Source organism: Siphateles boraxobius, unplaced genomic scaffold (genome assembly GCF_051911475.1).
Source record: "Siphateles boraxobius isolate OS27281-9 unplaced genomic scaffold, OSU_SipBor_1 19, whole genome shotgun sequence".
Lineage (NCBI taxonomy): Eukaryota > Metazoa > Chordata > Actinopteri > Cypriniformes > Leuciscidae > Siphateles > Siphateles boraxobius.
Window position 1 is genome coordinate 5,433,342 of NW_027508799.1, and position 72,089 is coordinate 5,505,430.

The following is a 72,089-nucleotide window of genomic DNA, read 5'->3' on the forward strand; positions in this document are numbered from 1 at the left end:
CTCTTACGAGAGTATCTCTCGTACTGCGTAATATCTTACGCTACGGGGGGAAAACCTCTTTTCCACGAGATATTGAAGCCAAAAATTATCCTTTAATTTTGATTAATGTAAAACGCTGTGCGGCAGCGTGCAGACATAGGCAAGACGGCTCGCGCGCCTATTGGCTGCCCTGCGGCAACAGCAGCAAGCCTATCGAGAGAGGCCCTGCGTGACGTGACATCCAATGGGGGTGCTTCGCGCCCATTTCGTCGCGTCCCGCCAGAATAGGCGTGGCCTTGGCCTATAAATACGCTCGACAGGCTGATACAAACTGATTTTCAACTCTTCAGCGAAGCACTACTGCATCGCTGGATCCGGAGTGAGAAGCCGCGCCGTCTGATTGTAAGCCTTCTGCGGGACGAGCCTTCGAGCCTGAAGTCGCTGGCCTGCACCTCGCCGCCTTCAGCCGCCGTACCTGCTACGCTTTCCGGCGTTCATATCCTTTTCACTGCTGAGTGTGTGTTCGCCGCTTGCGACTCACACTCTATCTCTGTTTTCTATATGTTCTAAAAGAGCAAGCGTCTTTTTGAAGACGCTTCGTTCCTGTGGAACTATTGCCATGGTGACTCTGAGGACTTGCCTGGCATTTTTTCTCCGAGTCTGCACTCCCGCCCGCTGTAGTGCCGCGCCGCAAAGCGCCGTATTCAGCGGGTCCTCGAGCCTTCTCCAGCCCGTGAAAGCTCGCCGGTTCGCCCGCCAGCTTCACCAGCTTCAATCGAGTCGCTCACTGACGGACAGCGGCCGCCGCGCGCCGCCGCTTCCGCCATTAGTGACGACAAGATAGCTGCATCGGTAGAGGAGGCCAGCTATTGCCATGGTGAGTGAGACTCCCGCCCGCTGTAGTGCCGCGCCGCAAAGCGCCGTACTCAGCGGGTCCCCGATCCTTCTCCAGCCGTGAAAGCTCGCCGGTTCGCCCGCCAGCTTCACCAGCTTCAATCGAGTCGCTCACTGACGGACAACGGCCGCCGCGCGCCGCCGCTTCCGCCATTAATGACGACAAGATAGCTGCATCTGTAGAGGAGGCCAGCTGCTATATCCCCGCGTCGGACAATGAGGATTGGGCGAGCTCTGTGGATCTCCCCCTTCTGCCCGCGAGTCGTCAGGGAAACGGGCCAGCATCAAAACCGCGGCTAGCTTTCTTTACGTTATAAGAAAGCTACCCCGCCCCCGCCCCCCGTGGGCATGCGTCATCGGCGAAATGAGGATAGAGTGTATTTTTAGTCCCGCCGAGGCCGGACCAATCTCCATTTCTCAAACATTTCTCAGTTCCTCTTAGTTTGAGCGGCTGAAAATGTCAATATTGCAGCAATGAGCCTGTTGTATAACACGCACGCATGCAAACAAACGCCAACACACACAAAACTGTGATGACGCTCTATTATGTTCTCGAGCTATTTTAAGCTTTTATCGTTTCCCCCTGTGGTTCAGTGGCGAAACCTACAGCCATCGCACGGGAGACCCGTGTTTGATCCCAGCTCTCGCAGCAGATAAAATTTAGTCTCGCCGCGGCCAGACTTGCACTGATACTTTTCGCTCGTTCAGTTCCAAGAAAATGTGACTGTTCCAGTGTATTTTGCAGTAAACAAGCCGGTACCATGGCCCGCTTGCCTGCACACAAATGCTGTTTCCACGGCGACCCAGAAAAATCATATAAGCAATGTATTGTCTGGTATTCCGGCCACAGCCGATGGTGTTATGAGTGTAATAAAAATGCCCACAGCCCAGTGTTCATTTCTACACACAAACACAGCCCGCCACAGTGCAGGGCTCGCACATATGAAATCGACTCATGTCAATTGTGCATTAAATGTAGTGAATGTGCCCACAACCCAGTGCCCACAAACACTACACACTGCATGTGCCACGTTTTCTGTAAAACGAAACCAACACACATACAGTCAGCTAAGACCCACGGTGTTTAAGTCTCGCCGCGGCCAGACTCCACTGAAACCTCTCGCTCGTTCAGTTCCAAACAATGTGACTGTTCCAGTGTATTTCGCAGTAAACAAGCCGGTACCACAGCCCGCTTGCCTGCACATTAACGCCATTTTTACGCGACCCAGATAAATCCAATAAAGAGTGTATTTTCTGGTGTCCCGGCCATAGCCGATGGTGTTATGAGTGTTGTAAGAATGCCCACGTCACAGTGCCCATTCCCACACACAGACACAGCCCGCCACAGTTCAGGGCTAGCACAAATAAAATCGACTCATGTCGATTGTGCAAACGTAGTGAATGTGCCCACGACACAGTGCCCACAAACACTACACAGTGCGTGTCCCACGGTTTCTGTAAAAACGAAACCAACACATATTCAGTCAGCGCAAGCCGACGGTGTTTTCAGTGCAGTAAATGTGCCCGCTGTCCCGCGCCCACATTCACTCACAGACACGCTGAACCCTACGGGGTTTGTCCCGCTCGTTCTCTCTCCACAATTTGTCATAGAGAAAGCGAGTGCGAACAGGCTGCCCGCCGTGATCGGCGCGCCCCCCGCCTCGCGCACTTTAAACACAGTGTTCATGTCTCAGCACACCGAAGCTCTGCAGCCGCCGCTGTGCCGCGGCCAGAGCCCGGATATCATTCTGCCTCTAGCTATCCACGCGAATGCATGGGCAATGCTTCCCGGGGTATCAGAATGGGTGTTGAACACTATAAAGAGAGGCTATTCGCTACAGTTCGCTCGACGTCCCCGCCGTTGCACGGCGCGTGTCGAAACCACGGTGGACAACGAAGTATCTCATCTACTTCGAACCGAAATAGCGAAACTACTGAGCAAAGGGGCCATAGAACCTTTATCTCAGGCTCAGAACGAAGGGGGTGTATACAGCAGATATTTTCTGGTACCGAAAAAAGACAGGGGTCTCAGACCCATTCTAGATCTGCGACAATTGAACAAAGCGCTTCTGAAACGCAAGTTCAAAATGCTGACAACCAGCAAAATCCTCGCGCACGTGCGCCAGGGAGACTGGTTCATGTCAATAGATCTGAAAGACGCCCATTTCCAAATACAGATTGCGTCACGTCACAGGCGCTTCTTGAGATTCGCCTTCGAGGGCCAGGCATATCAATACACAGTCCTACCGTTCGGCCTGTCTCCAGCACCCCGTATATTCACAAAGTGCATGGACGCGGCTCTCGCACCCCTGAGACTTCAGGGCATGCGAATTTTGAACTACTTGGACGACTGGTTGATTCTAGCTCGATCACGATCAGAGCTCATAGAACACAAGACCGCATTACTCGAGCATCTCGAGAATTTGGGTCTCACAGTCAATTGGGCGAAGAGTTCGCTGTCTCCCAGCCAGAAAATCTCCTTTCTGGGAACAGTGATGGACTCGCTGTCTATGACAGCACGTCTGTCGCCGGAGCGAGGACTGAACATTCAGCGCGCCGTGAAATCCTTCCGCCGCGGCTCTATAGTCCAGCTCAAACGGTTTCAGAAAATGCTGGGCCTCATGGCCTCAGCATCTTCAGTACTTCAGCTGGGCCTGCTTCGCATGCGCCCACTGCAGTTATGGCTGAAAGCACGAGTTCCGCCCAGGGCTTGGGCCGCTGGTCTGTTTCGCCTCAGGGTCGACAGGAAATGCGTCTCGGCTCTGAAACCTTGGAAAAAAGCCGACTGGTACCAGTCAGGCGTGAGTCTGGGGACTCCCTCGAGTGTGATGGTGGTGTCCACGGACGCCTCCACCTCGGGGTGGGGAGCGCTGCTCGAGGGCAGACCGTTCTTTGGCCAGTGGTCAGAACGGGAGAAGCTCCTACACATAAACTGTCTAGAAATGCTGGCAGTAGACAACGCGCTAAGGCGTTTTTGTCCCCAGATAAAAGGCCGCCATGTCTTAGTCCGGTTGGACAACATGTCAGTGGTGGCGTACATAAATCACCAGGGCGGCGTCAGGTCCCGAAGCCTTTACAGGCTGACGAAACGCCTCCTGGGCTGGGCTCAGCACAACCTGCTTTCACTGAAAGCAGCGCATGTGCCTGGTCACCTGAATCTGGGACCAGACAGACTGTCCAGAAACAATGTCCCAGCAGGGGAATGGTCGCTGCACCCGCAGACGATCCAACTGCTGTGGGAGACATTCGGCAGAGCGCAGGTGGACCTGTTCGCGTCCCAGGAAAACGCTCACTGTCCGAACTTTTTCTCCAAGAGCAGGGACGCGCTGGCCCACGAATGGCCCCGCCGCCCCCTCTATGCTTTTCCCCCCGTCTCGCTCCTGCCTCAAGTGCTGGAACGAATCAGGGAAAATGGATGCCCAGTGCTGCTCGTGGCTCCGCTATGGACGAACCAAACCTGGTTCCCAGTCCTGATGCAGCTGGCCAGCACTGCCCCGCGGCCGATACCGGTGAGGAGAGACCTCCTCTCTCAGGCAAAGGGCTCGATTTGGCATCCTCGCCCGGAGTTTTGGTCCCTACATGTGTGGGCCATCAACGGGTACCCGCTAACCTCCCGGAGGGAGTGTTAAACACGATCACGCAGGCTAGGGCCCCGTCTACTAGACGGCTCTACTCCTCGAAATGGTCAGTGTTCTCTACCTGGTGTCAAGCTCAGGGCTTTTCACCCGTAGACTGCGGGGTTACGGAAGTGCTCTCCTTCCTTCAGGAGCTGCTGGATAAGGGTAGAACCCCGTCCACGCTCAAAGTATACGTGGCGGCCATAGCGGCGTTTGCAAAACCGACGTCTGGCCAGTCACTGGGGAAGAACGACCTCGTCGTGCGATTCCTCAGGGGAGCTCGGTGGCTGAATCCTTCCAGACCTCCCTCAGTCCCTATGTGTGACCTTTCTACGGTTCTGGAAGCCCTGAAAGGTGCCCCATTCGAGCCAATCCATTTGTCAGACATGAAGCACCTGTCTTTCAAAACGGCATTTCTTGTGGCTCTTGCTTCAATGAAGCGCGTGGGGGACTTGCAAGCGCTTTCAGTAAGCGCGTCCTGTATTGAGTTTGGGCCTAATGACTCAAAAGTCATACTCAAACCAAGGCACGGGTACGTACCAAAATCCCTCAACACACCGTTCAGGGCCCAGGTTATTTCCCTGTGCGCCCTCCCGGTGAACAATGAGGAAGCGGATGCTAATCTCCTTTGCCCCGTCAGGGCGCTGAGGGCTTATGTGTCCCGCTCGTCTGTCTTTAGGCAGACCGAGCAGCTCTTTGTTTTGTATGGCGGACGCTCCAAGGGACTGGCCGCATCAAAACAGAGCCTATCCAGATGGATAGTCGATGCCATAGCGCTGGCTTACACTTCTAAGGGCCTGCAGTGTCCTTTGGGTGTCAGAGCGCACTCCACGAGAGGCGTGGCCTCTTCGTGGGCATGGTCTAGTGGGATTTCCTTGCATGATATCTGTATGGCGGCGGGCTGGGCCTCGCCGTCTACATTTATAAGGTTCTATAACCTAGAAGTTCCCGCCTTTCAGGCCAAGCTGCTGTCGGTCTAGAATTCAGTACTATCTGTCCCGCTGCGCCGGCGCAGAATGCTGAGTTTTGATTGAGTATCGCTCACTGATCGATGGAACAGCTCCATGGGTGTTGAATAGCCCGTGTTTTTGCCCAGTTCAGGCTGAACGCGTTCACCCTGTCTGCGGGATATACTGTTGACATAACTAGCTCCTATGGGATGCTATTTCGTGGGGAATGATGCTGGTAGCCTCTCTTCTCCGACTCTCTGTGAGTCTACGGTGATTATGCACTATATGAGCCCCGGGCTACTGCCGTTGGGACTTTGGTGTCGGATCCCAGTACGCACGGCGTCTTACATTGTGTTCCCCATAGCGTAAGATATTACGCAGTACGAGAGATACTCTCGTAAGAGAACGTCCTCGGTTACTAACGTAACCTCGGTTCTCTCTAGAGAGGGAACGAGTACTGCGTATCTTGCCGTGCATACAACAGCGCTGGTTCGCTTCAGCGTTGAAAACCAGTTTGTATCAGCCTGTCGAGCGTATTTATAGGCCAAGGCCACGCCTATTCTGGCGGGACGCGACGAAATGGGCGCGAAGCACCCCCATTGGATGTCACGTCACGCAGGGCCTCTCTCGATAGGCTTGCTGCTGTTGCCGCAGGGCAGCCAATAGGCGCGCGAGCCGTCTTGCCTATGTCTGCACGCTGCCGCACAGCGTTTTACATTAATCAAAATTAAAGGATAATTTTTGGCTTCAATATCTCGTGGAAAAGAGGTTTTCCCCCCGTAGCGTAAGATATTACGCAGTACTCGTTCCCACTCTAGAGAGAACCGAGGTTACGTTAGTAACCGAGTACGTTTTTTTTTTTACTCTTCTTAGTAAATAAATCTTGTAACAGAGTTACAGCAAGGGTTTTTCGGTGGTGGAAATCCATTGCTGAAATTTCCTTGCTGTAACGGAGAGCCCAGCTGATGGTTGCTTAGCAACGACAGACGCCTCCGGAGTGCAACCTCGCGCCTAGCGTTTTCTACGCGTTTTTAGGAGCACCTTAAAGGCCGGTCCGTGAAAATATTGTCTGACATTAAACCGGTCCGTGGCGCAAAAAAGGTTGGGGACCGCTGCTATAGACTGCTGCTCAACCATTAACTGCTAGACGATCAAAATGTAAATCAGACACAATTTAAAACCGAATAAGAAATATAATACTATGATTAAAAGTTACAGATACCTGCTGAAGCTGTTGTGTCTTGTTTTAGTGCTGGCTGAGGGTGTTTTATTTCCTTTTTTTTGAAGAATTTTGATATGTCCATTTCATCAGAGACTAAAATGACTTTGATTTTACTAATAATCGTATGAGACCGATGTATCAAATATCGAATTTGCAATACAGAAATTAGAATGGTACTTTGCCACTTTGCCGCCTGGCTCCAAAATATCTAATTTCATTTGCTGGATCAGACGCTGAAATTCTCATCGATGGTTGGCCAGTTTACATGTCAATCAGAAGCACTAGCCTGAGTGGGCGGTTCTCGTCGGTTGTGAATGACAACGCGTGTGTTGACGGACACTGTAGATGTGAGAGTCAAGAGATATACATTTAATTAATTGAATTCTAATAAAAATTATTTTAATGCGCATGAAAACTCAGTGATGGTGCGTACAATGCTAATAAAAACATTCGGGGCTTTACTGAAAACATTTGGGGCTCCAGCCCCCTTAGCCCAACCCTAGTGCCGCCCCTGTTTAGTAATAAACTTTTATGACAGAAATATCACTACATGTAGCTTAAATCATTTAATTCCTTCATTATTGGAGGGACAGTTCAGTGTGCAGGACAATAGGTGTTAATGTTCCTCTTTCATATGGAGAGTGTCAGATAGCCAGCCTGATGAGCAAAGGCAAAATTATTTTAAGGATAAATCTCTCGATGTGTCCAAATGTAGGACCTATATCTTATTAAATTATAAATATTGTAGTTTATTTATTGTAATTTTTAAATTGAAAATTTAAATTGAAGTGTTCAATCCAGTTTTTTCATCTGGTTTTGTAGAGTTTTAGAATGTTTGAGCAGTGTGTATGATTGTCAACAATCTGGCATTATCTAAACATGAACTGTTGATGACGCGTTCATGCCAAGAAACGAATGGGAGTGAGCAGAATATACAGAGCTCATTAATTCACAAACAACCTCGTTTTATTGTAAGGTGTATTCAACAAGGCATGCTGTGCCTTTGAAGCAACAAAGGCTAAATAATTGGTTACTGAATTTTTTTCGCGATTTGTATGGATGACACGCAGCGTACTGTATTATCAGCTGTATGATGTGTTTTTACCCTGAAATGTTTAATTTCGAGAGAGACCTGGCGCGCGCAGCAAGGGAGACTAAATACACTTGCTAAAAAGAGATCCAGCGCGAGAGAGAGGCAAAGAAAAACACATATTTTTAATTTATGTTGCTTTGGACTGTTTTCTTTTTGTACTGTTTTAATTGTTTAATTTAGGTGCAATTTCTTTGGCAATACAAATTTAAAATATCACAAGAATAATATTCTGTTTTTCTTAATTTGCATCGCAAAGGAAAAAACTCGATGCAGCTGTAAATTAAAAAAAACTGTCCCGACACTTTAAACCTTGAAATGTTCGGTGGGGTTTTTATACAATAATTTAGCAGACTAAAGACAAGCTTCTTCATTTTCATTTTCTGACGCGATCGGCTGACAATCTTCCTTTATCAGTTTTGTTGTCTGTGCAGCGGCTCTACAGAAATGTAGCAAATTTATGTTGTAATTTGGCATTGCTAATTAAACAAAACGCTTGACTTTAAATAAATAAACAGTCAATAAACTCACTAATAAACAGTTAAGCATCAAGAACGGTGAAACATTAACCCCTGTCGGCCGACATCGGTTAACAGCAAGTATGCTAGATTCGATTCGATCTCGGGTTCGACCTCGGGTCCCTGGAAGCTCCGAGAGGCACATGTCGTTGCGTTGACCACAGAGCTACCGTATGAACACTGTTCATTCATCGTCTTATGCTCTTGCAAAGCCTCATTGATGTAGCCTAATATGTTCCTATTGCAATGTTTTTAAGTTTTCATTATTTATTCAATTTAATTTCAGTAATTTCAGTATTGTGAATATGAATTATTTTAACTACGTTTCACTTGAATTCATCTGCTACCAGCTTTCAATCGCTCTGAATGAGCCGCGGTGCGGCGGGAGATTACGCAATAGAGAGAATAAACGGTCACTTTTCAAAGTCTGTGAGTCTTAGCGGTAAAAGGCAGCAAATACAACCCAAATTTTACCGCCGCGGCGGAACGGCGGCGGTACAAGTATTATTCCGGTTGAGTACCAAATAGGGCTGGACGCGGATATTCGAATATTCGTTCGGTGTGTTGGTATTCGATTTGAAAATGTGACATTCGAATATTCTTTTTTTTTTTGCACACCTGGCATCCCCCTCGAAACGGTTGTCATTCGCGCTTGAATATGTTTTACACTATAAAATCTGGTGAAATGTAATACTTAACATATAACTTCGTTATATCTACTTAATAAATATATTTGCTTCTTCTTGGACTACTAAATGTGTTCCTGCAACGGGAGTATTCTCTGACTAGAGCGCAGAACAGCGGAGTTTGTATGGACAGAAGTGCATGCATGAGCTTGTATTTTGGGTTAAGCTGCGTTGCTTTGACATTGTGGAAAATAGAATAATAGAAACAAAATGTATTATCCCTTTTACCCTTATCAATCTAAATTAATCTACATCTAAATATAGGAGACTTTGTGATTTTACTGGGACGTCACGTTTATTTTTCGGTTTTTTTATTTATTTAAATTTAGTTTTTCTTTATTTAAATTTCTTTCTTTTTATTTCTTTTTTTTTTTTAACAAACGTGTGTGTGTGTTATATCACTAGCGCAGTGTCCGTTCTCGGAGCATATAAGCCCTGCATGCGTGAGGCGCGCCGCTTCTTTATTCAAATCTACCCTACTTTGTCAGTAATTTGTTAGTGAGAAAAATATTAGACTACCTTATTAAAAATATTACTTAAGTTAACAGACCTGTATGTGTTTTACATCACTAGTGCAGTGTCCATTCTCGGAGTATATAAGCTCTGCTCAGTTTATTAAAAGTTTATTAATTCTGAACTTGTCGCATCTCGCCTGTCTATCTATATTGCACCAATTACGACACTCCACTCCCTTGTTAAGTCGTTTGGATGAACGGTTCTCGAAATATTCAAAATGCAACGGACAGACAGACATAGGCTATAGAGATTCCGAAGCTTCGAATATTCGATGTTCATTACTACCGAAGCTTCAAAGCTCAAAAAATGGTATTCGGACCAGCCCTATTACCAACTCTAGCATACACAACCCAGATAGCACACGTACGTCTGGCCGATGTCGGCCCGATGTACAAAGTTCCATCGGCACGATGTCGCTCAGAGAGCGTTTGCTAATCGGCAATATGTCGCCGCAACGTCTGCATCTGATCGCAAATGATCTCCGGCCGATGTTTGAACGACAGCTTTTTTTACAAAGCTGTAAATCGCGGCCGCTCTGCATGGGCTTTATATGACCTTTATTCATAGGCCGAACCTTTTGGTTACTCTTTTACATAACACACCATGGACTGCTTTCAGGCACACACAAACACACACACCATTTGCAAGCAGAGAGTGGAGATCGCGCTGCACACTCAGGTTCACAGAAACTGTAGTCACTCCACGACTTTCATTAATAAAATAGCATCGATACTGAACACATGCAACTTTCATCCTTTTAAAATGGCCATATTCAAGAAGAAAAAGTCGAGTAGTTTGCATCACTACTGGTTCAAACATAACTGTAATCGTAAAACAGTTGATTAATATTAAATGATTAGCAACTTCCATCTCACCTCACACTTTTCAACGTTAAACTGATGGAATACGTGCTCTACTTCTGTGAACAGGAAACGCCTACCTTAATTTTATTTGGGTATCTATTTGGATGTTCGCTATTAGACCACTAAGATAGACCAGCCTAAAATGTAACTTTTAAACCTTTTTGTCATCCTAAAAAAACAAAGCAGAGCAAGAATTTCCAACTTTGGGGGAACAGTTTGAACATTTCTAATTATTGACATATTATTGTTATTATTAGGCTACGTATAAGACTGCCCCCCTCAATGTAGCCTAGATGGTGGTATACAGACCTTGACTATCCAACATGAAAAATAATATTTAAAAAAGTAGGCTATACTGACATCGAAAAAAATATCTTCTTGATTTTGTGTGTGTAACTGTCCTAGTAGGCTATAATGAACAGACATGATTCAAAGTTAAGACACTTTAATAAAACCAAAATTAAATCCAAGAGAAAAGGGATTAAAAAAGAACAGGAACAATGTAGCCCCTCGATAGAAACGGTTCTTCTTGTAACAGAGTGAAAAAAACATAGGGAAAAGCAGTTAGGAATTTTGCTTTAAAAAAACAAATAGCCTACATCAACAAAAAGGCCTACGTTTTGTTTTCCTTTAGCCAGGTCACGGGTGTTAGTCGTTTGATGTCTGCATCGTAAACTGTAGAGGAGTTATATTAACCTATATGCAGGTGATCCGTAAAGCGTCACCATTTGCGTTTACCAATTTAAGGACCGGGCCAGTTTATTTTGCAGCCCCTGCACGAATGAATTATCGAATCTCTTGCATCTTCAGCACCATCGCCACGGACAGCACCATCAGTAACGTCGTACGTAAGAAGGTATAATTTAAGCAACCTCTTATGGTATTGTTCAGGGAACACGGATAGAAATGGTATAGCCTAGTTTTATTTAAGTTACCTTTAGAGTCGTAGAGTTATTGGGCTGGATGTGCCATCGTAGTACAGCCGTCTGAACTAAATGGTGTTGGCTGTTTGTTTAAAAAAAAATCGCATGCTACTTATAATGTCATCAAACTCTTTATTATTATTCTGTTGTTATTATTATTACAGCAGTTATTTTTACTTCAACTATAATGCCACATGTTTTTAAAATTTTATGTTTCCTTTGAGGCAAGATTAAATTAAAAAAGTCTTCTGATATCTGCCCTGGTTAAAGATGAGTCTGAATACAAAACAATGGCTTGTTTTAAAAAAAAATATTTAATTGTATTTTTATGTGTGTACAGTAGGCCGTCTTTATCAATAAAAACACACACACACACACATTTAAATTCTTTATTTGAATGAAAAGATAAGCATATATCATGGCATAATCCAAATTTGACAAAAAGGTGTACAACAGCAGCCAATGTCTCAGTCCATCATGCACATTTAAGGGTAAAGGTGGCACCTACGCCTCCATATGTAGAGGCTACCAATTACTGCTGATACAGAGCAATATCTTGTCAGTTTTTTGGCCTTGTTCTTATATAGTCCGCAAATCTGCAGGCCTCTTACACACAACTTGTGCACATGGCCCAAACTACCATAGACGAGGGCAATAACTTTACAAGAATAACCAAAGTTATTGAAGACATTGTACCATGGCTGATATTTCAACAGTTTTGAAGCATAGCAAGTGTCCATGTAAGCATCAAAAGAGCAACCAATTTCTGTATTCTGTAATGTAGTGCACTGTTCTTGTGGAGGTGAGAACCAGTCTATCTTGATCTTTTCGTTACAATGGACACACACACACAGACACACAGACACACACACACACACACACGCACACTGCCCCTATCCCTAAACCTACCCATCACAGGAGACATTCTGCATTTTTAAATTTTTAATAAAACACTGCTTAGTATCTTTTTAAAGCCATTTCAAATATGAGGACTCAGGAAATGTCCTCATAAATCACGTTCAAGTTGTAATACCAGTGTAATACCCATGTCATTATACACATTTGTGTTCTCACAAATCACAAAAACAAACACACACACACACATGCACACACACACACACACACACACACACACACACACACACACACACACACACACACACACACACACACACACACACACACACACACACACACACACTCATTACAATTACAGAAAGTCACAGGTGTAGAAACTTAACTTGTAAGTTTGCCATGTAAACCTGTGTTGTCAACATTCAAGAGTATGTAAACTTTGATCAGGGCCATTTTGGTGTTTTTTCAGTTATCATGATTAAAAAACAACGTGTGATAAACGGCTTTGTGTGACCAATATCTTTAAAAGTATTTTGCATGATCAGTTATATTTTGCACATAAAAAGCAGTATTTAACAACATCTGCCATTGTATGCAAGCTTTTAAGCACAATTGTATATGAAACAGGAATATTGATGAAGTGTCCCTTGATCTGATTGTTACTAGGGATGGGAATTGATAAGATTTTATCAATATCAATGCCACTAACGATTCTGCTTATCGATCCGATTCTTTAACGATTCTCTTATCGATTCCTGATAGCACTGTGTGGGAAAAAATAGTCTTTTTCGGGGGGGGAAACAAGTCGTTTTAATGCTTACACTTGACTAAGCAAACTGTACTTTTTATGTAATTTCTGTAATAAATGGAACCTTATTGTAAAGTGTTACCGATTAGTTATACACCGATTAAACGTCCCGTGAGTTCAGTGTTGGAAAGATCAGTTGTTTTAACCATTCATTAAAACGAATCGGTTCAAATGAGTCATTAGTTCGCGAATTGGACGTGTCATTATCGGACGTGTGCGCGTTGTGTGATTATCCCGCCAGTTGGGACATCCCACAAGATGTGTGTCATCACAGAAAACATTTCATCACTGGATCGTTTTTTTTCGTTTATTTGAAGTGTGATTATGTCAGCTGAATGTGCGGAAGACTTTTCAGAGAAGATAAGGCAACGTATTTTAGCACAATTCACACCCAGCGGCAATTCAGGAAAAACAAATCTCCGAATGCTCCACATAAAACTTTAGTCTCCCTACCTTACCATCGTGTCGTTTATTTTGATTAATATGTGCTAGGGAGAGAGGAAGACAGCGCTTAGTTTTGAGACGGTGAAGCCTACTTTCGCCTTGCTCCGAAGAGAGAGAGTGCGTGCGCGCGACCGGGGCTCTCTCTCTCTCTCTCTCTCTGCTCGATCAGTTTAACATGCGCCCTGTCACAAGCGCAGCGGTTCATCTACATTACCAGAGAGAGACAATTTTACTCACTGATCAAATAAGACTTTGCAGGACAAAGATTATCTTTGGACGCGGTGCTATGGTGCTTGATAAAGGACAAAAGGGACAGTTGTGAGTTCACGGTCTGTACATACTATGGCTGACTCAGAGCAGGAGCATCGATAAGAGGACTCGTTAACGTCGAGGGCATACAATATCGATGGATCGTAAAATTTAGAACCGGTTCTCGAGTGGAACCGGTTTTCGATTCCCATCCCTAATTGTTACTGCTAAGCGAGTAAAACTTATGCAGTAGAATTTCACGACTGGTCGTGACTTGATGCCAGTCTTCTGTCCTCTCCCACACCAATTTAGTTGGGTGGCAAGTTCAGGAGCAAATACTTTTCTGCAGACTCGCCACACTGTTTTTTTATATTGATTCCTCCAGTTATGGACAGCTTTGCAATCTGTAATAAAAATACAGAATTAAAGCAAATGTTACTACAGGCAATCAAAATCCTATTTTCTGTCACATGTCTTGTTAGTTTGGAGCACCTAAGTTCAACCCTCCTGCTTAGATTTGTGCATGCCAACAAAGTGCCGCTGCTAACCATTTTGGTCCCCTAAGCATAATTCCTTTATGACAACAAACAAATTGACTCAACTAATCAACTCCCCATTTTGATGTTGCTTACCCACTGTATATACACCTCAAGTATTATTATATGACATACCATGTGTTTTTTAAAATCGGCTTTCTTGGCGAAGCCTTTCATCAAATCAATCTAGGTCTTCCAATGTGGAAATTGGAAGTAGGTTTGGATAATCAGGGCTTTCTTGTTGCAAAGCCCTGTTTTGAGTGAGGGACTGGACAATTGTTGTCAAATGGTCCAGCTTGAGGTGAAGTTCCCCTAGCTGTTCTAGGACAATCCTTTCAACTGCTGTTAGAAATACAGCAAAAATTCCAGTATTAAAAATGTTCATTCCTAAAAAGAGCAGTTTACCAAGTTTGCGACATCAAGAAAAAGATGTTACCAAACGTACCAGTGCAATTAGTTGGCATACGTTGATGGGTAGGACGGCAATATCTTGGTTCTAGGGAAAGATGTCACATTTAGGTCAGGAAATATTCAGTGGACAAATGGTAAGGTAAGACATTTTGCTGTGTTTATCACTGGCAAAGCATCGCAAGCTAAGTCTGTTTCATGCAGTAGACCTAGATGTGGTGAAACTTGAATTCGAACTTGTAACCTCAAACACTGGAGCTGGCATTGCTAATAATTATGCCACAGCCACTTAGGATATCTGCTGTTCGCTGCCATGTTTCTTAGAGTCTCTTATAGTTGTCCATCATTCCATTTGTTTTAGCATCTCGATAGTCTTTAGTGTCTGTATTTGTAATAGAGTTACCAATAGCGCTGTAACGATACACCATATAAAAGCGAAATTGTGATACACTGAACCACGAACCTGTCAGAATCAGCAACACACCCCTTTAGTCCAGTCATTTTATGAATAAAGGTTGAACAAATTGCAACAGAAGCAAACTCAACTGATTTTGTATCCTCAATATGTCCTGAGTAAGGAAAAAAAAGCCCAGAAGAATCCCATTAGGGGAAAGTTTTCGAAAAAGACCCAAATATGCATACCTGTTCATACGCATTTTCATTCTTTTTCTCACGTGAATAGGGTAAAAATTTTAACCTTTAGATATCACCATGAAAATTACTGAGTTTAATACTTATATCAAGACAAACAAAAAAATTTATTACAAGTTTTTTGAAATTGTTTGTTAACATGGATAAGCGGTGCATAATCTAATTACATGTGCTAATTTGCATAAATACCCAAACAGATCTAAACATTGGGTATAGCAGGTGAAAATATCTTGTTGAATTGTGTTGACATATAACAGTAAAAGACTTAATGTTAAGGTCTGAATGAAACTAATTTAGGCTACCCATGCACATTAATACATAGAGGCAGGAAGAAGTAGCCTACTTTAGAAACCAGCCTTTATTAATTATAATTGCAGAGATGGGGTTTGGGCATTGAGTGTATATACGTAATTAGATTTTTTGATCCAGACACTTTTTATTTTACCTACCTTTTGTCTTCTGCATTCTCCTTTGTGTTCTTCCCTCTCCTTACCCTTGTGTTCTTCCCTCAGACTCATCCCCCAGAAACAGTCCCACGGACCCAGTCCCAAACCCCATCTCTGCAATAATAATTAATAGAGGCTGGTTTCTAAAATACTTCTTCCTGCCTCTATGTATTAATGAGGCTTTTTTTCCCCTTACTCAGGACATATTGAGGATACAAAATCAGCTGAGTTTGTTTCTGTTGCAATTTGTTCAAGGTTGACCCCCATTTTGGCTTAAAGGGTTAGTTCACCCAAAAATGAAAATTATGTCATTAATGACGTCATGTCGTTCCAAGCCCGTAAGACCTCCGTTCATCTTCGGAACACAGTTTAAGATATTTTAGAGTTAGTCCGAGAGTTTTCTGTCCCTCCATTGAAAATCTATGTACGGTATACTTTCCTTGTCCAGAAAGGCAATAAAGACATCATCAAAGTAGTCCACGTGACCTCAGGGGGTTAGTTAGAATTTTTTGAAGCATCGAAAATACATTTTGTTCCAAAAATAACAAAAACGATGACTTTATTCAGCATTGTATCCTCTTCCGGTTCTGTTGTCAATCCACGTTCATCTCATCTATGTGAGATTTTCTTACATAGCTACACCCATATCTAGGCTACACTGTCATATCTCTTACGTTGAGATGAATTCATATCGCTCTGTTGCCAGGCTGGAACAGGGCTATGGTTTCTATTGGAGGACACTGGTCGGGGCTGTGCAATCCCTGTTATGAAATGAAAACATTACAAAAAGATAAAACTAGCATGCTTGTCACCAGTCTAGCGATGTTGAGTCTTAGATGTGACTTTGATGAGATTTATTTTGACACACAGAATAAAAATAAGCTTACCAGCTCTGATGGCCTCTGTGGTTTTGGTCTTATGACCAATGGCAAGGGAGGAGGGGCGGTTAAGTTTCTTGGAGGGGGTCGATTAAGTTTTTTTGGTCTTTTGGGTGGGCGAGGTTGTATTTCTGGTAGGTCATCTTCCTCTGATGATGTTGATGAGATGAGGGTGATGGTGACCTGAGACGTTTTGGTCTATGTAAATTAACCATTATGAGACTTTTTGGTTTTCATGCATAATGTTATGCAATACAAGCAAAGGTGACTAACAACATTTCCCTCAAGCATTAAATACATGACACAGTTCCATTACATTGTGTGTGATATAGTTAAAACTCAGACTAAAATGAGAATTATTTCATATTCAACAAAGAAATATGTGCTTACTTCCTTCGTTGTCGTACAGGTGTATTGTCTTGTTCCCTGTCTCTGTTGAGGTCTGATGTTACACATGACCATTCCCAATTTTCTCTTATTTTGTCAATTGAATCTGTAAGCAAGATTTAGCCTGTTAACTATTGAACTATAACATACCGAGGTATAATATAATGTAGTGATAGTATTTGACAATATCAGAACAAATAAATAACAAAGCAACACCAGGGGCCCTATCTTGCACCCGGCGCAAATGACTTTGTACACTGATGCATGTATCATTCCTATTTTGCACCCACGCAAAGCGGACTTTTCCCTCCACAGACACACGTCGGTTAACTAAGAAATACACTTGCGCGCCCCGGGGCGGTTCAGCGCAAAGAGGAGGCGTGTTCCGGCGCAAACTTTCCCTCATGCTATTTTGCTGTTCTATAAAACAATTGCGCCACTGACCAGAAAAAACCTAGTCTAAAGTCAATGGCGCGTTGCGCGTACATTCAGATGCTATTTTAAGCGCGCATGCCTGGCCATAATACAGAGTGTGAACAACGTGCATATACTGTAGATGATTCTCTCATTTACACAGATGCATTTAACTTTTTGCAAATGATACATTATTATGAGGAAAAATATTAAAACACGAGGGAAATCATTGTTGTGTCCATGACGATGGGGAAAATAGGCATAAAGCTTACACATTTACCCAAATTATTATATGCATGTTTAACCGAAGCTAATTTGGGTGGGTTTGTCCCATCTCCAATGTCACTTCTCTTTCTTTTACGGCCCTGACGAGAACATCGATCTCCTCGGCTGAGAACCGATTCTGAAGCGCGCCTGGTAAATGCGCCGTTATAATAGTATTGCGCCATGGAACAAGCGCACCTCGTTCATCATGCTCTTAAAGGGAATGTGATATAAAGCTCTTATTGGTTTGTTTCGCGTTACGCCCAAACCAGACCTATGAATAATGAAGCTACTTCAGACCAACCCCTTTTAGATTTGCGCGAGGCGCAAGAGGCATTTATCCCGCCGGGAAAATAGCAACAGCGCCGGGATCCGCCCACAAAGTTACTTGCGCTTTGCGCTTTGACACTTGCGTTTCAGATCGTTAAAATAGGGCCCCAGATGGTGTAGCACTCAATTGCATACTTCATAGAAAACTACCTGATTCGTAGAGAACACGTGCAGCAAATTGTTTCCAGCCCTTTGATGGATTGGGAGCAACTTTTTTTTGAACACTTTTCAAAATCTTGAACTTGTCACTATACTGTGGCCACCAAGCAAGACCATCTGAAAACCACTCCTTTGCCACCGGGCCAGTTTTGCTTTCCTTCTCGAACAGTACTATTAGGTACATATTCACCTAATAAAAAAATAAATAAGTGTACTTAATTAATAATCACTTGAGTAAAGATGAAAATACCACCTGCTACTGCTCTTGTGTGATACATAATGTCTTACACGAGAAAAATCTCTCACAACCAGTTTATATCAGGACACTAGGGTTTAAAGTTGGCAACCGCCCATCCACCAGGTAAAATTTTTTATTTGATAATTCAATAAGGTCCATATTTTAAAGCTCTTTCTTGAAATTGTAATTGGGCCTCTAGACGGCGCCTGTGTTGTTTATTTTGCCACGTGAGTCTGAGTGCTGCACAGAGACAACATGGCAGGCATGAAGAGCGCTGACACTTCAGATGCACATTTCAAACACAGACAGCGAAACGGTATGAATACAGAACACTACAGAACATGTTGCCATATCTTTATAAAGTAATTAATTAATGTGTTGAGATGCTGCATTAGCAGAGAAAGAACAGCAGTATGTTTGTTGCTGAGAGGACGCTAACATTAGGCTACCTCAAGCGGTTAAAACAATGTGACAAAAACGCACGCAAACCTGACCCAAATGTTTAATGTCACAATATTGTTACCATCTATTAGTTTGTATCCAGCTGGTCACTGTTATGCAGTAAACACTTAAAAAGGTCAATAACGATTCAGCATAACGGTTCATTTTGTAAGGTATATTATAGTTAAAAAAGTGAACTTTATACCCGGCAAGACACAATAGTGAAAACAACATTTTACAGTACTAACTACTTACTGTTCATGTAAGGAGATTGAGGCAGATCAGAGGAAGAATCTTTGGTGGCAGAAGAGGCGGACGGACAGACAGCTAGACAGACAGATAGATAGACAGACAGATAGACGGATGTAGGGACGGATTCTGAGAGAGATGGACAGGAGGTGGGATAGTTTTGGTGTGTGTTTGGATCGATTTAAATTGTCAGTTCATATGTATTAAAGGTACAGCAACAAATTGTCTCCCATGAGGTATAAGGAAAACCTTCCCTTCTACAAGTCCAATACTGCAGTTCTGTGTCATGTCCAAGAGGCCATCTACTAAATGTATGCCAAATGTAGAGGAAGATGTAGGGTACTCAAAGAAGGACTCTTGATTGGAAAATGTAGAGTAGACCAGGTATACCTCCTCTTTATCAACAAATATATTCCTGATCTTTGCTACCTTTCCCTGAATGTAGACGTGGCTGTTGGCTTGGTCAAGTTTAAGGGTGAAGAGTTCTGCGTTATATTGGGTGTACTGCTGTCCACAGTGAAACAATGGTGGTAGAGGTCCAGATGTGTGTTCTCTCCTTACACCTAATCTTTCTACTCTCTCCATTTGTTCAGTCTCTCTCTCTGCAAGCCTCTTCACAACCTGGCAGCAGGGAGATTCTGGTTTCCTGACAAGCTTCTTTAGTTTTTGCATGAAATTTTCAAATTTGAAGGCACTGAAGGAATCCAGGTTTCCATGCACCTTTACATCTTGTGCAAGGTGCACAAGGTTGTGCACATTGTAGGAAAGGTACATGTCACCATACAGCTTTCCTAAGTGCTGAACAAACAACACAAGCGCATCATTTGCATAATCTGTGTACGCTTCAAGCAGCGCCTTGTTTGACAGTATGAACACTCAAACAAAAAAAGTAAGAAGTGCTGGTATACTGTAGTATGCAGGAAATCTTTAAGGAGCACAGGACCAGTATAAAGCAGGAACTGGCGGAATTCAGAAGCTTTCCATCGGTCTACTTCATTCAAAGATCTTGGCCTTCGTGGAAACTCCACTGGCACACTTTTTCTGATCTTCAAGAGCTGCCCAAAGATGAGAATATCCGAGATGATGCCCTTCATCAGCCATTTCTTTGAAGTCTTTGTCATTCCGGAGGCGGGCATCAGTTTGAGGGAATATCACCCTATTGTTTACATATTAATAATAATAATAATAATAACTTCAATTTATATAGCGCCTTTCAAAGTACCCAAGGACGCTTAACAATCAACATGAGAAAGGGAAGGGTAGAATTAAGATAGGGGCAAAGGCCAGGGGAGCTAGAGTCCATAGGCCTCATTGAAAAGGTGTGTTTTGAGCTGGCATTTAAAGGTTAAAAGTAAGGAGGCAGAGCGGATCTCATGGGGAAGCTTGTTCCAAAGTGACGGAGCACCAACACAGAAAGCTCTATCACCAAATGTCTTAAGCCTGGACTTAGGAACAGCAAGCAGATCCTTGTCAGAGGAACGCAGGGACCGTGACTGAGTGTAGGGATGGAGAAGATCAGTAATGTACTGGGGTGCAAGTCCATGAAGGGACTTGTACGTCAGGAGGAGGATTTTATATTTGATGCGGGACTTAACTGGCAGCCAATGAAGCTTCATCAGGATGGGAGTAATGTGAAGACCAAGTTTTGTGTGTGTGAGCATCCTAGCCGCAGAGTTCTGCACATACTGTAGTCTGTCAGTGGCTTTGCTGGGTAGACCGAACAGGATGCCATTGCAATAGTCAAGTCTGGAGGTGATGAATGAGTGGATGAGGGCCTCAGCTACAGAGTTGGAGAGGCACTGTCGGAGTCTGGAGATGTTCTTGAGATGATAGAAAGCAATTTTAGTGACGTTTTTGATGTGTTGTTGGAAGGAGAGAGTGGAGTCCATGATGACGCCCAGGTTGCGTACTTGAGGAGATGCAGAGATTGAGCAGCCATCCACATCCAGTATGATGTCATCAACTTTTTTAAGAAGTGACAGCGGGGCAAACACCATGAGTTCTGTTTTGTCTTTGTTCAGTTTGAGAAGGTTACTGTCCAACCAGTGCTTTAGGTCCTTCAGGCAGTTGATAAGTGCCACTGGTGGAAGAGAAGTAGAAGGCTTGGTACTGATGTAGAGCTGAGTGTCGTCAGCATAGCAGTGGAAGTGTAATCCATGCTTCCGGCCAATCATCCCAAGTGGCAACATGTAAATATTAAATAGCAGTGGGCCAAGTACAGATCCTTGTGGCACGCCATGCAGGACTGGCGCCAATTTAGAGCAAGTCCCCTTGAAGGTGACATATTGTTGCCTGTCGGTGAGATAGGATTTAAACCAGGAATACACTGTATCAGTAAGGCCAATGAGTTCAGAGAGACGTGTGAGAAGAATGGAATGGGAAACTGTATCGAAGGCTGCAGAGAGGTCAAGAAGTATTAGAATGCTGACATGGCCAGAGTCAGCTGCCATGTGGAGGTCATTCGTGATTTTGATGAGGGCAGTTTCTGTGCTATGATGTGTCCTGAAACCAGATTGAAAAGGCTCGTAGAGGTTGTGCTGTAACATGTGATGGTTGAGTTGGGAAGCCACAGCCCTTTCCAATAACTTAGAGATGAAAGGTAGATTTGAGATAGGGCGGTAATGGTTTAAATCGTCTTGGTTCAGGCCTGGTTTTTTAAGTGTAGGGATCACCACAGCAGTTTTAAAGCTGGTGGGGACCACCCCAGAAGACAGTGAAGTGTTAATGATGTTAACCAGTGTTGGACCCAAAGTTGGAAGACATGCCTTAACCAAGGCTGTCGGCATAGGATCCTGTTTGCTGGTTATGGCCTTTGCTTTTGATACTAGCTCAAGGACTTGAGCTGTGTTGAGCGGGGAGAAGGAGGAGAGGCAGTCCTGCGGCGCGAGAGCGGTTGAAGAGTTTGTGTCAGACAATGGTAGTACGGTTGATTGAGATAAGCTGGACAGCTGCAGTTGTTGGTGGATGGTTTCAACCTTTTCCCGGAAATGAACCAGGAATTTAGAACATAAGCCAGCAGCATCAGAAGGTTGAGGAGGGTCAGGTGGGCAGAGTAAGCGGTTGATAATGGAAAAAAGCTGTCTAGGATGGTGTTGTTGTTTGCCAATGAGTGTAGAGTAGTAGTTATTTTTCACCTTGGATAGGGCATCTTTGTAGCTCTTAACGTGGTTCTTATAGGCTAGCTGGTGGACAGTAAGGCTAGATTTTTTATAGTACCTTTCCAGCCTCCGCCCTGTAGCCTTCATTGCGCGGAGTTCAGCATTGAACCAGGGAGCAGGAGAGGAGAATGAGACAGATCGCGTAATGAGGGGGGCAACAGAGTCCAGACTATGTGACAGGGCCAAGTTGTAGTGAGTAACCAAGTCATCAACTGTACAGGATGGAGGACAGCTGATAAGATGGCCTGCAAGAGTGTATGATAATTTGTGAATGCACACTTGTTTGATGTTTCGATATGCAATGGTCCTTTTCACACACTTCCTGTGTGTGTGTACAGAAACAGAGAACATAACGGCAAGGTGATCAGAAATAGCTAGGTCGATAGTTTGTAGATGGGTTGGGGTTATACCCAAGGAGCATACCAGATCCAGTGTATGACCTTTAGCATGAGTTGGGCCGTTGACATCTTGTGAAAAATTAAAACAGTCCAGTAGTGACAAAAATTCTGCAGTGTAGACATTACTGGAGTCAACATGGATGTTAAAGTCACCAAGTAAGATCGTAGCTGGAAAGGTGGGACAGATTAGAGCAAGGAGGTCAGAGAGCTCCGGCAGGAAACTAGCAGATGCCTTAGGCGGACGATAGACAAGGACCATTTGTAGCTGCATTGGCCCGATCAAAGCAAAATGAATGCACTCAAATGAAGAGGTGTGTACTGGAAATTCTTTTATATGGAAATCTGCATGATGTATGACAGCCAGTCCCCCACCCCGTCCAGAACTACGTGGCTTTTGAATGTAACTATAGCCTTGGGGGGTAGCTTGGTTAAGCGTAAGAAAGTCCATTTGGTTCTGCCAAGTTTCAGTTAGACAAAGAAAATCCAGTTTCCTGTCAGTTATAATGTCATGTATGAGTGGTGCTTTATTATTTAGCGATCGAGTGTTCAGCAGCATGAATGAAACAGATTTCAGGACAGATGAGTTGGCATGAGAAGTGACGTCAACAGCCTGTTCAACAGGCCGTAGATTCAAAAGGTGTATACGCGGCTCATTCTGATGACGTCGTCGCTGGGAAGTGATAGACCGAACAACAGGAATAGCCTGGGATGTCTCCGTGTAAACAAGCTTATGCCGAACAGCCCTGTGCACATAGGGGGCACGACGTAAGAGATGGAGAGATTTAATCACCTCAAGGCTACCGTTGCCCGGTACGATGTGCGAGTTGAAATTCTTGAGTTCCAGAGCGCAGTATCTTAGGAATGCCATGATGCCAGAGGAAAACGTTAGCTTGCCCAACACTAGCTAGCAGCTTACAAGCCGCAGATCATCACGACCAAGCTTCAACAGAGAATACTGTGGAGGATCAAGCCGTTGACAGAGGTAATTACAATGTTCACAGTTTGGAAATCGTCCGATTGCAAAGAAGCGTAGCAGCTGGAAAAAACCACAGGTTTACCAGATCCTGTAGCATAACCAAGCATACAGCGAAAGAGTTGCAGAATGTGAGAAAGTTAATCCAACTAGTAGCATGAAGTATAGTCCAGCTTTGATAAAGCAACGGGAGAAGAATCGCAGAGTAGCGGTAGTAGTGCGTTATTTTGTTTGTGAGCATGAGAAGCAGCGACATGAGCATGAGAAGCGGCGACAGACACGCCAGCGTCCTCTCGCAAGCTCAATGATATTCCCCCACCTGCATACATTTCTCGCACCCTGAGTAGCCCTTGTGTCCTTTAACATTCCTCAGAAAAGCTCTGGTGCATCACAGACCATTGAGCACAGTTGGAGCCTCATGGTAATTCCTTGAAATGTAAATCCTTTCTCCAAGGCAATAACTTCACCAACAAAATCTTCCATATACTCAATGAGTGATGCCTTTCTGGTACCACAGAAAAGCCCAATCACAAATGGCTGATGCTGGGGGAGGTTCTTGATGACTCCAAGAATGGGCCAGAACTGGGTGGAAGAACTTTTAAAAACTGGCAACCCATCCACATTCGCTTGAAGTTCTAAGCATACACCACTATCTAAGCTGGACTTATTTGCCTCCAAAGTGGTCTTGATTGACTATAGGATTCCAAAGTAATGGTATGTCCCACCAGCCTTTTCCTGGACAACCACTGACTCTGAACGTGAAGTCCTAAGTAGTGTTCTTGCATCAGCTGGCAATGATGGATGGTGGTACTTTAGAATTTTCAATAAATGACTCAATGCACTGTGTGTTATATTTTTTTCCAATGCCCAGGATGCCAATCTACTTTCCATATGAGCTTCCTCTTCTTCAACAGAGCTACTGTTATCATACAGTAAAGAATCTAACTCTTCAGAGAAAGATGATTCACAGTCCATGAAGTCCTCCTCATTGTTAACTGGATATTCATAATTGTCAACTGGTAAATTTTCAGCCCTGCAGCCTAAAGCAAAACCAGACTGAATTGACTCCAATTGTTGGTTAACTCTTTTTCTAGATTTTCGTTTCAAGGTTCAGTAAGAGGGTGTATTTGCCATACTTCAGAGACACAGAAAACCAAGAAAACACAAGAGAAAGAAAACAAAAAGAGCACAACGATAAATGGCAATCAGTACTCAGCATTGAGTTATTTAATACACCGCATCACCTTTTACATGGCAAAAGCAAATATTTGCTCACATCGAGATACAATCCGCACTTAGTATTTGCTATATAAAGTATTTGCGATCAGAAAATGGAAAAGGTTTTTACTGTGTATATATATGTTTTACACGTGCTGTGTGTTAAAATAATGATTACATTGACAAAATGGATAGACAAAAATTGAGATATTAAAATATCTATGTAACAGTATACAGTATGTTGATTTCCCCATGATATTGAAAATGATACTGAATATTTATATTCTTCAAGGTATCATATTGAAGTTAGAAATTCCAGTATCATGACCACTAAGTCAAGTTCTTCATTAAAAGTAAAATAGTGTTTTTGCTGAAAGTAGCTATTTTCTACTTTGATTTGATTAAATATTTAATCAAATTGATGCCTCGGCGGCGTAAATTTTTTCCAGTGTGGACACTTTGGAAAGTTTTGTTATATTTTTATATTTAATTTACAATAGATTTTGAATGACATGTGTTGACAAAATGTGCTTCTGTATAACTGTGTAGGTGGCTTCAAAATGGGTCAATTCCATTTCTCCCGCTTTGTCTTCGAGTTGCCTCAGGCGGCGTCCATTTTTCCGACACTGTAACGTTAATCACTTCGGTAAGTGTTGCTTTGTGTATATTATAGATTTTGAAAGATATTTGAAGTCAAAATGTGCTTCTGTATAACTGTGTAGGTGGCTGCAAGTTGGTCAATTCCATTTCTCCTGCTTCCTCTACGAGTAGCCTCAGGCGCCGTCCATTTTATCCGACAGTGCAACTTAATTAATCACTTCGGTAAGTTAGGTGTTGATATATTTACGTTACTTAATTTACCATAGATTTTGAATGATATTTGTTAACAATATTCATTCATTTTGTACAATTCTGTAGGTTGCTTTTGATTTTTGTACAACGTAATTCCAGTTCTGGAGGTACTTTGATTAATAATAATAATAATAATAATAATAATAATTCAATTTAAGTTTATGCGTTTTCAACCCAAAAGCAAAAAAGTATTTTCTTAATTTAAATGCTCTTCCTCATGCACAATTCTGTTAAGTAAATAGGCCTATGCTTCAGTTCTTAGTTAAATGTGTAACGTTAGCTCTAAATTTGCAGTCTGTAATTATTATTATTATTTTTTTGTGTAAAATTTATATGCCTTGCCTTTGTATTATCCTAAATCACTACGGAACACCTATAATTTATATATTGGGGGTGCAGGGACCATTCCCCTTGGGGAACATTGTCTCTGGACAGCATGTCCGGACCCACGTTTTGACAGCCCGGCACGTGTGCCGCCATCATTGAGCGCACGAGGAGGCGTTCTGCCAACGTATGGAGGCTCCTTGATCTGAGACCGCCCTGGTGGTTTATGTATGACACTACCGCCATGTTGTCTGTGCGGGCTAGGACATTCTGGCCCTTTAAGAGGGGGAGAAAGTGCGTTCTCGACCGCTTTCATCTCTTGACAGTTTATGTGTAGGCGCCTTTCCTGGGCTGCCCACAGGCCAAAGACCGGCCTGCCCTCGTAGAGTGTGCCACAACCTGAGTTGGAGGTGTCTGTCGAGATTACTTTTCGTGTCAAAACTGTTCCCAGATCCACGCCTGACTGGTACCAGTCTGTCACCTTCCATGGTTCCAGTGCTGTCACACAGCTCTGGTCCACCTTGAGGCGAAAATGACCCGAGGTCCACGATTGACGCGGTCCCGGGCTTTCAGCCAGCGCTGGAGGAGCGCATATGAAGCAGACCCAACCCGAAGCACTGCCGAGGCCGAAGCCATAAGGCCCAGAATCCTCTGAAACCTCTTGAGGGGGAGAATACTGTCGACCTTGAAAAGGGATATTGAGCGCCGTATCTGCTGCGTGCGCTTTGACGTCAGCCGCGCTGTCATTGATACAGAGTCTAAGTCTGTTCCCAAAAAAGAGATTGTTTGGCTGGGAGACAGCGAACTCTTGGTCCAGTTGACCTGGAGACCCAAGGTTTTTAGATGTGCAAGCAGTACAGCCCTGTGCGCTATCAGTTCTGCCTCTGACTGGGTTAAAATAAGCAACAGGGACGCTCAGAGAGGCGCGCGCTCTCTCTACACACTGAACGCAATTTGAGTGCGCGTGTGTCACACAGCGAGCCGTGCTTCTGTGTAGGGATGAACACTGGGTAGCGGTCACTTTTCCTACACTCATAACATCGTGAGCCGGGTGGTGTGTCACATGGCAAACATTGTTTGTTAGTAGGGATGAGCACTGTATGGTGGGTACATAAGAGACGGAGGAGTGGGGTCCACGTCGAAAATGGCTAGTCGAGCCCGCAGGGTCGACACAGCCATTGCGTCACATTCCGGGCAGCCATCTTGGGAAAGCGTGAGGTAATTTCGGCGTGGGTCCGTCCCAGGCGGGAACACACAGGATGTGGCGGTCCCCGTCGCTGAGAGGGGCTCTGCAAGAGCCGCATAGGAGAAACGAGGCATTTGGAACAACGCCTCAGCTCTTTTAGGAAAGTGAGTTTGCCGGCGAACACACAGCGTGTTTTAGAAAAGGATATGCAGCAGGTACGGGCGGAGAAGCGGCGAGGATGGCCAACTCCTGTTCTGCGAAGCAGATGCTTGTCCCGCTGAAAAGGCTTCACCAACGGCGCAGGCTTCTCCGGAGATTCAGCGATGTGGTGTCTTCGCTGAAGAGGTGGAAAATCAAAGAAACATCCTATCTGGACTCAGCTACTACAGACATAAGCCACGCCTGCGCCCTCGCCCTCATTGGTGCTTACGTCACTAACAGTCCATCGATAGGCTGCAGCAGTTGCCGCAGAGCAACCAATAGGCGCGCAAGCTGCTTCAGTGCAGCAATGCATTTTAAACTAATGGAAAATTAAGGATCATTTTTGCCTTCAGTATTCTCGAGAAAAGGGGGCTTTTCCCGTAGCGTAAGCTAGCTTATGCAATTGGAGAGTACTCTCGTAAGAGAACTCAAAGACACACCCTCCTGTGTGGAAGATATTTCCAAACTCGTAAGAACTTTATTACCTTTTGGTTTACTTCTTTGGGAATAAGACATTTGTACCAGTCGCACTGAGACATTTCAAATAATACCAAACATGTATAAAACTCGATGATAATCATTCACATTAAACCATTTAGATTCTTGTGTGAGTTTGGGAGATATCACCACGAGTGGGGGTTGAGGAAAAGAAATGTAGATTAGAATGATTCTGAAGTGAGACTTGCGTCTCGAATGGTGGACATGAGGGGGTCCAAATGGTAATTTCCTTTGTTCACTCAGAGAGTAGGCTTCTACTACATTCTTACAATTTTCCAGTCTTACAAGTGTTTAAGGTATCCTGACAGGCTATAAATAATGGTTAATGATAAGAGAAGAGGGGAAGGTTTGTTAAAACTTAAAGGAGTTATTACTAAAGTTATACAGAAGCAGTTACGTGTATGGTCTATATTTAAAATGTATTATAAGTTGAACAGTTATCCCTATGTGTATGATGATTTATGTTTTGTCACTAAAAGTCATTTAAATACTCATTGACAGCGAAAGAGGGTTTTATGATTCACATTATTACATTAGTATAATGGTGGATTTCTGAAGTTAATATATATTCAGTATTCTGAATATACCTACAGTATACAGGTCCTTCTCAAAAAATTAGCATATTGTGATAAAGTTCATTATTTTCCATAATGTAATGATAAAAATTAAACTTTCATATATTCTAGATTCATTGCACACCAACTGAAATATTTCAGGTCTTTTATTGTTTTAATACTGATGATTTTGGCATACAGCTCATGAAAACCCCAAATTCCTATCTCAAAAAATTAGCATATCATGAAAAGGGTCTCTAAACGAGCTATTAACCTAATCATATGAATCAACTAATTATCTCTAAACACCTGCAAAAGATTCCTGAGGCTTTTAAAAACTCCCAGCCTGTTTCATTACTCAAAACCGCAATCATGGGTAAGACTGCCGACCTGACTGCTGTCCAGAAGGCCATCATTGACACCCTCAAGCAAGAGGGTAAGACACAGAAAGAAATTTCTGAACAAATAGGCTGTTCCCAGAGTGCTGTATCAAGGCACCTCAGTGGGAAGTTGCATGTCATTCGGAAATCAAGGTGCCAGAGTCTGGAGGAAGACTGGGGAGAAGGAAATGCCAAAATGCCTGAAGTCCAGTGTCAAGTACCCACAGTCAGTGATGGTCTGGGGTGCCATGTCAGCTGCTGGTGTTGGTCCACTGTGTTTTATCAAGGGCAGGGTCAATGCAGCTAGCTATCAGGAGATTTTGGAGCACTTCATGCTTCCATCTGCTGAAAAGCTTTATGGAGATGAAGATTTCATTTTTCAGCATGACCTGGCACCTGCTCACAGTGCCAAAACCACTTGTAAATGGTTTACTGACCATGGTATTACTGTGCTCAATTGGCCTGCCAACTCTCCTGACCTGAACCCCATAGAGAATCTGTGGGATATTGTGAAGAGAAAGTTGAGAGACGCAAGACCCAACACTCTGGATGTAAGGCCGCAATCAAAGCATCCTGGGCCTCCATAACACCTCAGCAGTGCCACAGGCTGATTGCCTCCATGCCACGCCGCATTGAAGCAGTCATTTCTGCAAAAGGATTCCCGACCAAGTATTGAGTGCATAACTGAACATAATTATTTGAAGGTTGACTTTTTTTGTATTAAAAACTCTTATTTTATTGGTCGGATGAAATATGCTAATTTTTTGAGATAGGAATTTGGGGTTCCCTTTCGTTGTCACTCCGAGTTACGGCGGATGACGACGAATGGGGTTCCGCTTAGAAAGCCTATCAACTTCGAGTATTACAAAACGAGCCAATGGCAAAGAAATGCCATGGGTCTTCGGAATTTGCATGACGTAACTCCGCCCCACCTCGTGGGTATAAAAGGAGGACGCCAGCAACAGGCAGATATGTTTTCGCTTCGGAGCCAAGTGTAATTCTTCACTCCTTAAGCTATCTCTGATTGTCAGCTTCTTACGAGACGAGCAACTCTCCAGTGTTGGTGTGACGGCGATCTCCCGGCGAGTGCACACTTCCTGCTTATCTGAGCGTGGTTTGCCAGCGAGTGTGTTCTCCGCGGGCGCTTCAGCACTGAGTTTCTCTCACAAAAAAGAGCTTGCACGCGGCACGTCTTTTTAAAGATGCCTCGCCCATGCACTTCTGGTTGCGGTCGACTGGTGTCTGACTCTGATGGGCACGAGCGCTGCTTGGTGTGTTTGGGCTTTGATCCCGCTAAAGCAGCGCTCGTGGATGAGTCATGTTCTTTCTGTGGGAACATGACCATCGCAACACTTAGATCGAGACTCAAGGATCTCGCAAGAGTGAGAGTCCCCTCATCCACACCCCGATCTAGCGCCTCCTCGAGAGGCTCTACTTCGGCTGGTGGCCAGGGTGATCTGAGGGTGACTGTGTGGAACAAAGCGCCGACTATGTGTCCGTGCCCCGCAGCACCTTCTCCAGTGTTGCAACCCGTGAGCGTTCAGGGGATCATCGCGGGACCATCCTTTGAGGTCCCGCGGGTGTCCTTTGGCGCTCCAGAGGAAGATGCGATGTCGATCGCAGCATCACTAGGCGGGTCTGATTCGTCTGGAAGTGACGACTCGTCACAGCTGCCACCCTCGGGTGTGAATACGGCTGTGGCTCAGTCTGATCCAGAGATGATGGCCATGCTTTCCCGGGCGGCCGCGAGCATTGGTTTGGAGTGGAACCCTCCACCCTGTCCTGAGCGCTCGCGGCTGGACGATTGGTTTTTGGGTGCAGCTGCGGCTTCCCGTCCTCAGCCTGCCCCAATACCTTTCTTCCCGGACGTGCATGATGAAATCTCGAAGTCCTGGAAGACTCCCATGTCTCCCCACGACCGCTCGTTGATTTCATCCGCCTTTCCTCCCCTCGATGGGGCAGCCGCCCGTGGGTACACTGGGCTCCCCCCGGTTGAGCGCTCTGTTGCGATGCAGTTGTGTCCTCAGAGTGCCTCTTCTCGCGGCGAGCCTAAGCACCCATCCAAGGCCTGTAGGTTCTCGTCTACCCTAGTGGCGAAGTCCTACAGAGCGGCGGGACAGGCGGCTGCCTCTTTGCATGCCATGGCCTCTCTGCAGGTCTATCAGGCGCAGATGCTAAGGGACATGCACGAGGGTAGGACGGACCCAGGGCTCTTCGATGAGCTGCGCACCGCCACCGACCTAGCCCTCCGGGCGACGAAGGTGGCCGCACGCTCCCTGGGTCTGGTGATGTCCACAGCTGTGGTCCAGGAGAGACACTTGTGGCTGAACCTGGCTGACATGCGGGACGCTGAGCGCTCTCGCCTGCTCGACTCCCCCATGTCCCAGGCCGGCCTATTCGGCGGTGCGGTGGAGGACTTCGCCCAACAGTTCTCCACCGCCCAGAAACAGACTGAGGCCATTAGGCACATTCTGCCCCGACGGCCCGCTGCTGCCTCCACCCAGCCGACCGGGCAGATCCCTCAGCCTGTTCGCCGCCGAGGGCGCCCTCCTGCGGCTACCGCCCCTCCCGCCCGGCCCAAGCAGCAGCCTCCACCCAGGCCCGGTCGCGGAGGAAGCCGTAAGAAGGCGCCCCAGCCCTCTCCAGCCCCGACCCCCGCTAAACGCCGGGCCAAGCGGCGCTCCTGAGACGGGCTGCTCAGGGATGCTGAAAATTACTTCTCAGGAGATGGTAGCAGGACCACTCCTTCCCCCGGTGGAGGGCCGGGGGAGAATCTTTTGTTCTCCACTCCCCGCTGCTCACCCACGGGTGGGCAGCACCCTAATGTGGTTAAAGAAAGAAGTAACATTCCCATCCCTGAGCACACAGAGTTCTCGGACGACACGGTGCGCCGCCTCCGAGCCGTGCTCCCCTCGTCCCCCTCTGTCCCAGAGCCGGTTGGCAGTGCGCGCCGTCCCCGGACCGTGCCGCTCCCTTCCGCCTCTGTCGCCAGCCCCCTGGCAGAGCAGACCCCCGTGGAACGTTCTTCCTTCCCTGGTCTCCTCTGTCAGGGCGCGGTTAATGACTGTGCCCCCACACCGGGCCGCTATGCCGTCCACGTCCGGGCCAGTCATTCCGCCCTGCTGCACCATCGGTGGGAAGTCTGTGGTCCGTATGACCCCGCTGGTACAGTTTTTGGGAGCCTGGCTAGAGCTCCCCCTCCTGTCCCGCTGGGTCGCACGGACGATCAGGCTCGGCTACGCGATTCAGTTCGCGCGGTATCCTCCCCGCTTCAGGGGAGTCCGCTCCACTTTGGTCGGTGGCAACGCCCCTATCATGAGAGCAGAGATCGCCACCCTGCTGGCGAAGGGTGCGATCGAGACCGTCCCTCCGGCCGAGATGAGGACCGGCTTCTACAGCCCGTACTTCATTGTCCCCAAGAAAACCGGTGGGTTACGACCAATCCTGGACCTGCGTGTGCTGAACCGTTCCCTTCACAGGCTGCCGTTCAAGATGCTCACTGCCAAACACATTCTCGGATGTGTGCGGCCCCAGGATTGGTTTGCAGCAATCGACCTGAAGGACGCCTACTTTCATGTCTCCATTCTCCCTCGACACAGACCGTTCCTTCGGTTTGCCTTCGAGGGGCAGGCATACCAGTACGCGGTTCTCCCTTTCGGGCTAGCCCTGTCTCCTCGCGTCTTCACGAAGGTCGTCGAGGCAGCCCTTGTTCCCCTTCGGGAACACGGGGTTCGTATCCTGAACTACATCGACGACTGGCTGATCCTAGCTCACTCTCGAGACCAGGTATGCGAACACAGAGACCTAGTGCTCCGGCACCTAGCTCGTCTGGGCCTTCGGGTCAACTGGGAAAAGAGCAAACTTTGCCCTGTGCAGAGGATCTCTTTTCTCGGTATGGACATCGACTCGGTCGCCATGTCCGCGCAGCTTACGAGCGAGCGCGCGCAGTCACTGCTGACTTGCCTGAGACAGTTCGAGGGCAAGAGTACGGTTCCACTGAAACTCTTTCAGAGGCTCCTGGGGCATATGGCATCTGCAGCCGTGGCAACACCGCTCGGATTGCTTCATATGAGACCGCTTCAGCTTTGGCTTCGCGACCGAGTCCCGAGGTGGGCATGGCAACACGGCACCTTCCGAGTAACTGTTACTCCGTCCTGCCGTCAGACCTTCACCCCGTGGTCGGACCTCAGTTTTCTACGGGCCGGAGTGCCCCTGGAACGAGCTTCGCGGCATGTTGTTGTAACGACAGATGCCTCCTCCACGGGCTGGGGTGCCATGTGCAATGGACGTGCTGCCGCGGGCTCCTGGACAGGACCCCGCCGCCTCTGGCACATCAATTGCCTCGAGTTGCTGGCCGTACGTCTTGCTCTGCGCCGCTTCCGGGCCGTGCTCAAGAACCAACACGTACTATTCCGTTCAGACAATACCGCCACTGAAGCGTACATCAACCATCAAGGTGGTCTACGCTCCCGCCGTATGTCGCAACTCGCCCGCCACCTCCTCATATGGAGTCAGAAGCATCTGAGGTCGCTTCATGCCATTTACATCCCCGGAGCCCTGAACTGTGCAGCCGACGAGCTCTCACGGCTTCAGCCCCTCCCGGGAGATTGGCGACTCCATCCCCAGTCGGTTCAGCTGATTTGGGACCAGTTCGGGGAAGCACAGATAGATCTGTTTGCCTCTCAAGACTCGACCCATTGCGCCCTGTATTATTCCCTGACCGAGGGCACGCTCGGCACGGATGCACTGGCGCACAGCTGGCCGCGGGGCCGCAAATATGCGTTTCCCCCAGTGAGCCTTCTTGCGCAGACCCTGCGCAAGGTCAGGGAGGACGGGGAGCAGGGCATTCTGATCGCGCCATACTGGCCCGCCCGGACCTGGTTCTCCGAACTAGTACTCCTCGCGACAGCACCTCCCTGGCCGATTCCCCTGAGGAAGGACCTCCTTTCTCAGGGACGGGGCACCCTATGGCACCCTCGTCCTGATCTTTGGAACCTCCACGTGTGGCTCCTGGACGGGACAAAGCAGGTTTGAGTACCCTTCCACCTACGGTGGCGGCTACCATCACTTCCGCTAGAGCGTCGTCCACGAGACACGTCTACGCGTTGAAGTGGAACCTCTTCGTCAACTGGTGCTCTTCTCTTCAAGAAGACCCCCGGAGATGTTCGATTAGTGTCGTGCTTTCCTTCCTTCAAGATAGGCTGGAGCGAAGGCTGTCTCCCTCCACCCTGAAAGTCTATGTTGCCGCTATTGCCGCACACCATGACCCAGTCGAAGGTAAGTCTGTTGGAAGGCACGACCTGATCATCAGGTTCCTGAGAGGAGCGAGGAGACTGAATCCTCCTCGTCCTCCTCTCGTTCCCTCTTGGGACCTCTCAGTGGTTCTAACTGCCCTGCGGAGTGCTCCCTTTGAGCCTTTGCAATCAGTGGAGCTTAAGTTCCTGTCTATGAAGACAGCGCTCCTGGTTGCAATGGCCTCCATCAAGAGGGTGGGGGACTTGCATGCATTCTCCGTTGACGAAGCGTGCCTGGAATTTGGGCCGGCTTACTCTCACGTGATCCTGAGACCCCGGCCTGGATATGTGCCCAAGGTTCCTACCACTCCCTTCCGGGACCAGGTGGTGAACCTGCAAGCGCTGCCCCCGGAGGAGGCAGACCCAGCCTTGGCACTGCTCTGTCCAGTACGCGCCCTCCGCGCCAATGTAGACAGGACGCAGTGTTTCAGGACCACAGACCAGCTCTTTGTCTGTTATGGTGGGAAGATGAAGGGAAAGGCTCTCTCCAAGCAAAGGTTGTCTCACTGGATAGTGGACGCCATTGCCTTGGCATACCAGCAGCAAGGTCGACCGTGCCCCCTTGGTGTGACCGCCCACTCCACCCGGAGTGTGGCATCCTCTTGGGCTCTAGCGCTTGGCGCCTCGCTAACAGACATCTGCAGAGCTGCAGGCTGGGCGACACCTAACACATTCGCCAGATTCTACAATCTCCGAGTGGAGCCAGTGTCCTCTCATGTACTCGCTTCAACCAGCTAGTACTGGACCCGCTCAGGTGTCTTCGCTTGCTCGCCATTCCACTCCACGGACTGGATACGTGCGATATTCTCCTCAGGTGAGCTTCCCCGAAAAGCCCTGAGTTCCTCCAGCACTCCTGACGTTGGCGCCAGTGTCTATTGCCTGTGCGTCGGCTAGGTGCCTCCCGTGTGCATGGTCCCTCCCCTGAGCGACCCCCACATGTGTATTTCCACTGTAAGCCTCTTGAGCATGTGTCTTTCCCTTGGCAAGCCACCTTGCCTCCCCTGGGGTTGAAATATTCCACCTGCGGCTGGACACCCCAGTGTTCTCCATATGTCTCCTTCGGGTCATATGTGTATTCTCTAAGTCCCCCCCCCCTCTGGGTTGGCAGTAATTGCATATTTCCCCTAAACTTTGGGATATGCTCCCCAGTGTACCTTGGTATTCCTGTGCTAAATAGGAGTCCTTCGTCCGTGCCAGTCTCACGACAGGGATCTCAGATTTACGCAGGGCACTGGAAGACAGCTGAGAAGGTGGCGTGATTAGACTGGTAACCCCATTCGTCGTCATCCGACGTAACTCGGAGTGACAACGAAAGGGAACGTCTCGGTTACGTATGTAACCCTCGTTCCCTGAGTAGGGAACGGAGACGTTACGTCTGCCTGCCACTTTCCGCTGTACCGCGGGGATCGCCTGAGCTCAGTCTTGGCTCCTCAGCGAAGAAACATATCTGCCTGTTGCTGGCGCCCTCCTTTTATACCCACGAGGTGGGGCGGAGTTACGTCATGCAAATTCCGCAGACCCATGGCATTTCTTTGCCATTGGCTCGTTTTGTAATACTCGAAGTTGATAGGCTTTCTAAGCGAAACCCCATTCGTCGTCATCCGACGTAACGTCTCCGTTCCCTACTCAGGGAACGAGGGTTACATACGTAACCGAGACGTTTTCATGAGCTGTATGCCAAAATCATCAGTATTAATACAATAAAAGACCTGAAATATTTCAGTTGGTGTGCAATGAATCTAAAATATATGAAAGTTTAATTTTTATCATTACATTATGGAAAATAATGAACTTTATCACAATATGCTAATTTTTTTAGAAGGACCTGTATATAGCTTTAAACATGATTTACTCTTTTGGGGTTATTGTACTTCTGTAAAGACATGATTATTTCTATGAATGTGATTGTGAAAGATGTTGCTCACTAGTATGTGGAAAATAGAGAAATCTGTATTAAGATGTTTGAATTTAAATTAACAAATGGACGCTGGAACTGAAATATGATTACACCAGGGAAATGTTATATTGTTTATTTCATGAGATAAGAAATTTGTAATAAACAGATAGAGATTTGGAAACGAAGATGGTGGTTCGTTCTTTCACTCACTGACTCAGTGATTCTGTTTTCCTGGAATTCATCTTGGAGAGTTGAGAGCAGTGAACCACAAACAAAATCATTTTTTACGGCAGTTACAGAATTTGAAACCCATAATATTAATAAAATAGCATTTTATCATTTAAAGAACATTGGTAAAATAAGACCATTTCTCTCTCTGCGCCATACAGAAAAATGAATGCATACATTTATAACTAGCAGGCTTGACTATTATAATGCCCTTCTCTCTGGTCTACCAAAAACTACAATTAATACAAAACTCTGCTGCTCGAGTATTGACAAAGACCAAGATTTCCATTACACGAGAGTAGGTGTTAAAACTTCATGCTGATTTGTACTCGGCTTTCGCCAAGATAATCACCAACTAAGACGTAGCTTTACAGTAACCTATGCTTCTCCATCCATTTACGCTTCTTTCCATCTGGTGACGTGAATCTCCTTCTTTCTGGTGTTGATAGCAGCAGTGTATTGCGCGTCAGCACACACAACGGCTGCAACAACAGTGCGTTCCCCCCATAACAACCCTCTGGATTGAGCGGAGTAGGGAACATCTCTAGGGTCTTCAAGTGGGCACCTTCCGTCCTCAGTGTTTCGTCGACTAGCCCACGACACCTCAAGAGGGCTCGACAGTGACTCTGGCGTCCCAGAGTCACCCCCCTCCGTTCCCCACTCAACTCAGCCCAGCTTACTGACCTCTACATCCCTCCTGCTGCTGAGACCTAACCACAATCTCACAATCTCTCCGCAACTCAACCATACGCGCCAACCCGTTTGACTAAGGCTGTCGAGCCCCACTGGTGCGTTAATATGCTGTTTCAGTGGCAACGGTTCCGTATGGCATACCACCTACCACAAAACACAATATCTGCCCAACCACCCGTCATTCACGCAATATACACAGGAACGTAATGACTGTAAATACTAACAACCTATACAAATAAACCAACAGACTCTTCAAGTTTTCAAGAAATCTACGAAACCGTAGCATGGCGGCCTGTACACAGCCAGCTAGAATCTTTCCGTCTCAACCACAGCCAGTTGCTGCTCCTTTCTGCTGCTTCAGATAAGTTCTTTACTGTGCGACGCAACTCTTGGCGACTGAATCCGACGTCTCTGAGGAACCGGGTTGTAGAGTGTGCCACAAAACCTCGACAACCCACTTCCACTGGATAAACATGGACTCTCCATCCTCGCTGTTCTGCTTCAGTGGCCAGATGAGCATACCGCAGTTTCTTCCTCTCATATGCCTCATCTACCGCATCCTCCCATGGCACTGTTAACTCTATCTTTTAAACAATGCGTGCTGATCCAGACCACAAAACAATATCTGGTCGTAGGTAAGTGGTGGCAATATCAGGTGGAAAAATAAGCCGTTTGTTTAAGATCAGCCAGCATCTTCCAGTCCCTAGCAGCTTCCAGTTGTCCCGGGCGAGAATTGTTGTTAGCACCTTTTCTTGGTGGTTCCTCGCCTGGGTGGAGGAATATTGTCTTCTGCGTGTAATGTTTTGCTAGAACAGGTGGCAACTTATTGGTCATACTACGCTTGCCTTCCAATGCTAAAGCCAAACATCGCAATACTTGGTCATGGCGCAAAGTAAACCGACCTTGGCTAAAAGCCACCTTACATCCTGTCAAAATGTGCCTTAATGTGGCAGGTAATGAACATTATCTCCTACCCAGAGGTTTAGGTTCTGTGGTGATGGGAGAACATCATATGTTGACCTAATAAGGAAACTGATCCTACTCTCTTCCATTGACCAAAGGTCTTGCCAGCCCATTTTGCGTTGTTCCACACTCTCCCATCTCATCCACTCTCCCTGCTTGGCCTGGGAAATGGCCTTTATACATCTCATCCTCTCCTCCTGCTTTCGCACCTCGTTGACTACCAGCTTCCTCCTTTGAGCTGGGCCTGCCTTGTGCCATTTAGGAGGAGCTAAACTCAGCCCAAAACCCCCTCTTCCATGCTGTACCTGTCCCACGATATCCCCAATTTGAAGGTCAGCCTTTGCCTCTACTACAGATTTCTTTGCTGACCACTTTCTACCAGTTTTTACCACAGGGGTTGCCTCCCTTACACATTTGTCTCGTGACTCTGCTAAAGTCATTTCCAGTCTGACCTTGGCACACTTAAACTCCTCGGTTAAAGAAGAGAGAACACATTACACCTATACTACTATCATTACATTGGTTACCTGTTACTTTTCGTGTTGATTTTAAAAACCTTTTATTAGTTTATAAGGCACTGATTGGACTTGCTCCAGACTATCTTTTAAAAATACTTACAGTATATGAACCGGTAAGGATTCTCAGATTCTCAGATTCTTTACTTTTAACAGTACCACACAGTAGAACTAAAAGATTTGTGAATGCTGCTCTTAGCCGCTACGCTCCTCGTCTCTGGAATAACCTTCCAGAATAAGTAAGACGTGCTGAAAATATAAATAGTTTTAAGTCTAAATTAAAAACATATCTCTTTAGTCTTGCCTTCCTATAATATTTTACAATGTTTGTAATTTAATGTTGTTTCATGTCCTTTTTAATAAATCTTTATACATTTTTATTTTATTCTTGTATTTTATCTGCATTTGTATTTTCTTTTAATTTTTGTGCCTGTAAAGCACGTTGAACTGCATTGATTTGTTTGGAAAAGTGCTATATAAATACAATTTGATTGCTTGCTTCCTTGCAGTGTGGGCACTAAAATTCACAGTGAAAACATGTACAATTTTTTATATTTTTGCCTATTTCACTAATTAAAACATTTAATATTATTTGCAGACTGTGTGGTCTTCCCGATCTTGTCACTTAGTGTTGAGCCAGGATGGACAATAGTTTAAGTGAAATTAAGATTTTACATGTCAAACATCTTTTTAGCATGTTTTTAATGAATCGCCATATTACCTTGTTCTCACAAATCCCAGTTCCATGACAGTCGCATGTGATAGTCCCATAAGGCGAGGCTTCCATGTATGGCCACTTGGAGTTCAGCCAGAGACCACTTTCCATACAGGAGAAGCCCTCGTGCTCCAGACCTGTCAATAGTACGAGGTCAAACCTGGCGGAAACCGAGGGTAACGCAGATATGACGTCATTGACTGGCGACTCCTCATCCCTGCTCACACGCCCCGTTTCCTTGGTTAAAATCACAATTTTCTCACGATTTACAAATTGTTTGAAAAATTGGGGATATTGTAAGTAATCAACTTAACAAAATATATAACATTGGCCTAGTGGTTTTTGGATATTTTACTGCAAAACTCCTACATATTGCACCTTTAATACACTGGATTAATCTATATTATTCTTTCTACTATTATAATATTACTGCTACTAGATTGGACATATCTGTACATGTTGTTCTGTTGTAGAAATTTTAATATTCATTGATCCCAAACAGGTATCATAAGAGAAAGAACCTATTCAATGTATAAAAGTATGTGTGTGTACGTGCTTGTGCGTGACTTTTCAGGAACATATGGGACAGGACCTCTGACCTTAGGGACGGTCAGTTTTGGACAGTTTATTTCAGTACCAGTTTGTGTCTTTAAGTAGAAACTGAACAGCAGTAAGGACCTTATCTGGGTGGGTGAAAGGTACAGCGGGTGAGGAGGAACCTTGAAAACAGTATAAAGGCTGTCTCATATCTTCCTGTTGGGTGTCACTCTCTTGCACAGCGTAACTTCTGTGTACTAGACTGAACCTATTCTTGCAAGAATAAATACTTATCTTTTTATTAATTTGACTCTGAGTGTCTCTTACGCAGTGATGATGTTTAACAGAATTTTTGCCACAACAATTTGGTGTCAGAACAGTGGGATTCCTTGGAAGTGCCTTCTGGACCTGAGAGCGGACGGTGATTGATCATCCTGGACTGAGCAGTTCCAGCTCTACCTCGTAAGCTTTAGAGAGAGGTGCCGACCGCTATCAGGGTCAGGAGAAACTCCACTGGAATTGAATTAGGGCTGCAACAACTAATCGATAAAATCGATTATAATCGATTATGAAAATCGTTGTCAACGAATGTCATTATCGATTAGTTGGTCTGCTTACGTCACGGGGAGCGTTTACTGGTACGCACACACACGCAAGGTCTCTCTCCCTCAGGCGCTCTGCCGAGCGCGCGCGCTACACGGTTTGGAGCAGTCTCTTCTGTCTCGCATGCGCGCTCTTGCTTGCGCGCTCTAGATTTCGGGAGTTTGAACTAATTCGCGGGCATCAGGGAGCCGCAATCAATATGCGGGAGACTCCCGGGACTTCCGGGATGTCTGTATTTTGTCTCGAGCATCAGGTTGTGCAATCAGTTCGCTCGCAACGTAAGTGATGGATTAAAATAGCGCTACCGCAGAAATATGTTAAATTAAAACCGTGTTTACAAAGTGAAGCATTAAATACAAAGGCAGTTAATAACAGCAGCAGTAAAATATTGTTTTTTAGTCACTGTACTCAGTGGTTTTCAGCGAATGCTTGTGCACTAATGCATAATTTCTCCTGTCCTTTACTCAAGCCTGTTAGCTTGCTGGGTAACGTTACCTCCATTCCGTTCTCTTTTTATAGCATTTGTCTACTAAGTTTTAATTGTTTTTCAAACGAGATCTACTGCGGCTCTAAATTCACACAATTGTTTTCAGTCTTTCTATATTTATTTAATCAATTTATCCTTATATTATATTCTTTTATATATTATACATATATAATATATATTATATTCTTTATCCTTATATTCCTTATATATAATTAATTTTAAATAAAAATTAAATGAATTATATATTTTAGATGTTTTTAGTTTGTTTTTAGTTCAGATATTCACATCTGAACAACATGTCAGTGTAAATTTGTTTTAACAAAAATTGTGTTAAAACATAATATGTTGGATATCATTTTTTTAACAATAATCATGTTTGTCAACTTGCCATCAGCAATTATCATTAAAAACAATGCAAATATTGATATTAGTAAAACTCAATGTGTGGCTTTTGCACTTTTTAAAGTACACTTTTACACATAAATACCCTGATTTACGGTTTTATTTAGTTATAATAAAAAAAAAATCTAATTTAATTTCTATCCGATTAATCGATTAATCGAAAAAATAATCGTCCGATTAATCGATTATCAAAATAATCGTTAGTTGCAGCCCTAAATTGAATGAAAGCGAACCCGTGGCAACCCAAAACATCTCTGGTAAGAGACGGCTAAAATATTTTCTTTTGGGGTAAAATATTTTTCTTTTGGTATAAGAGTGAGCGAACCATGCTGGCTGAGACTGTTTTCTATGGTGCGAGATCAAGAGATTTAAGGCATAGACTGAGGCAAGAGGTCTTCGACCAAGAAATTGAGACCCTTAAACAGGTCAAGAGATTTCTAAACTGAGGCTGAGTCAAGAAGTTTTGACCGAGGATTGAGCTCTCGCAAAAGTGGGAAATTGAGACCTTTAAACAGGTCAAGAGGTTTTGCCACACCAAAAGTGGGAAATTGAGACCTTTAAACAGGTCAAGAGGTTTTGCCACACCAAAAGTGGGAAATTGAGACCTACGAACAGGTCAAGAGATTTTGCCACACCAAAAGTTAATTAAGGCTAACTGAAATACTGATTTTGGGTGAACCATAATTAATGACCCCTGTCCGATTTTAGGTTTACTATTACTAGACAGATTACTAGACGAGCGTCGAACAAAATCCACAGAGAACAGAAAACAGCCAGTATGGGGAAATCTCAAAATAAGCTTGCCAAAATTTGATATACCGGTTTTCTGTCAAATGCTGAAAGAATTACGGGGAGAAAATGCATGCAGAGTATTGAAAAGTTTAACCAAATATCACGATTTTCCAAGGTGAGGGAACATTGAGCGCTACGAGATTAAAAGTAGTGCGGGAATTAGTTGAACAGGGCAGTGAGAAACAAAAAGGTTGTTATGGCTGCATTCAACGTGTGAATAGGCAGATAAAAAAATTCGAACTGCCAGGAGAAATAAAGTTTTTACTTCTTCATCCAGTAAATGGATGCATGACATTAGATGTCTGAGAACTTAAATTTACATGATAAGGATTGAAGTAGCAAGCAGCAATAAGGCTGTCTGTGTGAAATAGAGGGAACTGTAAGTGAGAGACTTGATGGAAGAGGGAAGTGAAAAACAAAAAGGTTGGTGTGTGAGATATGTGTGTGGGGATTGTAAGCAAACAATCATGTACTGGTTAGATAATGAAGGAACTGGCATGTAGAGAAAAGAAAGAATTAGCATGTAGAACAGAGGATGCAGAAGGAACTGGCATGTAGGGAAAGATGGAAGGAATATAGTAGAAAACTATATGTGATGAAAATAAAATGTCTGACAGAATTTATGGAAGTCAAATTAACTGTTTAAATGGTATGAAAAATGAGTTTCAGAATAAAAATAAGGCATTGAGTATGATTAACGGGGACTAATGTGATATAAAGATAAGGAATGTTTCATTAAGCAAAATGGGGAAAAATTCTATATTTTAATGGTAAAATAATGATTGAAATTAGGTTTAGTTTTAGTTTGATAACCATTGCGTTTTGAACCTAGGGTCCAGCTATGCTGGAGGTACAGCAACAGGGTTTGCTTATTCAGCCCGGTTTCCGGATGTTAGATATGTACTTGTTCTGTAATTAGGGTTGTTGATGATAATACCAAATTAGTAAAATTTAAAGACAACTTTGACCAAAAATTTTGGAAATCAATTAATGTATAATGTTGGATATTTGTTGATATTAAGTAATTGAAGCAAAAGATATTGTCTGTTTTATAAATGAAATTATGGGTCGGGGATAATTTCCCTGGACAAGTATGACTAAAGTTAAACGAAAACTTTGTGATAACAACTTAGAATATTTTGAGCATTTCGATGCAGCTTATGAAAATTAATGTTCTGCCAATAATAATGATAAAGATTATGATTCGGCTATGGGGATTGAATCCGCCACTGGTGGACTGTAAAAGAATACAGAGAACTGCTTATCAGTGGCTCTGTTTGCATTCCTGAATGAGACACACTGCTTCAAGAGTGTGCATTAAGTTGGAGCCGACAGAGAGTGCTTTAATTGTGGTCAGCAGGACCATTTAACACGTAACTCTAAATGCCCACCGAGAAGGTGTAATAAACAAAGTGTAATTAAGTTATATAAATTTCTGGTGTTAATGTGGGCTTGAAAGTAGATCTGTGTTTAATATGATGATATTAACATTTTCGTCTGAGAAGGAACAATAGATAAAAACAAGGTCAAAGGATTGAACTCTTAAAGTGAATCCTTTTGAAGAAAAGATCTATAATAGTAATTTTTATAAGTGAATTGATGAATAAAGGTTGAGGTAAAATTACAGATAATGACACCAACAAATGTGATAAAATATATAAAAGTAACTAACAGGATGATTGTGTTGTAATTAAACATTTAAAAAAAAGATTTTAGAGTATATAGAGAGACTAATCTCACAGATGATTTACAATAACTGCAAAAGTATCACAAGCAGAGAGTGCTTGCCTCGTCAAAAAGTAAATCCTAATTGGAGATTGATAAACTCCAAGAGAAAACTTAAGTCAAATATTAAACTATGGTAATTGAGATTGAGAAATGTGAAACGTTATTGAGAACTAGAATAATTATTTTTATGTAAGAACAAATAAGCAGAAGTAGTAGGCTACTGAATTAACGGTTGCTAAATGTAAAATGTGTAGAAAGGCATCTGATTAAACAAACAGCTTGAAAAGTTGACCATGAAAGAGCTAGAAGCTGATGTTTTGCTTTCAAAAGATGAGTCTGCTATTGGCTGTAATGAAACAGTTCGCTTATCTAAATCTGATGTGTGCTGTGGCTGAAACAGCTAGTGCGACAGAGACTCAATCTGAATGGAAATTTGTAATGTCTAGATTCCCTGACGTGGGCAAAAGACAACTGTAAAACTATGTTTATTTGAAAACACATGTAACTTCTGGCAAAGATACCTTAAGCTGGGCTAGAGTTAAAATATGGCAGATAAAGTTTGATGTTAGAAGTTTATGAGAGGGTAGTGTACCAGTCTTGAATGCCTCAGAGTCTCTCTCATCCAATGTCAGCTAAAAGCTGTTATCTGAGCCTGTGTCATAAGTGATAATAAGCTATTTATAGTAAAGCACAGTGTTTCAGTTGAAAACCATTGACACAGAGATGTTAAAAGAAATCATTACCATTCAGAGGGCAATTTGTATTTAAATGTTAAAAATGTTTTAAATGTAAAACTGAATGACTTTAAAGAAGTCTTTAAAATAATAATACAGACCTTAAACAATAGAGTTGACATTTTGATTAGCGTAATTTAGGACCAGTAACAACTTTGTCAAATTTAGTCTCCACCATTCAGGACCGATGGCTCCGGCTACAGATGAAGTACACTGAATGTACGGTTGTGACCTAAATTCACTGAGTATAGTCTAAGTAGCTAGGTTGCTGCTTTTAAGATAGTTAATGGATTTAAGTGATTAAATACTGTTGTTATTAACCTGTCTCCCTGTGAACACTATTAGGCAATCGGAATGGCTCTGGTGACTCTTGAACGTGCCTTTCCTAAGCTCCAGAAAACAGCTGAGTTCTGTTGAAGAAAACTGATTGTATTGGGAAAGAGCGGTCACCAGTGTGTACATGTGTATGAGTGGCTACTCAATGACGGGATGATCTTCCTGGCCAGGGGACAGCCTAACGCAGGGGGTCACGAACATTGGGCAACGCCGGATGGAGGTGTTATTTGTGAGAAAGGTATGAGAGTTGAGCGCTGATTACTGGAGGCCACCGGGGTCAGCAGAGCATTGAGAGGTGAGATGGGCTGTGAGGTGAAAATTAATGTTACGGCAGTCTGACCCAGAAATGTAAGTTCCTCAATACCACTCACCAGAAACCGCATTGATTGTATGGCTTATTTTTCATTGTGACAAGTGTCTGCAACTATGCCAGGGGACGACACCCTGAAGAGAAGAAAATTAAAGATAAATAGCTAATGGGAGTGGGCTTTCAGGAGCCAGCTGATTCCATGAGGTGATTGCCATTATTTGCTGCGGAGACAGTAACAAAACTTAATTATATGAGGGACATGATGTTGGTTGCCATATGGGCAAGTAAAATGTATAGAAGAGTTAATGTTGAGCTAATATGTCTATAACATAGTTTTAACTCCTGAAGGTCGTTAGGCATGGTGGTGGCTAAAGATGAAGACAGGCTTTTGTAGATTTGAGAAGAGTCTGGATAACAAAGGTGAATGGTAAAAGGTTAATGTAATGACTTTAATATTAAATTTTGTCTAAATTACAGTCTTAGGAGGCTGTTGAAAAGATTATTTGTTTATAGTGAGAGAGAATGCTTGAGTAGAGGCAGGGATGGTAACTGTGTCTGTCTTTCTGTTATCGGCCTGCTAGAGCAAGCTGAAGCAAAATAGTGATAATGAACCAAAATCCAGCTGACTTTTCTAAGATCAAATGAATAATGAACAGACATGCTTTGAAACTGGTTAAGAGACCATGTAAAATTAGGTAAAAGCTACAGTAAAATGTGAAGTTTAAAATCTTACTTAAAATGTAAATCTTTTTAGAGATGATATAATGAAAAGCGAACATTGAAGATGAACAGTTGAATATGTGTCTAATATGTGTGTGTGTGATGGTGACTGCACTCTATGTCTTTTATGTGTTAGTTTGGGGTACGAATACTGCGTCTGAATAGTGTGTATATTGTGTCATTAACCTCTGGAATGAGGGTTTTATCATTACAGATGGGTTAAGGCAAATGACAAGTTTTAAGGAAGCTAATAGTTTTGAGTCAATCTGATGACAAGATGATGCAGAAAATGGGACGAGCTTTAAATGGATTAGTTATCCAGCTCTGTCTGCTACTGGTAATTATGAATCAATCTATGGATTAAAAGCATTTATGTAAATTGGATTTGTGAAGTGGTAGATCGTCGTCCATAATGGGTTGAGATAAACTAAAATGTTATAGATTTGCAGGCAATAACAAAGTGACATATTGGCTAAGTCAATATCAAATTATCCAGAGAGTCCTTCACTTTTATGAATATTGTGAACAAAAGGGGGAAAATGTTGTTTGACTGACATTGACCAAGTCTGTACAGCACGACCTGACCTGACAGAAACAATTGAAACAGAATTTTCAGAAACAATGTTTGTAGATGACGGGATTAAGAGACCAAACAACAGGCCTGAAAAGCAGGATACACTGTAAGACTGAGGGCTGTCGCCCTCCAAATGCTCTGATAAGAAGATGTGTTTGTGGCTTTAAGTAATATTTTTGTTTCAGAGGCAGAGAAAGATGTCTGGAGGAATTTTGGCTTTGGGACAAGGTTTGGGTTATTGTTGATGGCAAACTTTATCCAAACACCATTATGTTAGATTGATGCACGAGATGATTCATGCATCAAAAGGGTGGATGGTAACAATTTTGATAACAATTGACAAAATTTGGTTTATTAAGGGACGGTATATGTTGGGAGGACAAGGGGCTTAATAGGGTAAAAGCCTGGCAAGAAGCCATTCTTCTCCCTAACAAAATTGCTGTCTGTAAGTGTGCCGCACACGCTGATAACAAAATTGCAAGACTGTTTCAACAGGAGACGCCAGGGCAGATGCAGCAGCGAAGGCCGTGGCAGCACAGCAGACAAAAGAAACTACGTGTACTTTACTATCTGAAAATAACCTCGACATTTGTTTTTCTTTACAGAGCATGCAGACTTTTGATGCAGGGCAGAATGTGCCCAATAAAATGATGGTTATGGATGAATTTGACTAACTATCCTGGCCTAGATTGTTATTGTGGCAGAAAGAAACAAGGCCACACCTGCGCAGCGCATAACTTAAGATTTTCCTTTTGCAGAATGTCAGGAAGGATTGCAGAAAACAGAACTAATTCTGTTCCAAATGTATAAATATTGTGTTGTGGACATGAGCAAAGTGGGTTGAGTGTTTTTCAGGGTAAAAGGACCCCGAGTGCTATTAAGTGAGGAAGAAATTATTTAGTGATAAGATGATTTGTAAAATGAGAAGAAACAGAGTTGAATTGGACAAGTGTTGAGAGTAAACTTGAAATTCTTTATGCATATCAGCAAGGTGAACAAATGGTGAAAATTCCATAGGTCACACCAATAGGCACGAGCGGCAAGACAAGCGGTCACTAACAAAATACTTAAGGTCTCCATTCACAGGTGAAAGCAGGTAAGAAATGGTTCACTCCAGTGGGGGTGCGGTCGTGATTTAAGGGAAAACCTTATTAGGATCAGAAAATGGTTGGAGAGTGTGACACCTGGGTCCAAGCCTCTCACCTTAGACAACACCAACAGGCCTCAACCATCCAATAGAGCACAAAGTGAGGGATTCAAGGACCTGCTAGTAACGTACCTCCCGAACCAGCGATGGAAGACCATGGCTACGGCACGCAAAGTGTCACCCTGGTGAAGACGGAATGTCCATGGGGCAAACGAGGTGACCAACACACCTGAAGGAAGATTCACCAACTAATGGTTTGAGTTTAGCAAAAGAATCTGTTTTTGTGATGATTTTGATTATTTTATTTGATTGAATCAAAATAGGGCTTAGATCAAATGATTTGATTGGTTAAGGATTCATTAGATAATATTTCAGGTAAATTATAGGGATTATTATTGAAGAAACTTGATTAGGCTGTCCATTAAGGGTAAGAAAGGCCGATCATGGGAGAATATGTATGGTAATAAGCTAAAAGATGGTCCGTATTTGAAATATTAGAGTTAATTTTGAACAACTACATTGGTTAAAAGAATGGATAAAAAAATATAAAACCTTTTCAGGATAGATTTTATTAAATATGGTGTTAAAAGTTAAGAAAATATGGTTAGGAAAAAGGAGGCGATGTATGGAAATGGGCGTGGACTGATGGTAAATGGATAAGATTGGTTAATCTTTGGGGGGTTGGGGGTACTGTACTACCAATTTCAGCGATAGGATTATCAATATTGTTATGTTTACCATGCATTATAGTGTGTTTCCAGCTCAGTACAGAGACTGGTTAAAGCTGGGATGTCTGTTCAATTGGATGAACAAAATATGATGATACAAGTAGTGGGAGCTACTGTGACATGTGTTAAAGTGTATGTTTCCTTTTCTTTTTCTTTCTTTCTATGTATGTTTTTGATATGAACAGAAGGTTAAAAGCTGTGGTTATCCGCTATGTGATGACGTACAAGGAGAGGGGTCGAAATGAGGGATTTTATTCTACTTTTATTTCTTCGTATTTCTTAGCCTGTTGAAATGCCATGTGGGTTTCAAGATGTGTAATGATAACCAGGGTGTTAAATTGATGTGTTTCCTACTTAAACCAAACACTATTTCTTGTTTATACTGAGGTGACTGAGGGTCCGACCTAGGTCGGGAGTGCAATAACAGTGCTTATTCATTCAGCCCGGCCGCAGATAAAGTCTTTACTTGCTTGCTAATACTTAAGGGACTATCCCCACAAAAACAGCCTAAGCTTTTTACTTTTCCAAATGTTATTTCACAAATGTTTAAGAGAGTGGTCAGTTATGTGAAAACCAGAGATGATTTTAAGTGTGATGAAATGACTTAAAATTTGTTCTATTATTTTTATTATTATGATTGGGTAATCTGAATGATAAAAGGGGGGAACTGTTGTAGAAATTTTAATATTCATTGATCCCAAACAGGTATCATAAGAGAAAGAACCTATTCAATGTATAAAAGTATATGTGTGTAAGTGCTTGTGCGTGACTTTTCAGGAACATATGGGACAGGACCTCTGACCTTAGGGACGGTCAGTTTTGGCCAGTTTATTTCAGTACCAGTTTGTGTCTTTAAGTAGAAACTGAACAGCAGTAAGGACCTTATCTGAGTGGGTGAAAGGTACAGCGGGTGAGGAGGAACCTTGAAAACAGTATAAAGGCTGTCTCATATCTTCCTGTTGGGTGTCACTCTCTTGCACAGCGTAACTTCTGTGTTCTAGACTGAACCTATTCTTGCAAGAATAAATACTTATCTTTTTATTAATTTGACTCTGAGTGTCTCTTATGCAGTGATGATGTTTAACAGAATTTTTGCCACAACAGTTCATACATTGCTCATATTACATATATATATATATATATATATATATATATATATATTTTTTTTTTTTCCACATTGCACACTTCTGGTTAGACCCAAACTGCATTTCGTTGTCTTTGTACTTGTACTCTGCACAATGACAATAAAGTTGAATCTAATCTAATCTAATCTAATGCTGTTACAAACACTTTTGTCTTGTACAATGTACAACTAGTCAATTACTTTTTTTCTACCAACAGAGCTGTTGTCTACCGCTGGTTGATGAGTTTTTCCTCTTTTTTGGTCTATCTGTCTCTGGGTCTGAAGCAGAAGGATCTAGCGGACCGCTTCAACGTACATCAGTCAACTGTTAGTAGAACAATTTGAACCTGGGCCTGTGCTTCTGTTTTGGATGCTGTGGGCATTTGGATGTTCCCTGATGCAGTCCGTGCCATGATGCCTAGTGTGCTCGAAAGGTACTCTGACACACACTGAACTAAAATGTCAAACCCCTTCCTCACTGCTTTTGCAGAGTGAGATACTCCCAGTACAAATCTCACACCACAGTAAAGGGAATGATTGGTGTGTCCCCACATGGTGCTGTCACCTTTGTGTCAGCACTGTACTCTGGTTCTGTTAGTGATAAAGAACTGTTTAAACATGCCTTTGGAATCATCCCTTTACTAGATAAAGATATGGCTGTAATGGTTGATAAAGCCTTTACAGTTGATGATTTAGTACCGGGTAAAGTACACAGACCACCTTTTCTGGGAAAGAACTCTCAGCTGTCTCGTGAAGAGGTTTTGCTACTCAGGACATTGCGCGCCTGAGAATACACGTGGAGAGAGTGATTAGGTGCATCAAAGAGAATGAATTGTTTGATTCCATCATCCCTCTGATTATAGCTGGTAGTATCAACCAGCTTTTTGCAGTAGCCTGCCTTCTGTCGAATTACCAGAGCAAGCCACTGGTCAAGGCTTGGGCCAAATAGATGATCTAAGGTGCCTATAGTAAACCAAACCATTGTACCTATTGTATACATTTGTACATAAAGCACGATTGAGAAATATATTTGCAGAAAATGTTTTTATTCTTTCAAATAAATGTTGTACCCAGTACCTAAAATCGGTTAAAAGTCAGGTACTTGGGCATATAAATAATGAAATAATAATTGTCTGCCTTCTTTCGGATTACATTTGTGACCTCTGGGTCAACTACTATATGTTGGACTAGCATGTCTTCTTGGGCATAAATGACAAAGTCACACTATGCCATTCCTGTCAGCATAAGTTGCCCCTGCACCTGCTAGTAGTACATGTGTCTTTCTTTTAACAGCAGTGTTCCTTCTTGCATGTTTGGATACTTGCAGTCAACGTAGCTGGTAACTTTGGGGCACTTAATCTCAAACTAGGCCAAAAGGTGGCTGCGCAAGAGGGTCAAATACTAGGCCATCTTGTGAGGTGCCAAGCTATGGGGCGTCAGGTTGAACAATTAGACCACAGGGCATGTAGTTAACGTTCCTTATTTTGCAGTATTCTTGTGCTGCCGTAAACCCCATATCTGCACCTGTTTGAGTAAAAGCTGTTTTTAAATTTGAGTTGAATGGTCGCAATACAGTGATCATAATGCAAAGTATTGTAATAAGAAAATGAATGTCATTGCAAGGTAGGGTAACGGTTAACTTAGAAATGGACAGTTACAGTATGTGTGTGTGCACCTCTTTTCATCTCAACTGTCTGCCTCGTTCCTTTGAGGATCCGTTCAGCCAGAGACTATGCTGAGGCATCTCCCCTGACAAAGCACAGCTTTTCAAGGCCTGCGGAGCTGATGCTACTGAATTTGGGTGTTTGGGATGTGCACACCAGTTGTGTATTTTGATTCTTTACCGAATTTCCAGCCTGCTCTCTGGTTGCCACCTCAATCTTTCTTGGCATTTCAAATGTGACATTCAAACTTTTCAGGTGGAAGTGTTGTTCCTCGGTTAGCTCATGCGCTCAGTCTGTCGGGGCAAGCCGGTAGTCATCTATGATGGGAAGCTGTGGAAAAGGTGGAACATCCATATGGATATTTATTACCTTAGTAGGTAGTATGGGCTGCTGGTAAGAAATCACGCTTCCCTTTTGGGCTAAGCCAAGCGATGTCTCCACCAGTGTTTTCGCATCACTGATGGCCATTGTTGCTATGGGTCACCGTGATTTTGCCAAGTAAGACATGGTCCTCGATCAACATATTTTGTTGATCCTGGATCAACATTCCTGTCCCAAAATGTAGTCCTTACCCAATCCCTACCCCTAAACCTAACCCTACCCATAACTTTTCCCTAAAATAAGAGGGTAATGAAAGGTGAATAGCACTGATGTTTAAGTACTTCACCCTGGTTCTAAGCCTAAACTTGACATAAGCTGTAAACTTGTCCCTCAAATCTGATTGGTTGATTGGAAAGTTGATCCAGGATCAACAAAGATGTTGATCCAGGAACATGTGGTACTTGGTGAAATCACGTTCACCTGTTGCTATGAGGGGCCTCTCTTCGATCTCAAAGTCTCTGTAAGTGTCCTCAATACATAGCAGCCCAATATCACATGGGTTACCATTCACACTCTTGTAGAGTGTACTTCTGTGTGACAAAGAGATACACTTAATATCCTACTGTGATAAGGTTACAATTATAAAAAAAACTTTTATTTTGTACAGAAGATAACTAAGGCTTACGTTAATCAGATGCAAATAGAAATACAAAACTAGTCTTAATTGAAAGAAAACAAGATTGAATCCAATACTCGGTGATAATATAGCATAACAAGTGATTTAACAAGCAATTTACCCTTTTTATTGCTGCATACATAGCCTAACTCTTACATACATATACAGTACATTTGCCTCAACCCTTACTGCAGTTCTGGGCTTGTGCCATTGTTGTTCGGTTTCTGTGCAGGCATGAACAGGGTGGACAACCTGGATATTGAGCTCAGAGTAATGAGCTGTCTGAAAGAGCAGTGCAGTGTGATTTTACACTGCTGTGCCAGCTTTGCACGAACACTGACTGGAGGTCATGACGACAGGTTCTGAATCATGAAGCACTATCTGTGTAGAATACACAAAGAGACAATTGGACAAACATTGACACTGATGTATCCTTTGAAGTGTTTTTGAAGTGAATTTGGCTACTTAAACAGTCGTCAGAACAGACACCACTGAATTAAGAATTGGTCTAGTAAGGTTGCTGGGGTAAGTTTGTTGACAAGGGGTTTCCTACAAGTCTACTATTCAAGGTGAGGTATACCAAATATGTTGCAATAGAAAGATTTACTTTCAATCAACTTTGCCCCAATTACCTTACTTCTCCTTTAACAGGTTGACTATAGCCATTTATCAAGGGTTTGAAAGAATATGTGTAACATGGTGTTTACATAGTCTAGAACAGTTGAGTAAAGTTGGATAAATACAATAAATACACGGATTCAAACTGTATTGAAAATATATTTTTTTCCAAAATAAGTGTTGTAGTATAACTAACAGAACAGCAGTTATTTGTGAACTGAATTTGGCAACAATACAGTGAATTACAGTGAAGTTATTAAATATTTTTCATAATAAAAATCATCAAAATTATACATTTAAAATTATATATACAATTTAAAAAAAAAAATCTCCAAAATAAGTGTTGTAGTATAACCAACAGAACAGCAGTTATGTGTGAAGTGAATTTGGCAACAATAGAGTGAATTACAGTAAAGTTATTGAATATTTTTCATAATAAAAATCATCAAAATTATACATTTATAATTATATATAGAATTAAAAGAAAAAAATTCTCCAAAATAAGTGTTGTAGTATAACCATCAAGATAAGGATGTCGACCGCTAATCTATATAAATAATATACAAAAAAATATATATACTTTGAGTCAAAGTTATTTTCTGTTGAGATCACCATAGTGCCACAAATGTAGTGATAAACATCTACTGATAAAACTCTACCTCTACTACATGCAACATTCCACTAATTCCGATTAACAATTAACTTGAACTACTTATTTATCTGAAGCAATATAAATCAAGTACAAAAGACAGTAAATCAGGACACTATAAAAGGAACATGAGAGGCTGTGAGGATGACAGAGCAAGAGCTGGAAACAAACATCCGTGAAGAATGAAGGGTTTAGTATGTTTACTGCTGCTGTTGGAAGCCTTTGTGTGTGTCATACAGCATCAGGTAGATGGAGGACTCAATGAGAATGAGATCAGTCAACAGCTCAGATCTGAGGACGGAGGACAGAATACACCTCAAACAGACACTTTGAGATATGAAGCTTCAACTGACAGCCAACAGAACTACCATCTGTTCTTCACTGACATCCATGCAGCACTGAGAGAACTGACCGCCACAGTTACAGAGCAGAAAACAAACATCAGAGAACTGACCGCCACAGTTACAGAGCAGAAAACCATCAACAGAGAACTGATCGCCACAGTTACAGAGCAGAAAACCATCAACAGAGAACTGATCGCCACAGTTACAGAGCAGAAAACAAACATCAGAGCTTTAGAGACGCAACTGAGGGAACAACAGACGTTTATCCTGGAAGAGATGAACAAGAAAGATGATGGTACCTCATCAAAACATTCACTCTTTTATCAATGATCCTCAATGTAAAACACCAATGCAATACATAGCATTTATAATGTGTAAATGTCATTTAACAGAATCTTTATTCCTTCACAGAAATTTCAAATCTTACTCTGAGTCAAGTGGAGGAGTTGAGAAAGGAAAATAGAGGTGAAATTATGCCTGAATGATATTGAAAGTGTGCCTGAATGATATTCAGTGTATACATTCTCAGTGTAATACAGTAATATCGCAATTGTAATCACAATATTGCAAATGTTTTTCAATAACAGAAAGAGAAATAGCTTTTTCAGCTGGACTGATTCAATCTGGCAGCGATTACATTGGTCCTTTTACCTCTGAGATCACACTATCCTACAGAAACGTCTTCACAAACATAGGGAACGCCTACAACCCAATTACAGGTAATTATCAATGAAATTAGTCATAAAACTCAGTATAGAGTAATAAAAACCCTTCTGCTACATTCAGACCTCTCTGCAGTTGTGTAATGTGTATTAGAGAATTAGGGGCCGTTTACACGACACCAGTTTCAACAAAAAACGTAAAACTTTGCATGCATTTTGGCGGCCTGAAAACGCAAACCTGAAAAAAAGTTTTTGAAAACAATACCGTTTTCGTGCTCGTGTGAACTACAAAAACGTCAATTAGTGAAAACAGTGATGTCATGCGCATTCGTATTACATGATCAGTCTAGTCTATACTACTATATCCGTAGTGTTTCTTTACAAAGTGACAACGCCAACTACTGGCCTGGCAGCAGAATACAGCGTTTTAAAGCTTTTCCACGGATCTCTGAACGGGGATCGCTTTGACAACGTTGTTTTTGGTATGCGAAAAACGCAAAGAAAAAAACTTGTTTGTTTTTAGGACATTGTTGTCGTGTAAACGTAGCCTGAAATCATCTCTTATTTTTCAAAACTATTAAACAGTGTGTTTGGTAATTAAGCAATCATACAGGAAACATCTTATTCTGTATCTCTTGTTATTTGATTTAGGTATTTTCACAGCCCCACTGAAAGGAGCGTACATGTTCAGAATCTCTGTATTCAGTCATGGCCCAACTCACTCAGCTGCGTCCATTTTTAAGAATGGAGAGCGTGTGGTTTTGGCATATGCTGGTCAGCCTCAGAGCGAGTTAAACTCCTCGAATGGAGCTGTGTTGATCCTGGAGGTTGGAGATGTTGTCTATGTGAAACTTTGGTCTGGCACGAGGATATATGATAACGACAATAGCCACAGCACTTTCAGTGGTTTCCTACTGTTTCCCTTAAGAGAACAGGAGCTTTGCAGAATGTGATTCCAATAATTCTGCCAAGCGTATGATTTAAGATGAAAATCATGAAGAATCAGTAACATATGAGCCTGTATTAATGAGAACTAATGTGTGTGTTTGAAATTTGCAATAGATTACTGTATACAAGTCTGTATGAGACACTAAACTCATAAGTCCTAGCTGTCTATACATGTAAGTTTGTAGAAAAAGTTTCAGCACAGGACCTATGAATATCACGTGAGACTCAAGTGTTTTGTTAAAATATCTATATCTAAAACACAAAATCACCACCCAATAGCAGAGGATAGCACTCATGGGCTCATTCTGGTCTGTAAAATAATTATTTTTACATAATAAGGTTTTTGCATTTGAAATCATATTTAAACTTTATAAAATCATTAAAATAACATTACAAATGACTTTGTCAAAATTCACCTCTTCAATTGTTCATTTTATGCATCATATTTTGCAATATCACATTATGATCACAATGACATCTGAAAATTGTTTTAAATGGGAGGCCTGAAATAAGCATTTATTTAACTATCGTATATTTCAAATATCTATATCTACAACAAATTGTGTGTGTGTGTGTGTGTGTGTGTGTGTGTGTGTGTGTGTGTGTGTGTGTGTGTGTGTAAGCATGTTTAATAGAGTTAACAAGGAAAATGTGCCTTGCTTTAGTGAAGACAAACTGACACTTTTAAAACAGACACATTTAAATGAAAGCAAGCTAATGAGTGGTCCTCTGCTGCTTATAATAGTCCTTTTAACTCACTAATGTGTTTCTATAATTCATATTTAGACATTATAAAATCACTATTATAACATTTACAATCATATTTTATCAAAATCCCTCACTTCATATCTATTGAAACGTTTTGACAATTGTTCATTAAGAGTAATGCGAAATCTGAAAATTGTGTTTTATAGAGGACACTTGCAGTAAATATTTTGTTACCCATCATATATTTAAAATATCTGTATCTAAAACAAAATGTGTGCATGTGTGTGTAAGCATGCTTAGTCTATATTAAGTATTATTGTCAAAGCAATTCATTCTTTTGTGACTGTGTTTTTATCATATTCTCCGTCATGGACATTTTATGGTGTCAGGCTGTCAGCCCTACATTTCGGGTTGGCCTAGATCTTAACAGCATAGTTGGCATGAAGGTCTTAAAATGCTTGAACCACGTTAATTGCTGCTTTATTCTTTTTCTTTTTGTTATTAACCCCTTATAGGCAAAGATCGCAGATGGCCCAAGATTATTGTTGTTAAACATTCACTGCATTTTAAAACATCACACTTACTTATAGGCAGGGTAGGTAGAAATCCCCAAAAATACTTTTTTCCGAATTTGTTCAAACTGTCTTTATATATCAATGCATAATTAAAATGTAAGTACCCTGGAAAATAAATTATAAAAATCGAGTTTCTGTAGTCCTCTCAGGACCAGTGGCGGATTTAGCAAATTGGATGCCCAAGGCCCATTGTTTTAAAAAAAATTACCAACTGAATGGTGGATAGACAGGTACCTTTTCTCTTTTGTGTCTCTGTCCCTTCCTTTCTCTCTTCCTCATCCCTCTGCTTCTTTTCCTCCTCATGCCTGTTTTTACGCTCTCTCTCTCCCTTGTCTTTCTTTCTCTTCCTCTCCTCCTTTTTCTGTTCTTCTCCTGCTCTTCTTTATGACTGGGTTTGAGTGTATCATCTGCTTTTGTCTTTGTCCCTACTCCCCCTCTCTTCCTCCTCATGCCTTTTTTTGTCTATTCTATCATGTTCATACCAATCTTACTCTGTGAGCCTTGGCCTCAGCAAATCTTTTAACTATGGAGTCTGTATCAACAGTTTCCACTATCTCATGTTCGATGGAAATGACAGCCAGGGATGACAGTCTTTCTTGGGACATAGATGAGCGCAGATATGTTTTCAGTCGTTTCAGTGTAGAGAAACTTCTCTCACCTGATGCAACTGTAACAGGAAGAGTAAGCAAGAGCCGCAGGGCTATGCTTAGATTTGGATAAAGATCTAGGAGATTCTCTTTGTATATGTAGTTGAGAGCTTCCAATGGTGATGAGATGTGTGGGGGGAAAGACCTAACAGCACCTGTAATTTCCATTTTTAGGTCCCCTGCATCCACATCCTCCATTGCCTTCTCAAACCTGTTGCAGCATTCATCTAGATTGCCTGCCTGTACGGTGCTTTTCATTATATCAGTGGAGTAGAGAAATCCATACAACTTGAAAAAGTTCTCCATGTATGAGAATCTCTCCCTAGTCTTGACCAGGGCAGTATCAACTAGGTGTAAGAAGAACTCTCTTCTGAAATGTTCCTCTGCAGTTGAAGTAGTCTCCTCTGTGCCCTCATAGTCAAACTGCCTTTTTGTTTTTTTCTGCCGAACGTCTGGCCAGATCATCTCCACCTCAGTCTTTTCTGCAATTTCCCTGGCATCTATTTTGGCGGCATTAAAGCCGTGCTCCTTGAAATCTTGGAGGAAGTCTATGACTGCAGAGATTTCCCTCTTCATGGTCTCAATGCTCACTTTGGGGCCCTGTAGGATCTTACTAACTTTGTTGATAACGTACAATACATTGTACCACACCACACAACTTACCATAAATGGCCATTTCTTCAGTTCCCGGCAGAGGCTTGAAGCACTGGATGCACACTCTGAATCACTCTTTTCTATGGCGAAGTCATGTAAAGCCTCCAGGGCATTCAAAATGTCTGGAAGCTGATACCATACAGCTTTTACAGCCTCCACACGGCATTCCCATCTGGTGGTTGACAAGGCCTTGATGGTAAAATCCTTCACATTCACCTGGAGAATGGCCCACCGTTGAACAGAGCCACTAAAAAGATTGTAGAGTCTCAGTAAGACACCAAAGAATTTAAGGGATATTGTGGAGGATTTGGCAGCATCCCCAATGACCAGGTTCAGTGTGTGACTTCCACATGGGACACAGAGGGCTTTGGGGTTGAGGTCAAGGACCCTCTTTTGTACCCCCTGGTTCTTTCCCTGCATATTACTGCCGTTGTCGTAAGATTGACCACGGCAGTCAGAGATATCCAGGTGCAGTGTTTCCAGATGTCCAAGAAAAAGTTCGAGTAGGCCTTTGCCAGTTATGTCCTCTGCCAAAAGAAAGCCTACAAAATGCTCGTGGATGGACACGCCTTTGTTGAGCTCACAATTAACTATGCGCAGGACCACAGACAGCTGTTCATTGTGACTGATGTCAGGTGTGCAATCCATTATGACAGCAAAATATTTGGCCCTCTTCACTTTTTCAACAATGGCATCAAGGGTGCTCTTTGCCACATGTGATATCAATTCATTCTGGATGTGCTTACTCAAATAAGTGTCTGACAGCTCTTTTTCTTGGATTCTTCTTAAATGTTCTTTCATGAAAGGGTCAAATTTTGCCATCAGCTGTACTTGTCCTAGGAAGTTTCCATTGCCATGCTCATATAATTTGTCTGTATGCCCACGAAAAGCAAGATTTCGCTCAGCTAAATGGATAATTATGGCAAGCAATCTTTGTAAAATATTTCTCCATCTCTCAATTTCTGACATCATTGCATTTTGGTTCAGCTGATCAATGGCTGTGCCTGTCTGAAGTCGTGTGCCAGGACTCCATATGAGACACATGTTCAGCAGACCTCTCATGCTGTTTCAGGTGAGCTCTGAGGTTTTTCCAATTGTTAAAACCATCTGAACTTAAGTGTGTGTTCCCCTCTCCAAAAAGTCGGCAACAAAAGCACATAACACAGTCCCCTGATTCACTGTAGATAAGCCACGTCCTATTAATCTTCTCCCCGTTTTTCATCTGGATGCAGTAATCATTACTGGTAAATCTCCGCCCCTCTTGATTTTTGGGGAATTCTACACTTACTTGTATGGGACCTTTATGAACGATCACACATCGCTCTTCGGCCGTGAGCTTCTGAGGCCAGAGAGCCGGGTCATCTGTCAGCAAGCCAACAGTGCTTTGGTCGGTGGCAGCAGGATTAGCACAGCTAGGGTTAGGGCTCATACTACACTGTAAAAAAAAAATTACAGTGAGATTTAAAAATAGATTTTCTCTGGCTGCTTTAACTGTGATTATAAAACACATTTGTTATGGCATGAAAATCAGAGAGAAAATGTGATCAGGTGTCATTGTATGAGGAATGTTTAATACTAATTAATTTCACATTTCAGTATTATAGCTCTGTGACACTACACTACCGCATGCGAGCTAGCAGTGACAAACAGGTAATCTGAAGAACTTTAAAAACACATGGTGTACAATAAAGGTTTTGTACTACTGGATGATTTAGACCAACACAAACATCAAGAATCGGCATATGAATCTCGGTCTATAAAAATAATAAAACTCTGAAGGTCACAAAACAAGCTACTAAAAAGTTGTACAAAAAACAACAGCAAAAATAAAAGCAGATAATAATAATAAAAGAAAATACTAAGGCAATTCAGCATAATTTATACATGCTGCAATGCATGCTGGGAGATATATAAATTTTTAATTGATGGCTGATGGCTCCCATCATGCACTGATGTCTGTGTGTGTCTTTATTTGTGCACAATGTTATAAAAATTCGTCAGATTATCACATTCACAACATATGATGGATCACATGCTGTAGAATCATAGGGCTACTAAATTTTTTTTTTTTTTTAATTACCGTAAATTTCACAGGGTTATTTTTGTGTTTACATAATTTTACAAACATAAAAGGTTGCCACCATATTTTTTTACGTTAAAATACTGCAACTACAGCTGCGGTTTTTTTTTACCGTAAATTTTACAGGTTTTTTTTAACAGTGTAACAGAACTAACCAGGCAGTTAACTAACCAAAGCCCCATCATCGCTGTCAAAATGGACATCACTGCTGGGCAACTCTTTCTCATGTGTGTCAACCTCCTCCTCCTTGATAACACTGTCGGTGACGGCGGGCGGCAACAACGTGATGTCCTCTTCATCATTGGCTTGGTTGACGTTATCCGATTCCTCCTCACCAAACGGCACTTCACAGCTAACGTTAGCTGCTGCTACTGTAACGCTTTGGACGTCGTCGTTGTTGTTCCTGTCTGTATCAGTAGTAACGTTAGCCATAAAAAAGTTTGTCAACTTTGGCAGCGTTGCCAAATACTTATCGGCATCTTTTCTTTTTTTTCTTTTAATTGATCCACTTTGGTAGCTTCTTTTCATTTTCGCGTTTCGTCTCTCTCTGTGTGTGTACCTCACAGTCCTCCTGTCACTCACTGTGTTTATCTTTCGCGCCGCACACCGTTAAGGACTAGTCCATTTCATTGTGAAAATAGGGGGGTGTATGTGTAGGGACAGATAACCATGATCTGGACATTTTAACCACTACTTCAACGTTTCAATGTATTTCTTAAGAATATTAATAAAAATGTACCATGCCTTTGAAGCGTTCATGATGATAAGGGGGTCTTTTTTTTTCGAGGTTGGTTGGGGGCCCCCCTTCTAGACCGTTTGGTAGGGGGCCCCAAGCAGCCGCCTACCTATGCCTCTATGTTAAGACCGCCACTGTCAGGACTGTAATAAACACAGCTCATTATTCCATTCGGGACGAAAGAAATGATTGGCTGGGGCGACTGTCACTCTCCCTCGCTACCATGGATACCACCTCTGCTGATACAGGAGCAGCCCAAATGCGCACACCCGATTGAAGAGGCACGGAAGCTAGTAATAACAATTATGGCAGAGAAAGAACAGTCAAAATTCTCAGTACCTGCATATAGAGGCAGCGAAGTCAAACAAGTTAAAAAAGCAAGACAGTATTTGAACAAAAAGTCTTTGGATAAATCAAGAAATCATACGAGATTCAATATCGGCATGGCTTTCCAGCGGTGGCGACAACTGAGGGATCTCAAGGGGCTGAAAAGTGACTCCATGATGGCTTTATTTCTGCTGGACAGGTAATCTTCCTGTTTTCATTTTGATGGCATTTATTTTTTCATGAAGCATGTATCACTAGCACACATAGCTACCTAATATAGCTACCTAACGTTACGTAGCATAACTAACATTACACTGGCTTAGCTATGACAGTGTAACTTTGGTGTCGACTGGTATAATGTTACTGTTAGTGAACCAGGGTTGAGACGATAAATGAGCAATAGGCCTATCTGCAGTTGAAAGCTGTTTTGTTTAATTTCGCCAAATCTAACTTTAGGTTAAAAAGTTTAGGGGATCTATTTTTATACCTAGCTTTACCCTCTGCTTAAACTTTGTTCCTAGGTTCACCGTGAACTGTACCTGCTCGGTTTTTTCACGTTTGGTTTGTTGTTATATACTCTACATATGTTTACCTATGTCTTTATGTTGTATCTGCAGTGTTGTGCCTGAACGCGTTGATTTAACGATAATTCCAGGCCACTGGGAATTATCCATAGACTGTAAAAAAATATAGACGTAGCGTCCGTGACAAGCCCGTAGGTTTCTGAAAAGCATTTTTGAAGCCTAAAGTGGGTGGAGCCGGCCGTCGCCATCTTGGTAGAGCGTCACCGCCGGATAACAGAAAATGGGCAAAGAGGCGGGGCGTGGGTGGAGCTGAGGTGCCTGTTGCTGAAAGCACGCCCACATAGTTCGACGTGATCGAGTTTGCTCAGGCTTAGGAGCTAATGCTATATGCTACTGGCCTTGCGCTAAAGTGACAGCTGACTTGAAGAAGTAAAGCCAATAGTTAAAGTTCATGTTTTTGCCCTTCGAAATACTATAATAGTCAAAAGACATATGTGTATCGTGATGCATTATTATTCTGCTAGTTAAAAATGTATGGTTATCAAAATGTTAAAAATGAAAACAAAATGACATGACTTTCCAAAGTACTCCTGAGTACATGTGGCTGTTTTTAACAGAGTAGCATGATGGTTTCTCATGCAGTGTCATCTGAGGGGCGAAAAGTCATGCACATTCAAAAGAGGTCTCCTGCCTTGCCCTACACAGACTGAGATTTCTCTGGATTCCCTGAATCTTTTCACAATATTATGTATGGGAGACATAAATTCTTTGCAATCTTGCATTTAGAAATGTGTTTTTGGAATTGTTTGACAATTCTCTCATGATATATAGCCTGTGTCACAGGAGGATGTAAACATGAAAGTACGCGTCCTTCAGGTTGATCGCTGCAAACCAATCTTGGGGACAGATGCATTTGAAAATGTGTTTCTGCGTTAGCATCTTGAATGGAACCTTGTAAAGGGCCAGATTCAAGACTCACAGGCACAAGATTGGCCATAACCCACCACCTTTCTACAATGAAGTACGGGGCTCTAGAAGAACCCGAGACAGGGGAACCAGAGGCACCACAGACCTACATGTGGTGTGGCAGCGAGTTGGAATGAGATTCGAACTCAGAACGATTGAAGCTTCGCGAGGCTCATTTTGTACCATTGACCACAGAGCTATCGACTGAGCGCTGTCCAGAGAATGAGCTTAAAGGGATAGTTCGGCCAAAAATGATATTTAACCCATGCATTACTCACCCTCAAGCCGTTCGAGATGCATATGTCAATCTTGTTTCAGACGAACACATTTTCAGTTATTTCAGAAAATGTCTTAGACCCTTCACTGGATATAATGTGAAGCAACGGGGTCCACCTCCTTCAAGTCCCAAAATGTGCATACATCCTTCACAAAAGTAATCCATCTGGCTCCAGGGGGATAAACGAAGGCCTTCTGAGGATAATCCGTGCGGTTTTGTCGTAAAAATATACATATTTAAAACTTTATAAAGGAAAATGTCTGACTTCCGGCAACGATCGACGCGCGTTCACGGGTGATGGAAGTCGGCGTACGAGGTATGACGTGGTTTTGTTTTGCTCTGCTCTCTGGCTGCGCTGGCGCGTTCGTTCTACGTCACGACGGTTCCTACGCTACGTCATACCTCGTACGTGTGATCCTGATCGTACCCCTGATCGTATGTTTCTCAACATTGCCTGAGTGTTTCTCCTTTCAGCTAACACGACAGACCACCGAAAGGATCTCGAGGCCGTTGCTAGTTTGCTGGCACATTGAGATAAGAGTTGCATAGTTTAAGTTAGTTAGCAGTTTTAATCTTAAGTTTTCTTATATTTTAGAACCTGGGATAGATAACAGGGTGATTTCTGTGATTTGTTTAACTTAACTGTTTAATGAGTTAAATTAACGCAAATTACGCAACATCCATATTCCCCTTCTTGGGGCTCACGTTATTTGTGCTGCCAAATAATAGCATTGTAATGCATTTTTATCTCCTATATTTTAGTATAACTGTGTATTGTTCCACAAATAATCTCTGACTGTTTAACTTATTGTGAGCAGCATTAACGCGCAAATCTTTATTTATTTCTTACGTGGACCTTGAACGCGCAGCTTCGGATGGTCAGGAATTTACAAGTGTAGGCCAAGCAGAAAACGTTTTGCTGAACTTTCTGCCAGTGTATGATATAGTATGAACTAGGGGTGCACCGAAATTTCGGCCGCCGAAAATGTTCGGCTGAAAATGGCATTATCGGTTTCGGGACGAAATAAAAAAAAAAAACAGCCGAAAACGTAAACTGAAAATGAATGTCACCCGCCCCTCCCATCCGTGCCCAAGCGCTTAGGTTTCACTCACGGTCAAGCTGTTATCATGCGTCTGCCTATCAAAGATAGGGATGTCTCCCGCATATTGATAGCGGCTCCCTGATGCCCGCAAATTAGTTAAAATCTCCCGGAAGAGCGAGCGAGCAAGAGCACGTGCTCCAAACCATGTAGCGCGCGCAGGCCAGACAGGGAGAGAGAGAGCGAGAGACCTTGTGTGTGTGTGCTAGTGTGCCACATAAAGCCCATGCAAGACCCCTAGTCCAATTTTCTGTGTGTATAGCAGTTACATTAAAATTTGCGTAGCTATATAGGCTTACATGTTGTTTACAGTTTGAGTTTAGATTAAGTTCTAGTGCTGTTTTTGCACTGTTGTTTTGCACAGCAATTTAAAATGTAAGTAAAAAATTGTTTACATGCAGCAGCAGAATAGAGGCCCACTGCCATTCTGTGATTTTGTGTGCAGTTATTCAGATAATTGTGGATCTTTTTGCACAACTGTTAAAAAACTATTTTATTTGATGGAACATAAAACTTGAAGAATAATATTATTTGGAATTATTATTTATATCTATTGTTAAAAATATTTTAGGTTTTGTACTGTGTATATATATATATATTAGTATAAGTTTTTAAAAGAAGCCATTTTCGGCTTCAGTTTCGGTTTTCGGCCAAGTGCATCCTAAATTTTCGGTTTCGGCCCAGAATTTTCATTTCGGTGCATCACTAATTTCAGTGTGTCTGCGTGAGGTAATCGCAGCTGCTAACACACTAGCTCTTGAAACCCTTCCTCTACAGCAGCTCATTTGCATTTAAAGGGCCAGGCACAAAACGGTGCTTTTTTGCTAACCCTCAAAAAGTGACAACTTTAACATTCTATATAAAAATATCTGTGGGGTATTTTGTGCTAAAACTTCACACACACACACTCTGGGGACATCAGAGATTTATTTTTCATCTTGTGAAAAGGGCATTTTACCACCCCTTTAACTGAATACATCACAATAAACTAAAATGACTCCTCTGTACATACGCCATTGAGACGTGAGAATACCAAGGGTATTCTCAACAATCAGCCTTGCATGTGACAGCCTGAAGTTGAATACTTTGCGCCTGCCAGAGTGGTTGGAGCCAGGAAAAGGCTGCATGAGGTTGGGGCGCAGTGGGAAGGCCTCATCAGCAACAAAAACATGTGGCTGCAGTCCTAGATGCTCAGCTCCCAGCAGAAGAGCATCCTGTGGCAGGCCAAGAGTCCCATCCAGTAGTGCCCGGCCGAAGGTGGAGTTGGCCAGGACACCGCCGTCACTCGTCCTCCCGTAGCTGCCCACATCCACTACCCGAAAGCAGTATTGGGCATCTACCACTGCCAGAAGCACAACTGAATAAGTCCCCTTGTAATTAAAATACATGGACCCTGAATTGTCAGGAGACTTAATCACCACATGTTTCCCATCAATGGACCCAAGGCAGTTGGGGAAAGCCCACCGCTGGTAAAACCCCTTTGCGATGCTCAGCCAATCCTCTGTGGTGGGCACTGGCATGTACTCCTCCACCATGGAGTCCCAAATGCCCCGCAGACCTGGGGGACGATTTTAGTTCTAGGAACTCCTTTTGGAGGAAATAATTTATCTCCTACTTCAGAGTCGGGTCTAAACCAGCACTATAGGAACTACCAGTGACATTGGTGTTCGCTAATTGGCTGAACACACGCAAAACACCAGCACCCGCCATTTTTAAAAACGGCTGTGTAAACACACAGATAATAGCCTATATTGGCCATTCTACAGAATTGGTTCAAAGTCAGAGTTGAAAACGTCTTGGAAAATGTTTTTCTTTTTTTCACAAATGTTGTTTGTATGCAAATTGTTTAATATATAAGGTACACATTTCTAGTAATTGTGCAGTTAATTGTCATATTTTATTTTCAGAAAAGTTTTGGAATATTTTTCCTTTCCCCAGATTTGTCACCACTGACACCAGATTTGGCCTATTAATATTTTGTTTACATCTACCTTGTAAATATATTGTTTGCTATTTTAAAAAAAAAGTTTTCATAGGTAAACCAAGAACAATTACAATTTTAACAATATTTCAAGTGTAATTTATAAGTTTTGTTGTATTTTGATTCCAATCTTTCTTTGTAAAAGGCATGTTAATCATACTGATTTCAAAGTTAAGGATTCATTAGTTTAAATATACATTGAACCAAACACTATAACATCTTAGTTGATAATTCAATATACTTTATTTTAGCCAAAACCTGCATGTTTTGGTCGTGACGGCACATTTTCGCTAGTGACAGTAATGTTTTGGCTTTTTCCCCAAGAATCCAAGATGGCCGCACATGTGTAGCAGTGTTTGTTTGTCAAATGTTTGTCTAACGTTTGCTGAGCCCGACCATCTCAGCTGCTAAGTTTTTACTGGAATTGTTTGCTGCTGCCTGCTGATTTGGCTAATCAATTAACTCTCACTGCATGCTGCTTTTGCTGTTTGGCTTGCATCTTCTTGCTGTTGCTGCTGCCCATGTCTTCCTGCCGCATGGTCTTCCACAGGCTTTCTGCATGGCCTAACTGGTAAACTATGGAACGTTTATTGTTGCTTCACCTGGCTTCGACTGGTAAGACTTCCTTTTTGCCTGCACCTGTGCTTGATCGCTGAACTACCAAACTCTCCAGCCTTCTCTCTGCCTGCACACGCAGTCATCTGTCAAGCAAATTGCTCTTCTATTTAAGCTGCAACTCTACAGTGCCGAAAATGTCACTTCTTCTACTGAGCCTTGTCTTGTGTTGGGGACATGGGGATATGAATGTCTCAGATGAAACCTCCCTAGTGAAGGCGTGGGGTCCCTCATTTGTTCCCAGTATGACTTGCTCTAGGCCAGAGCTACTTGTGCAAAAATTACAAAAACTACAGCCCCTTTATAGTGTTCCTTCTGAATTCCTTCTCCGTTCTCTTTGCCTTGCTGTTTTGAAAAGCTTCACTGTTTTATCTGACAATGATCTTATGTTGTTTTTTAATTCATTACATACTAAAAATGCTGTGAGCCTTGGTGCAACTATGAAACAGAGATGTTTGATCATTATGTTGTTAATTATTTGTGGTGATGTGCAGCCAAATCCTGGCCCAGTTGATATTGACTCTAAAATCTGCAATACTCCGGCTGATTTTAAAAACCGGTCTGGGTTGGGTATTATTCATTTGAATATGCGAAGTATGCTTCCTAAGATTGATTCTTTACGTATTTGGGCAAAATCCACCAATGCAGATATTATAATTCTTTCAGAAACATGGCTCTCTAAATCAGTCACAGATAAAGACATTGTTATCAGTGGATACATTGTCTTTGGAACCGACCGGCCTCGTAAGGCTGGGGGCGTGGCTATATATGTAAAGAGCAAGTTCACTGCCAATGTAGTTCTGTCTATATCTGTGAGTAAACAACTTGAATTTCTGGCCCTAAATGTTGAGGTGTACAAAGGCATGACTGTCACTGTTGTTGGATGCTACAGACCACCTTCTGCTGCAGCTGAAACCCTTCTGACGCTGTCACAGCTTTTATCACAGCTGCAGTACAGCGAGATTATCCTGGCAGGCGATATGAACTGGGACTGGTTCAAACCTGCTTCAGACGGAATGAAGGGCCTTTGCAGTGAATTAAATCTCACACAATTAATTTCGTCTCCTACTCGCCCACATTCAAAACATCCAGAGAAATCTACTCTAATTGATTTGCTATTGACAAATGCACCTCATAAATTTTCTGAAATTGGCGTGTTTGCTAATGACAATAGTGATCACTGTACGATTGCTGCCGTTAGAAATGCAAAAATTCCAAAATCCAGGCCTCGATGCATTGAAAAACGTGATATGAAACATTTCTCCTTACAAGGTTTTTCACATGATTTATTCTATTTTAATTGGGACAGCATTAGGCTTATTGATGATGTTGAATTAGCCTGGAAATACTTTCATGATGGATTTTTGCAACTTATTAATAAACATGCTCCTATGCGTAAGTTTAGAGTCAAGGGACGAGACAACCCTTGGTTTTCGAAGGAGCTTAGCAAACTTCTTCATGAGAGGGATCAGGCTTGGGCAAAGGCTAGAAATTCTGGAGTGGAGGTCGATATGATTAATTTTAGACGACTAAGAAACCAGTTTACAGCAGCTGTCCGACATGCTAAATCTGAATACTATCTAGCGGCCACTACAGACAATCTAAATAACCCTAGGACTGTTTGGAAGTCTATCCAGTAAATTTCATTAACTAAATCTCATAATGAACTGCCTCCCCATATCATTAGGGACGATATTATTTTCTCGGAAAGATCGGCAATGCTACAAAGTTTTAATGAACATTTTGTTGCATCTGGTTCTTTGTTTGACCAATCTTTATCTCCAAAAACCTCCTCTTCTGATGGTAATAATGCGGGAAGATGTTGTGCTGGCCAGCCTTCTTCTTTTACCTTTGCCCCGTTTTCAATCGATGATGTGCATAAAGCCCTAATGTCATTGGACATCAAAAAGCCTGCCGGCTCAGATTGTTTAGAGCCATATTTTTTAAAAATTGCTGCAGATTTTATTGCTAAACCGCTCATGTATATTTTTAATTTGTCTTTGGTTCAGAATGTTATGCCATCAATCTGGAAATCTGCTTATGTCCTCCCTTTGTTAAAGGGAGGAGATCCTACTTTGTTAAACAACTATAGGCCTATTTCCAACTTGTCTGTGCTGTCAAAGGTCTTTGAACGACTAGTAAGTGAACAACTGAAAGAATTCCTGAGTGTTGATAATATCCTATCAGAGTTTCAGTCGGGTTTCCGAAAGGAACATAGTACCATCTCTGCTTCATTGAAGGTGGTGAATGACATAATTGAGGCACTGGACAGCAAAAAGATGTGTGCAGCTCTTTTCATCGATCTTTCTAAAGCTTTTGATACGGTGAACCATTGTATTTCAAAACAGAGACTGCTCAACATTGGTGTTTCTGAGAAGGCAGTTGGTTGGTTTGAAAATTATCTCTCAGATAGGACTCAGTGTGTCACCTTTGACGGTATTTCTTCAGGTTTCTTACAAGTTGTATCAGGGGTTCCTCAGGGATCGGTGCTGGGCCCACTTTTATTTACCATTTATGTAAATGATCTTGGTTCAAATGTCCATAATGCTCTTTTTCATTTTTATGCTGATGACACAATTATTTACAGTTGTGGAGAAACCCTTCACCAGACTTTTCAGTACCTGCAGGATGCCTTTGACGTTGTACAATCTTGGCTTTTTGACTCGAAGCTTGTGTTGAATGCAAATAAAACCAAGACGGTCTTGTTCTCAAAAAATAGGAACTCCACAGCTATCCCTCCAAACATTGTAAACCTGCAGGGAAATCTAATAGAGCGTGTGGCTGAGTATAAGTAATTAGGGCTTTTACTTGATGAACATTTGACTTTTAAGGCTCATATCCAAAATTTAGCCCGGAAACTTAGGTTAAAGCTTGGGTTCTATTTTAGGAATAGGGCCTGCTTTTCTCTTGTAACAAGGAAGAAATTGGTCGAGGCTACTTTTCTGTCTCTTATTGATTATGGTGATTTTTTATATATGCACGCCCCGAATAAATATTTGCGCCAACTGGATTCAGTTTATCATGGCGCACTGAGATTCATTACAGGGTGCAAACCCTTTACACATTGTTGCACTCTATATGATCTAGTCCAGTGGCCCTCCCTTGCTCAGCACAGGCTAACCCGGTGGCGATTGTTTATATAAAAATCCATTATTGGGACATTGCCCCCTTATTTATGTAGGCTTCTATCCTTCAAGGCCAATATTCGCTCTCTGCGGTCTAATGATAATCTCCACATGATTGTGCCTAGGGCTCGAACAGAGTTAGGGAAGCAAGAATTTAGAATTTCTGCCCCATCAGCCTGGAACCTGTTACAGAATGACTTAAAACTTGATAACTTGGTCTCCTTTGGTCACTTTAAGAGGCTAGTAAAGTATCGGGAAGCAGGCTCAATGGGCACCTGTCCCTGCTTCCCAAATTAGGATAAGTCTTAATAAGTCTATTGTATTGTAATTTGTTACATGTATTTCTAACTGTTGTAAGGCCATTGTATTTTTTTATTTTTTTTATCAGCGTGGCTGATTCATTGTATTGTTAATGCATTATGTCTTGTATGTTTATTGTATTTATTATATTTTGTATTTTATGTGGAACTTCTATTGCGGCCTTCTTGGCCAGGGCTCCTTCCTAAAAGTTACTTGTTCTCAAAGGATTTCCCTGGTTAAATAAGGGTTAAATAAAAAATAAATTTGGTAGCGACCACATCACATTACAGAATTTTAACTCGCATACTGAAACATATTAAGATACAAATGAATTGCATAACTGTACTAAAATTCTGCTTATTTCCCCCAAATAAATGATTATGTTTTCCCTTTTGTCACTACCAAAACGATGACATGATTCGGTTATGACTGTTTCAGTAATGACAATTTTAGATAATTTTGAGCCTAACTCAAAGATGCTAATCAGCACATGATTAACTAGCACAGTTCTGAAAAGTTGTACACACAAAAAAATTTTTTTATCGAATAACACTCAAAAAACCATGATGTCACAACCGAAACGTCACCACATGTTTTGGTAGTGACTGTTTCGGTAGTGACAAATTTTAGATATCTTTGAGCTAGGCTCAAAAGTATCTAAAATTTGATTTTGTGATTTTGTGCTGAAATCAGATAAGCAGCACATGGTTACCTTGCACAGTTCTGAAAAATTGTACACACATAAAAACTAAATTGTATGGAATAACACCCAAAAAAGTTAGCTTAATTGCAGAAAAAAGGTGTTCGGTAGTGACGTTCCTTAAAGTTATACAAAGATTTTCAGACTTTTAAACACATTTCCCTCAACATGATGTTACCTATCTACAATGAAAGAGAGGCTATGAGAGAGAGGGACACAGGAATATTTCCTGATCAAAAATGTAGGGGTGTGGTTAAAATCAGTCTCAGCCAATGGACTAAACACACACTGTTTTGGTAGTGACATGAAAATGCGGGACACATTTTTTACATAAAGTTGCATGATTTAAAAATATATAAAATACATTTTTTTTAACTTCACTTTTTAAAAGAAATCAAAGATATTTTTAAAAACAATCAAAGATCTTTTTAAAAACAACAATGGAAAAAACAGAAGAATTTTTCCCCCCAGATATTTTCCCCAATAAATCATGATTTTATAATTTTTATATTATTGTGGGATTCAATAGATAACAGAAGGATCTTTGTAAACATCTAAAATTGTAATACTTAAATTATTTTTAAATGTGTTTTTTGTTTGTGGGAAAGCAGTTTGCACCAATACTGTAGAATGGCCGATATATTCACTCCAGAATCTAACTCTACGAACATGTAAAACACTGATAGATGACCCTCTCAACCTTTACGCTGAGGAGAAAATCCAACGCAACTTTGAGGGGACCAAGTGAAACATGATTATGTATTTCTGCTCAGCAACACTGGACATCAACCACACGGCATACGCTAATAATTTTTTCATTACTGTCTATTTTCAATGAATAACAGTTCTATCTAATAACATATTAGACAGGACTTTTAGACAGATCGTAAACTAATGAACACGGAAGATGCGAGCACTGTGTGTTCAAGCTGGCGTTCAGTGCCGTCAAAAATAAATTCGCAACAACGAGCACGGCTTAGGGGAGAGCGGGGCACAACCTAACACATTTTGGTTTTGGCTTAATTATTAAAAAAATAATTAAGTTAGATTCATCTTTTTTTTACACAAGCAACATACACATCTCTGCTACAAATGAACACTTAAAGTTTTTTTCTAGGACCTACCATTTCCGTACAGTTGCACTGAAAGTGACAGAAGTCTAAATGTTACAACTTACCCCATATGCGGGGTTAATTGTAACAGACAGAGGGGTTAGTTGTAACACACATCATTCTGTACTATTGTATCTGTATAGTTTGATATTGTTTGTGCATCTGTATAGATAGATATCCATACATCCATCCCTAATCCAATCATCATTCTGTTATGGATCAATATCATGGATAGAGATATAGGAAAGGGCTGCACAGTTTTGCAATAAATAAATCAATAAAATCATCAAATATTGTAATTGCAATTTAATTACATTTGTGTGTGGCAGCTGCATGTAAAATTATTATTATTAATAATAATAACAGTAAAAATAATAAAAACGAGCTTAAAATAAAAATTTTAATGGTTTATTGCATTAAAAACAGGCTAAACAATCAATGACAATCAAACAATCAGGCATGATCAATGCATAGTAAACTAAAAAAAAAAAATTCCA

The 72,089-nt window shown here is 42.5% G+C and overlaps 3 protein-coding genes across 4 annotated transcripts in view; 1 reads left to right on the plus strand and 2 right to left on the minus strand.

Annotated features, from left to right (window-relative positions):
* Nucleotides 1-11,633: 11,633 nt before the first annotated feature.
* LOC143742475 (zinc finger MYM-type protein 1-like) lies at nucleotides 11,634-58,582 on the minus strand. Its single transcript, XM_077235350.1, has 7 exons — nucleotides 57,759-58,582; nucleotides 18,079-18,277; nucleotides 16,924-17,026; nucleotides 16,543-16,716; nucleotides 16,330-16,416; nucleotides 14,596-14,646; nucleotides 11,634-14,018 (listed from the first exon to the last, which is right to left on the minus strand). Exons 1-4 carry the CDS (start codon nucleotides 58,569-58,571, stop codon nucleotides 16,602-16,604), a joined length of 1,230 nt encoding a protein of 409 aa, XP_077091465.1. The 5' UTR covers nucleotides 58,572-58,582; the 3' UTR covers nucleotides 11,634-14,018; nucleotides 14,596-14,646; nucleotides 16,330-16,416; nucleotides 16,543-16,601.
* LOC143742500 (uncharacterized) lies at nucleotides 53,300-55,244 on the plus strand. Its single transcript, XM_077235382.1, has 4 exons — nucleotides 53,300-53,850; nucleotides 53,967-54,020; nucleotides 54,143-54,274; nucleotides 54,869-55,244. The coding sequence occupies exons 1-4, from the start codon at nucleotides 53,394-53,396 to the stop codon at nucleotides 55,168-55,170; spliced, it is 945 nt and encodes a 314-aa protein (XP_077091497.1). The 5' UTR covers nucleotides 53,300-53,393; the 3' UTR covers nucleotides 55,171-55,244.
* Nucleotides 58,583-71,978: 13,396 nt separating the features above from the next.
* The window catches only part of LOC143742479 (uncharacterized), an 8,472-nt gene continuing 8,361 nt past the window's right edge, over nucleotides 71,979-72,089 (minus strand). For both annotated transcript variants that reach the window (XM_077235355.1, XM_077235356.1), the window contains exon 3: nucleotides 71,979-72,089. This exon is cut by the window's right edge and continues 6,446 nt beyond it. The gene's annotated coding sequence lies outside the window, so the exon portion shown is untranslated.

Bases quoted from the DNA above. Each gene is read 5' to 3' on its own strand.
- LOC143742500 (XM_077235382.1), top strand. From the start codon at position 53,394: ATGAAGGGTTTAGTATGTTTACTGCTGCTGTTGGAAGCCTTTGTGTGT. The intron at 54,021-54,142 runs GTGAAATTATGC...TTTCAATAACAG, and splicing joins GTTGAGAAAGGAAAATAGAG to AAAGAGAAATAGCTTTTTCA. The intron at 54,275-54,868 runs GTAATTATCAAT...TATTTGATTTAG, and splicing joins CGCCTACAACCCAATTACAG to GTATTTTCACAGCCCCACTG.
- LOC143742475 (XM_077235350.1), bottom strand. From the start codon at position 58,571: ATGGCAAAATTTGACCCTTTCATGAAAGAACATTTAAGAAGAATCCAA. The intron at 17,027-18,078 runs GTAGTTTTCTAT...TCTTGCTTACAG, and splicing joins ACGTGTTCTCTACGAATCAG to ATTCAATTGACAAAATAAGA. The intron at 16,717-16,923 runs GTAAGCACATAT...AAAACGTCTCAG, and splicing joins CCTGTACGACAACGAAGGAA to GTCACCATCACCCTCATCTC.